Raw genomic sequence first — 72,089 nt, 5'->3', positions numbered from 1 at the left:
ATTACATTTATGGTTTCATAATTAAGTTTGAATGTAACTAGAGAAGAGTGTTGCCACTTCAATAGTGGTCACAGACACATAGAAAACTTCTGTACAAACACAAGCCAAGAAAATTATGTTTAAATGGCACATTCCTAATTCATTTCTCTGGTCCTCGTACTTACAGCTCTTTTAAATTGCAATAATAGCATGTGATTAAAAATCAAAAGGAAAAAAGGGATGAGATCATAAAGGTGGCAAAATGGGGAAGCTGCCAATGTCATTGATTGATGTGCAAAATTACAAGCATAAACTACCTACCAAACTAATGTGTTTGCAGAAGGATAGACGTAGGATTTCTCATATATTGATGCTGCAGCAGCAGCAGCCTGCAGCCTCGCCTGATGAGGGGTCAAATCATCAGTGGCCATCTCAACACCAGGACCTTGTGTAGCTGAACTCGTGCTGGACCCTGTTCCCACTTTAAGCAATTAGCCCCTTTTTCAGACTATGAAGTCAGATTGATTAGCTGTAAATTTGTAAGAGAAGCAATACCACAGCCGAACAAAGTAATACTTACTGTCAACATTCCAAATTCTTTGCAAGCAAACAAGCTTACGAGCTTTTATATGGGATAAATCATGTGTATGAGTTTAATAACTGGGGTGGGGAACGGGTTATCCACAAAAATTTGAGACCAAAAAACCTAGGAAAGAACATTCAGACAGGTTTGGGGATGAAAAGCCTTCAAGTAATACCCCACACTAAGGTGCATGCCTTGAAGTATAGGTAACACCTATGGACATTTCACACATTATTTCAGGAGGATGATACCTTAGCTTGCTTAGGCACAGTACAACAAAGCATAAATAATGGCAACTAAAAAAACTGAATTTTGAACTAGTGATAATCGATTGAAAATTTTAAAGGCCCAAAAGTTAGCTTTACCTGATACCTAGAAAAAAGCAACTAACTTTCAGAAAGTCGGGCAATTTATTCATGCATGATCCATATTATCTCAAAACCAAATAACAGAACAAACAGTTGGCATACACCAATTTAGATTTGTGAAGAAAATAAAAATGCTCAAAGAAAAGAGTTCATTTTATCATAGATGATGTTACAATAAGATTACCTTGTCGAGGAGCATCTGACCAAGTTCCATGTTGCCCTCCAGATGAACTTGTTCCGTTTTCAGGTGGTACAACAAGTGCTCTGCAGGTTGGACAGGTATGCTGCCTCTCCAGCCATGATCGAAGGCAGTGGACGTGAAAAAGATGTCCACAAATTAACTTCTTTGCTAAGGTCATCTCTTCGCGACATATAATACATGTTGCATCACTTCTGTTCCTCCAATCATTAAGCAGTTAAGAAATAAAAATCAAGAATAAAAAAACACAATGCAATTGAAAGATTCTATAGACAGAAAAAAAAAAAAAAAGTTCGTAAACAAATACTATCTGACTCACGCAGAGAGTTCTTCAGGGGTTGCATCCGGGAATCTATCATTCATATTTGAGGTGATCTTTCTATACCGCAAGTAATCAGCAACACGAATTTTAAAATTCCTAAATGTCTCATAAAGCTCCCGTATTAAGTGCAGAGGTACACCATAATTCCTGCACATACCAATTAAAATAAAAAACCATGCCCTGAATTAATCTATAAGATATAACTAAGAGATTGGAGACTTTGGCGAAGACAACAGGATCCCTCTTTTCCTTAAAGACCTTGCAGTGCCCTACAAAGCTTTCCATTAAGCAATTGACAACTGCTAGGCATCTCAATACCTAAAGCTCAGTCTTGATTCTCACCACAACCACATTAGAAGTTTTAGGATCAGAAACAGATTTCTTTGTTATGACAGCCAAGTGCAATTAAAGCCAAACCAAGTTTTAGCACTACCCCATTCATATATCAAAAGGTTCATGATGGAAAATCAGAAAAAAGAACTGGATATATTTGTACCAATTGGAGATTACCCAATTGCTTAAATTTAGGGATTGCAAAGCCCAAACCATCCAATAGATTTCAAATTGATCCGCTCTAATTGGAGAGTTTTTTTTTCCTTTTATTAAGTGGAGGCTGGGTGGGGAGAGGCAGTTTTTTAAAGTGGGTAAGAAGCAGTTGTGGTATTTGCTTGCCCAGCCCAGCCTTGATATTTAAAATTACTATTTCACCCTTATGCATTTAACTTTTAAAAGGATAAAAATGTAATGATGCATCATACAATGATCACTGAAGTATTTGAGATAGTCATAGATTATTCTTCCATGTTTATATGTCACACACATATTGAATGTCTACAGTGGACCACTGGTGGATTTGACAATATCCGCCCCCACCCAGCCCCAATGACATCCCTACAAGTTATATTCTACCTGACTCTCATCTCAAAGCAGCTATAGAACTTGGCCTCTAGTATGATGAATGTCTCATCTAAAGCAATTCTAGACACCATACAAAATTTAATGGGATAGAGATTGCTTTGTTTCTCCAACCAACAGGGCAAGTTTAGAACCAGTAAATACAATCTCAAAAAATGTATTTCACTATCAGAATTTGAGCCTAGTTTGATGTCAAATCAGCCGAATGCATTTTTATATGTAGAGAAAACCACATGCCTAATGCCACCGTTCAAGTTCAAAACCTAATTATAAGATATCCACATAACTGAAGGGGATCTAAAGCACGAAAAAAACTCCTAAAACGAAGTGTAGATTCTATCTAAAAAAAACTGACTAGAAAATTTTAGAGCACTGCTTAAAATTGCTTCAACATGCACTAAGCCTTCCCTTCAAGTGAGCCAAAAAGTTTTAGAGAACCTCATGCCTAGAACACTGTCCAACAGTCAAAAAATTATATTTGCACAAGAATAATATAATCATCTATGTGATCAAGGCAGAAAGTAAAAAATAAATGGCTTACTTACATGAAAATCACAAGAAAGAAGCACAAGTACATAGACAAGTGAAGCAAGTCTCGGATGAGCTCCAAGTAGAAGGTATATACAGCTTTTTTCTCCCATTGCCCTTCCATAAGCATGTCACTCACATAGAAAACATATTTTACAAAAGTTGACATTGTTGTTGTTGCCAGTATCATGTACCTACAACCCAAAAAAGAAAATATAAGTCCAAGCAAAAACAGATAAACTAGAAAATATGACATGCACATACAGAACTTGAAAGAAATAAAGGGGAGGGTCAAACTAGTCTACTTTATGTAAATTGCAGTACAACAAAGAATAGCTGGACTTTTAACAAGCCTTCCTTTATTTATTCAAGGAACTTTAATAATTTGAACGGTGGTTGGACTTTTACACTGTCAACTTCATTTATCGTTTAATTTCCAACATAAATGACATATTTAAGGAGGCCCTTTCTTATCTCTTTATAGTCTAGCAAGTCCTTGCTACAAGATTTTTTAATCCTTAATTGTGCTCCTAAAAATCAAAGATCCCAAACCATAATTAAAATCACAAAAGAAAAACTATCACTTCAAGAACTGAGATCATCCTTGCCAATCCATTTTAATAATCTAAAATACTCAGGACAAGTTAAAATACATTATCGTAAAAACTATCACTTCAAGAACTGAGATCATCGTTGCCAATCCATTTTAATAATCTAAAATACTCAGGACAAGTTAAAATACATTATCGTTTTGAGTGATGAACCACAAAACATGACAAGCGCAAATGAATTTAGCAAACTTCAACTGATAATCACGAAAAGAAGAAAAGCTGTTAAATAACTTACTCAAATGCAAAGAAGATGGAAACTGAAGCTTGTCGTGTTTGGATCAGAAACTTGATAGAACTGTATAAAAACAGAGAATCAAGCAGAAGAAGAAAACCCAGAAATGAAACTATCCGAACATGCGCTAACTTCGGAACGGAAGGGGTTGTTTCAATGTACTCAACCCTCTTCTGCGCCAACCAATGCAAAGCCTTGATTAACAATAGAGCAGTAACCATTGCAAGAAATGGAACAGAGAATTCCTGCCGAAAGATAGTGATTGCAAAGAGGATCTCCATGACCTCTCTCCATGATTGCTCATTCAACCGCTCAACCTCAGCTTCTCGAAGAGACCCAAGGAATAACCGTTTAGTTAATTGCCATAAGATACACATAACTACAAGGCCCATGTTGAGAAGCAACACTAAGCTGATCTTAGAGGTTGATAAATAAACCATAGCAGGATAAAACTGGCCTCTGCTGTTGAATGCATGATATATAACTGCTAGTGTCGTGACTAAACTGAGACCAGCATATGTTCGCAGCCTCATCATTTTGCTCTACCTGATTACCACACCACAATATCTTCTTAATCGAGTATCCTTACTCCTTTAGAGCATTGAATTGGTAATAAAACAACTTAAGGCATAAGAACCAAGAACAAATTTACCAAAAAAATTACATACTCTACCAAAAATATGGAACTTTACTAGTTCAAACATAGTATCATGCTCAAAGAATAATCCGTTTTTCAATAAAAACAAAACGAAGGGGAAAAAGTCAACTATTTCCCATGAAAATTCCTTCCTTCCGCGACCGAAGAACCGAATCCAGGAACTTCCGAAATCAATAATTTCTATCTAATAAGAGGCAAAGATAAAAGAAAGCATCTAATTTGTAATAAAACAAAAATATAAGGCATAAGCAGTGAGATCAAGTGAGGCTATAAGAAGAAAATAAAATTAAGTAAAATTATCATAAAATTTATATACTCTGTATCCAAAAGAATAGAACTTTATTCATTCAAAAATAGTGTCATGCTTTAAAAAAATCCCTATTTTGAATCAAAACAAAAGAAAAAGAAATTCAAATGATTTTCCCTGAAATTCCTTTTTCCTCCCCAACCAAACAATCAAACCAGGAACTTCCAAAATCGATAATTACTATCTAATAAGAGGTGATATAAAAACAAAGGGAGTAAAAATCAGTACCGAGTTGAGATAAACTTCGCCAGGGATTTCGAAGGAACCGACAATGATAAAAGAAGAGAAACCTTGTGGGTCTTCTTTTCTCGACGAGGAGAGATTAAACTATAAATTAATAATAAATTTAATCAGGACTTCAAGAAAAATTGAGACTGTTTGTTTGTATGTTTATTTCATTTATTTATATCACTTGCAATTTGTTTCTTTTTTTTTCCCATCTTTTCCCTATTAGATTACATTTGCTTTGACGCAATGGTTGTCAGCTTTACCAATCACTCTACTCCACGTAGACTGTGGCCCCTCTTTTTTCCATATTCAATTTTACCAATTATAATTACCCGGTGTTTGTAATATTAATATCTTAGACTTCTTTTAGAGTTTAATCGACATACGGATGTTTCACCTTTTTTTGGGGATAATGATTTATTTTTAGGTCTCTAATTTTATAATAATAATAAAACTTTATTTTAATTTTTTATTTATTTTTTTATCTTTTTTATTCTTAAATTTGTGCAAATCACCCAAAATATAAATGAAAGAATTAATATCTTTTAATTTTATTGATATTATATACACATGAATGACATGTATGTATTTAATTATTTTTTTAATATTTTAAAATTTATAATATATATTTTTAAAAAAATAAAAATTATTAAAATTATTAAAAGAATTACTTTTTAAATTTAAAAATTTTAGTAAATGCGTCATTAATAAAGTTAAGAAATGTTAATTTTTTCATAAATTTTGGGGTGATTTTAAAAAAATATGAATTCAATAGTAAAAAGAGACGAAAATTTGAATGAAGGTGAATGATTTTTTTTGTAAAATTGGAGGTCAAAAATATTATTATGCCATTTTTATGCATAAATAATTATTTATTAATAAAAATATGTTTTTTTAATTTTATTGTGATTATTTAAGCAGTAGAAAATTGTAAATATTAGAGGAGTAAGTAGTAGTTTAATTATGAAATCTAAATATTTTAATTATTTTAAAAAGTGATTGGAATGAGTTATGAGTAATTCTAAGTATTCTATTAAAAATTAGATATGATAACAACATTTAATAATATTAATGTTAAAAAAATATACGAAATACATGAGAAAATATAAAGGAAATAAGCAAAATAGAAAAGGGTTTCATAACTAAAGGACAATACTAATCAAACTCGTATTTAATTTCATCAATTTTATTCTTTATATTATAATTCTGTTTCATTTGCATGTCTTATTTAGTGTTTGCATCAATAAGATTATTGCTATATTTGTTCATGTAAGTATTGTTTTTTTCTATGGTGAGGAAAATCCCAAACACACGAATAGAACTCGAACAGAAGAAGAAATAGGACAGGCTCCAAGGCGTGTATCAAGCCACTATCTTTAAGGTTATATTCGCCCCACCTATCTTCGTTGTGCAAACGAGTTCCAAGCAAATTAACCTCGAGGATACAATGAAGCCAATGACTATTTGCGTTTTACACTGACGAGAATAGCCCACTACACATTGAGCAATGTATGACAAGAAACTCAATTTCTATAAAGGATTTCTGCAGTAATACTTTATAGAATAATCTAATAATATTAGAAAACGAATGAAGGAAAGAAAGAATCTTAGAATTTGATGGTATGATTTTCAAATGAAATCTTATTCCTATTTATAGGAATTTTCATGTCTCTTCATAGAGACATCTTTCATCAATAGGTGTCTTTCTGAATAATAATGTTTTTAAATTATTCATTTAATTATAACTATTCAAATAAAATTATTTAAATAGTTATAATTCTTTTTCAAAAAATCAAACAATATAATCTTTTGATTAATTACACTTATTCATTTATAGTTATTGGAACATTATAAATATTTGAAAATGTTCCAACAATCTCCCCCCATTTTCAAAATATTTTAGATTTTGATATTCTTGGAAATCAATTTGCATAAATGAAAGGTATCTTACGATTGAACCTTCACTTAGTGAAAACATGTTACAGTTAATCGAAATTGCATGGTAGACTAAGCTTTGAACCAACTATTTCATTTGATTAACCGAATACATCTCATACAATGATTTCAACATCGGTCAATGCATAGTATTTAGGGACACTATTATGGCCATGTGTCTGTGTCCTCTTTTCATGAGTGCTGTCAGAACCAAGCCCTTGAGCTCCTAGAAGCGTCCATACTTCCACTCACATAGGTAGATCCCATCAAGAGTGTTCCCGTAATTATAACACTCTAACATTTTTATGTTATGGGTCCATTAAGAGTACATTACTTATCCTTCCCTTATCATTACGGGTACTAGCACTTTAATCTTAGGATGGATTTATTTACAGTGCTAACAATCACATACTAATGATGTACTTTGTCTCATTGAACTCAAGACTTGACGTTATACCAAGCATTGAGTCGAGTTTCCATCATGGGTGACTCTAATTAATGGGCTTGAGTCCCATCCCTTTTGAGGTCATTTTTACTGTATCTCTGGCAAGACTTTTTGTCAAAGGATCAGCCAAATTTTCACTTAACCATTCTGCTTCTTTAGGTGCAGCGGCTAATGCAATAAATTCTGCTGCCATGGTGGAATCAGTAATACATGTTTGTTTCTCATAACCCCAAGAAATGGCTCCTCCACCAAGAATGAAAATTCATCCACTAGTAGATGCATGATCTTCCAAACTTGTAATCCAACTAGCATCCGAATACCCTTCTAAAACTGGAGGATATCCATTATAACACAATCCATAGTTAATAGTTTTCTTTAAGTACCTAAGTACTCTATTCAAAGCTTGCCAATGCAAGCTACTTGGGTTACTTGTGTACCTACTCAATTTCCCAACAGCATATGCAATATCTGGTCTTATACAAGTCATTATGTACATAAGACAACCAATTAGACTTGCATATTTCAATTGATCAATTTTCCTACCAGTATTAGATACTAATTTTATTTGAGGATTCATGGGTGTAGACGCAGGTATACAGTTGAAAAGATCAAACTTTTTAAGCATTTTTTCAATGTAATGTGATTGTGATAAAGCTATAGTGCTTTCATCTCGGGTTATTTTAATCCCAAGAATAACATCTGCTACACTCATATCCTTCATAGCAAAGTTGTTTGATAAGAATTTCTTTGTATTTTCTATTTGTTCCAAATCCGTGCCAAAAATGAGCATGTCATCTACATATAAGCAAATTATGACACTTTTTCCATTTTCAAATTTGCTATATATACACTTATCGGATTTATTTATTTTATAGCCATTAGCTAAAACAACATTGTCAAACTTTTGGTGCCACTGTTTTGGTGCTTGTATAAGTCCATATAAAGATTTAACAAGTTTACAAACCTTATGCTCTTGTCCTGAAACAACAAATCCTTCCGGTTGTTCCGTGTACACTTCCTCTTCCAATTCACCATTTAAAAATGCAGTTTTAACATCCATTTGGTGAACAACCAAATATATAGAGGTAAGTGATATTAAGAGTCTAATTGTAGCAATTCTTGCTACTGGAGCATAGGTATCAAAGTAATCAATACCTTGTTTTTGTGTAAAACCTTTGGCTACCAACCTTGCTTTAAACTTATCAATGGTTCCATCGACCTTCATTTTCTTTTTGAATATCCATTTACAACATATTGGTTTGGAACCCAGTGGAAGATCAACTAAGATCCAAGTTTGATTTCCCATTATTGAATCTATCTCATCATTTATTGCTTCTTTCCAAAAAGCAGAGTCTTAAGATTTCATTGCCTCTTCAAATGTAATAGGATCAGATTCCGTATTATAACAATAAGGTATCTTATTGCATATACTTTCACCTTTTCCTTCTACAAGAAACATAATGAAATCTAGTCTAAAATCTTTGACCTTTTTAATCATTTTACTTCTTCTTAATTCTTGACAAGATTCATCATTATTATCAATTTGTTCCAATGGAATCTCATTCTCATTTGAAGAATGAATCAATTGTTGTGGATGTAATTGTCTTGATATAGAATTAAATTTATTTTCATTAAAAATAGCATCTCTTGATTCAATAACAGTATTAATTAAAATTTAATTATTTGGTTCAATTACCATGAACCTATATGCCTTGCTGTTATATGCATATCCTATAAATATGCATTCAATTCCTCTTTCACCTAACTTTTTACGTTTAGGTGTTGGAACTTTGACAATAGCTCTACAACCCCAAACCTTCAAATAATTAAGGTTTGGTTTCCTTTTCTTCCATTGTTCATAAGGGGTTATTTTAGTTTCCTTATTAGGAACTCTATTCAATATATGACAAGCTGTTAGAACAGCTTCTCCCCAAAAACCTTGTCCAAGACCTGAATATGATAACATTGAATTTACCATTTCAGTCAAAACTCTATTTTTCCTTTCAGCTACACCATTTTGTTATGGTGTGCAAGGGGCTGAAACTTGATGGATAATCCCATTGGATTCAAAATAACTTGGATTATAGTATTCTCCACATCTATCCAATCTTAAACACTTGATAAATGATTCACACTGAAGTTCAACTTCAGATTTATAAACTTTAAATTTATCAAGTGCTTCATCTTTTGAATGCAATAAATATACATAACAATATCTAGAACAATCATCAATAAAAGTAAAAAAATATTTCTTTCCACCTAATGTAGGAGTATTATGCATGTCACATAAATCACTATGTATCAAATCAAGCAATTTTGTATTTCTTTTAACCTTAGGGAAAGGGTTTCTTGTAATTTTAGTCAACATACATGTTTTGCATTTTCCAATATTATTATTAAAAACAAGAATTAAATCTAACTTATACATGTCATTCAATTTCCTATAATTCAAATGACCTAATCTATAATGCCATAAACAAAAAGACTCAACCATATAAGCAGAAATAATATTTTTATTCTTATTAATAATATTTAGTTTGAACATACTCTCATACATATACCCTTTCCCGACAAAAATTCCTCCCTTAGACAAAATAAACTTATCTGCCTCAAAAACAAGTTTGAAACCAAACTTATTTATCAAACTTCCAGACATTAAATTCTTTCTAACTTCTGGTACATAATATACATCATTTAAGGTTAAAACTTTTCCAGAAGTGAATTGTAGCAGACCATTTGCCTTTGATTGCTGTGGTGGAAGAATTTCCCATGTACAAGACATTGTCATTTTCACATTGTGTGAACTTTGTGAACATGCTTTTGTCTTTGCACACATGTTTGATTGCTCCGGTATCAATCCACCATGTATTATCATCTTGAGCCATATTAATTTTAGATATCATTGCAATGAACTTTTCGTTATTATCAGCTTTAGAAAATGATTTCTTCTTAAAAATAGACATTCATTCTTGAAATGCCCCGGCTTACCACAATGATAGCATGAGCCCTTTTGTTTCTTTTTGAACTTAGGTGCTCTATCAGTCTGTTTGAACTTTCTCTTGAATGGTTTAGTAGTTTGTACTTCCTCCGTAACATGCACTTTGGCATTTTCAGAATTTAGATTCTGATCTTGCTTTCGATATTCTTCTTCAATACGAAGATGATTTGCCAAAGCCTCAAAAGATATTTCCTCTTTCTTATGTTTTAGAAAGTCTTTCCAAGATGGATGAAGTTTGTCTATTATGGAAGATACAACAATCATTTCATCCATTTTCATATCATATTGCTTGAATTGATTCAGCATCTTTTCAATATCGCGGAATTGTTCCATAACAGAACGGCCATCAACCATTTGATAATTATTGAAATGATTGACAAGAAATTTCTTACTTGTAACATCCTCGGTCATGTATCTTGTCTCCAATTTGTCCTATAATTCTTTAGCGGTGACCTCATTTTGGTAGGTATCGAACAAACCATCAGATAAACCATTCAATATGTGGCCCATGCACATGTAATCAGTATTGTCCCATTTTTGTCTTTCTTGAGTTGCAGCAATAGATTCGTTTTCAGTCTCGTCAGGTCTTGGAGTATCCAAAACATAAGCAATCTTCAAAGTTGATAATAAGAAGTGCATCTTTTTCTGCCATCATCGAAAATTGCCACCATCAAACCGATCAAGTTTGACAAAATTGGAAGCCAACTCCCTTAGTGTTCCACTTTCATGAGTTGTGGTAGTCATCGTGAAATATAACCTTAAATTTGTTAGTACAAATCTTCAGTGAGGAAAATCTCGAACACACGAACAGAACTCGAATAGAAGAATAAATAGGACAGGCTCCAAGGTGTGTATCAAGCAACTATCTTTAAGGTTATATTTGCCCCCACCTATCTTCGGTGTGCAAACGAGTTCCAAGCAAATTAACCTCGAGGATACAATGAAGCCAATAACTATTTGTGTTTTGCACTGACGAGAATAGCCCACTACACACTGTGCAATGTATGACAAGAAACTCAATTTCTATAAAGGATTTCCGCAGTAATACTTTATAGAATAATCTAATAATATTAGAAAACGAAGGAAGGAAAGAAAGAATCTTAGAATTTGATGGTATGATTTCCAAATGAAATCTTATTCCTATTTATAGGAATTTTCATGTCTCTTCATAGAGACATCTTTCATTAATAGGTGTCTTTCTGAATAATAATGTCTTTAAATTATTCATTTAATTATAACTATTCAAATAAAATTAATTAAATAGTTATAATTATTTTTCAAAAAATCAAACAATATAATCTTTTGATTAATTACACCTATTCATTTATAGTTATTGGAACACTATAAATATTTGAAAATGTTCCAATATGTTATGTATACGTAAATTTCTTAATGTAACAAATCAATTGTTGCTTCACGATTGATTTTTATCTTTTTTGAAAATTTATTAGTTTTAAAGGAAATTTTTAAAATTTCATTATACTTATTTTCGTTGTTCTTAATTTTTTTTTAAACAGATTCACCTCATTGAGCTGAGCTCCATAGACGTAAGAAAATTGAATTGTGTAATCAATTTGTTGTCCCCTGTGCAGCCTTAGGCAATTTATTCGTTTCAAATGCGCTTAAGTTAACCTAATTCTCGCAAAATGAGAATTCTCGCAAAATTTCTCTAAGACACTGAAAATATAGCAGAAACAACTCAAAGACAAAAGAAAGCTCGAAAGAACAGCATAGCCACAAAAAAAAGGCAATGCCCACAAGGTGTTTGAGTAAATGCTTTCAATTAATATTCACTACTAAAGAAAAGAATACAATGAATGATTACAAATGAGGGGGAGGCCCTCTATTTATAGTTGAGCTCCCCCAAATCCAACAGAATAGCTAGCTATACATCAACAAACAAGATCGAAGCATATCTACAATTAAGGGATTTACATAATCCCTATGATTACAAAATGAAAATTTTATCAGATTACAAATAAGATTACTTTCCCTATTTATCAAGGTAGCCCTAATTTTCCATAAGTACTTCCTTTGGGTAATTGGCATAATACTACTAATTATTTTCATTAGTTTATTAAATCTACAATTTAAATTAGTTTGTTATTTTTATTTTCATTTTGTTTCCAATTTAATACTACTAATTTGTGACTCAAGTATATTAGTAATTATTTCTGGTAATTGGCATAATAGCAGTTTTCTCCAAACTACAATCCTTTAGGTACGACCCTCAAAGTACTCTCAGTACTTCGTTGTACTAATAAACTATATTACAAATTAACTCGTACACTTGAGGACACTGTCTAATTTCCTATCTTTTATAGTAGTATACACACTCTTGACGTTAGCACGTCAAGAGGCAATCAATAACTTAGGAAAAAGAATTGAGGACCACCATCTTAGGTTAAGAGAAATTGTCTCAAGATGATCAGAGAGTTAAATGTGTTTAATTTCTTTTTATTATTTTCTTACTACCCCAGCAAGATTGAGGGCTATTTTGTATAGTGAAGTAAATAAACTCACTGAGTTCAATTAAACTTACATAAGTTTTGGACTTGTGTTTATAGGGCTTGTTGGATAAGGAACTCAATGATGGACTAAGCTAAACTTTGTGAGACCAAAGGATATCAACAGTTAGATGTCATGCACATAAAAAGGGTACCTTTAGAGGCTTCGTCTAGGGGCTAAACACATTGTAATTAAGAGTTTCCTTAAAGAATAAAATTTCAACGCAGTTAATTATGTTTGGGTTAAGGGACCTATTGTAATAATTATTCGAAATAAATTAGTAAAGGCTTTTGGATAGATTTCTGACCTAAGCTGTAACATCCCCACGCCCAAAACCGAGTCAAGCTTGAGGTGTTACTAAACTTATCTTACCTTTTAAACAACTCTAAACCACTTATTTTAATTTTCGAAATAAACTATTTTTCTGCATCATGGTTGCTTAAAAATTCATTTCTCGAGTTCCAAAACTCGAAATTAAGATCCGTAAATTTTTTCTGAAACTAGACTCATGTATATATCTACTGATTTTTTTCTAGAATTTTTAACTTAGCCAATTAGTACAGTTTATTAGTTAAAGTTACCCCTGTTTCAGAATTCGACTGCACTGACCTCTACTTACTACGAACCACTTTTCTCCCTGTACAAAATTCATATGACTATACCGTTTGTTTCTATTAAAACTAGATTCAATAAGGATTCTAACCATATAAAGTAAAACACCTAATTATTTTTTAAAATTTATGGTGAATTTCCAAAGTTGGAACAGGGGATCTAGAAATCACTCTAGCCCTATTTCACTAAAACTCAGATACCCTATAAAATACAAAACCTTTACCTGTTTTGCTTATTCCATATGAAAATAGACACAACGAGCTTTAATTTCATATATTATTCACCATCAAACCATGTCTCTACAATTTTTTTTGTGATTTTTCAAAGTCACGTTATTTCTGATACTTGAATCCGTTTTTAAGTTACTTTCACATTTTTCATAGTTTTCGTGTGATAGTTACTACTTAATCATACATACTATTAAACATGTATATCATCAGCCATTCTATTAGCTAATCACTAGCAAGTATTTACACATCATCCATTGATCATATCATATCAAAAGAAACCAAGTTCCTATACATGCCATACACAAAACGAAACGTCTAACTATACCAATGTGATTTCTTCGATAGTGTGATCGGGTCTCCGACGTTTCCTTCGATCCCCGAGTGGCTTGATAAAAACTATAAGAAAAAGAAAATAAAGAGAGTAAGCACTAGGCTTAGTAAGCTTACAAGCAAATAAATTACAACATTCAACATAATGAATAATTATACATAATGTCACCTAGCCTCATAAACTTTCTTTACTTCTCATTTTCTACCTTCTTCTTTACTCACTTACCTTCTTTCTTACCTGACCTTTCACTATTCATAAATATAATCTACCTTCCCTTTTGCTGATAATTCACTGTAATTTAACGTGTACAATGACCTGTTGAACCACTCGGAATACTAAGGATACTAGGGTCGTTCTTGTCTATCAATATCCTGCCAATGCCATGTCTTCGACATGGACTTACATGAATTATTCCTGTCTCCAATGCCATATATATATCTAATATGGGCTTACATGGCTCATTACTGTCTCCAAAGCCATATATCTGATACGGACTTACATGGCTCATTTCTGTCCTGTCTTATCCTGTCAACCCCAATATCCTAACATTCCTAAGGTTCAAACGGGGCTTCCTAATGCTTTTTCTCTGTCACTTCGCCTTTAATTCGACTTTAAATATTCTCAAAAAAATAAGTATATAAATGCTGGAAATTGACAATAATAATGTAAAATAAAAGAATATTGCATTTATTTATTGTAAACTTACCTCGATACAAAATGTGACTAAACTTTACAATTTAGTCCTTTACTTTTTCTTTTCCCCGATCTACTCCCGAATTTCGCTCTTCTTGATCTATAATAGCAAATTTAACTTATTTAATATTCACATTTATCAAAACATTCCTTGACCCAAACTTTGGTAGAATTACATTTTGCCCCTAAACTTTTGCATATTTACACTTTTGCCCCAAATCTCGTAAATTAAACTTCAGCCTATTTTCTTATGTTTTATGACATACTGATCATTTTTTCCCTTCTATAGCAAAATCAAATTCTCACTCTAACATACACTTATGACTATTAGGTATTTTTACCGATTAAGCCCTTTTTACTCGTTTTCACTTAAAACCGAGTAGCACAAGTTGTCTAACATAATCTAAGCCCTCATATTCTATCATAAAACATCAAAATAAACACTTTTCACCTATGGGTATTTTTCCAAATATGAACCCTAACTTAAATTATTGCTAGCATAAGCTTTATCGAGCACCGGGACTCCGAAAACGTAAAGAACATTAAAAACGGGGCTTGGAATCACTTACTATGGAGCTTGAAAGCTTGAAACAAAACCCTAGCTATGGAGAACCCTTGAAATTTCGTGCTAATGAAGAAGATGATGAATTTTGTGTTATTTTTCCCTTTTTATTTCATTTTATTAACTAAATGACCAAAATGTCCTTACTACTAAACTTTCCAAAAATTTCATCCATGTCCAATTTTTGTCCATAGACTTAGAAATTGGTCAAATTGCTATTTAATACCTCCTCATTGATATTCCAAAGCAATTTCATACTAAAAACTTCTAGAATGTAGGTTTTACAAATTATTCGATTTAGTCCCTAATCTCAACTTAAGCACTTTATGCATAGAATTTCATCACGAAATTTTCATACAATCATGCAATCATATCATGAACCTCAAAATAATAATAAAATAAAATTTTCTACCTCAAATTTGTGGTTTCGCAACCACTGTTCCGTTTAGGCCCTATTTCGGGATGTTACATAAGCTTAGTGTTAGATAAATCCGGTTAGTTGGTGACACATCATACTCGAATTCAGCGATCGGGTCGAGTAAAGGTGTTACAACTTGCCTCAGATTCCATTGTCTCTTAATTCAAACCTTTTCGCTCTTCTTTGGTATATCTCGTTTGCAAGAGCCCACTACTCTTATTTCTCCATATTGTGGCTTGCCTCAATTAAAATTCTCTTAATCCTCACAAATAGGCTTCGATATGCCCACATTGAACACCGAGTTAACCTTGAGTATTCCTGCTAACTCTAGTTTGTAAGCCCCTCGGCTTTCCCGCTTCAAAACTCTGAAAAGGCCCTTATGTCCTTGCCAAGACAACAAGTCAAAATGAATAACACTACTAAAGTGTTTGAGACGCACCTCACTCGTAGCATTTACTCATCTCAACTGCCTAGTTTGCATCACCACTTCACCCCCAAAATTTGATGCATAACTCACCTCTCTTGTAGGTGGTAGCCTTATTGATGACTCAACAGGCTTCATATCAATTTTCTACGTTACTAGCATTTTCAAGGGTTTCAAGTTCTTGCCATCATGAACATTTTTGACTAGCTGGGTTGCCGACAATACCCTGGTCCCAACCTTAATGTCTAGAGTTTACTAGCATAACCCATCGTGGTTGCAAATCATCAAATATATTAATACATTCAGCAAAAGGAAAAAGACACGCATTAATCTTGTCAAGGAAGTTGAAGCCAAGAATAATGTCGTAATCATCTAAGTGGATTACCTTGAAATCTTTATTGCCCTTCTACTCGCTGATTTATAGCTCCACTCCTTGTGCTACTCCCATAGTTGGAGCCTTTTCGGAATTTACCGTATTGATCTTCTTAGTTAGTTTTCTAACCGACATCATCTAAGTTTGATGCTCTCGTATCAACAAGAGCACTCCTTCTTCGACCTACGATGTTAATGTCCACAAACATCAACCATACCTACCTGTTATTCCTCTTTGCAAGAGGGAGTGTTATTGACCCAAGCTTTGAAGCCTTACTCTCATAAGACTTATCTTTTTCTCCTTTACTAATTTATCTTTTTCTCCTTTACTAATTGCGAATGTAACACCCCTCGCCCGCATCCAACGCCTAGACGGGGTTCGAGGTGCTGCCTGACTTTTACTAACACTTCCATACTAAACAGGGCCATGAAATCTCAAATAATTAAAAACTTTTCTTTTCTCATGCAATCTGTCCTTTATGCGAGCTTACGAGGCCCAATACATGCATTCGGGGTGGTTTGGGACCCAACCGAGAACTCATGAAAAACTTAGGAAATCTCTTGTATCAAGGCTCCACACGCCCGTGTAGGTATAGAACACACACCCGGGTGCTAAGAACACGCCCGTGTCCCGAACCCATGTCCAAAACCTGGACAAATACAAGGCTATTTTCTAAGCCAAGGCTATTTTCTAAGCCATTTTGTCACACTCACAACACATGCACGCATACTTATACAATAGCATACAACATGGCAAAATTAGGCACTTAAACCATCCTAACATGACATGACCATGGTAATTTCACATGCAACCATTACAATAAGTTTTTCTTTCATCTTTACCATATTAATGCTATAGCTATCAACATGTCATCAAACCTCATGTCCATCACAAAGCATGCATAATCATATCCACAAACCATTCATGAAGCATTATTAACTATTTACCAATCACTTAATCCTGCATTAGTTATTAGCTCATCAATGAATCTCAATTCAATCTCTAGGCATACATGTTGTAAGCCACATCACAAGAGATAATAACATACATGCATAAGAATAATCATATGGGCCCATAACGATATTAGCCGACATAGGTCAATTTACATGACTAATACTACCTTAATAACAAGCCAATGCCTTTGGCTAAATCATAATATTACATACTCACATTAAAACCCTATACATGCCATAGACTAGAATCACTTGAGTTTACTTACGCCGATAGCGTTAACTCGACAGTATGATAATATCTCTGACGGCCTCCAACCCAAGCTAACCTGGAAACTCTAGAAAACATGGGAAAGAAGGGGGGGTAAGCTTTCGCTTAGTAAGTTCATATGAAAACAATAAGCAACTCATTAACTTGTTTTATCAATGTTTACAACATATTCTCAAATTCACTGCAAGCTGTCTTCCTGAGCAATAGTCACCAAATTATTTATATCTGGAGCTACGAAACTCCAAATTAAGTTCCGTTAATTTTCCATGAAACTAGACTCATTTATATTTCTTTCATAAAATTTTCAGAATTTTTGACTTAGCCAATTAGTACAGTTTATTCCTCAAGTTTGCTCCTGATTCACTGTCTGACAGTTTCAACCCTTCTGCACTAAAGTTCAATTATCTCATAGTACAGGATTCGAATAATGTTCTCGTCTATTTATCTTGAAACTATACTCATATGTATAATTACTAATTTTTTTCTAGAATTTTTGGTCAAGCCATTTAGTACAGTTTATTAGTTAAAGTCTCCCCTGTTTCAGGGTATGACCACTTTGACCCTTGTGCACTACGAACCAAATTTCTCCCTGTACAGAATTCCAATGACAATGCCATTTGTTTCCCTTAAAAATAGACTCAATAAGGAATCCATGTCTCTAAGGTATGACTCTTAATAATTTTTTTACAATTTATGATGAATTTCTAAAGTTAGAATAGGGGATCTCGAATTCATTCAGACCCTGTTTTACAAGAATTCAAATATCACACAATATAGAATTCTTTTTCTTCCCCTGTTTCTTTCATGTGAAAATAGACTCATTAAGCTTTAATCTCATATTTTATTCTACCTCTAACTAATTTTCCACTATTTTTAGTGTATTTTCAAAGTTTCACTACTACAGTAACTCAAATCTGTCAAGGCTAAGTTACTTATTCATGATCATTGTTCACAAAATTAATACAACATCATTTCATCCATCATGGTAAGAACACATATTATGCATCATAGATCATCACATATCAAGGCATTCTCATAGGCTTAATATACATACTTGCACAACTCGTAACATAACTCAAGTGTATACTCACCAATGACTTACCTCGTTGGGACCATCATCAACTCTTTCCTTGGATTACCCGTTGAACACTTGGAATACTAATTGGATACTCGGAAAAGCCTTTGCACATAAGTGCCTCAATTGTAGCTAAAGCTACCTCATATCTCATGACGTTTCAATGCTCACTCTCGAGCTAGTCATCTAGACTCATAATTCCTAGTGACATGTCACTCGTATCCTATTCTATTTCTAAGGTTCAAACGGGATTTTTCCTCGTCTATTAAGGCTTTGTCTTATCATATTTCTATTAATCACATACACTTAATATCTGTACAATTCATGTAATGATAACATTTAAATACATGTATAGCATGGTATTGTTTACATACAAACTTACCTCGATACCACAAAGGTGAAAAGGACATAATCATCCCTTAATCGATTTCTTTCTGTTCTAGGTCCAAATCTCGATTTTCTTGATCTATAATATCACATTTAGCCTACCAATCAGTCACAATATTCATATGGGTATAAAAATCATATTTTTACAAATTTTCATTTTGACCCCTAAACTTTTGCATATTTGCACTTTTGCCTCAATGCTCGTAAAATAATTTTTATCACATTTCTTTACTCCTTGAGTCTAGATGAACCATTTTCATAACTATAGCAACTCATAATTTCAACTATTTTACACATTACAACTTATTTTACAACTTAGCAATCTAGCCCTTTTTTAAGGTGTTTTCATGTAATTTCTTTCACAAAAGTTGTTTATTAGACAACTAGGACTCATAATCTTCCATAAAAACACAGAAAACAACACATTTACTCTCATGGCAAAACCCTAGACTCTTCATCATTTTGCAAAATAGTCCCCTCTTATGAAAGCTCATGCTTCAGGGGTTCCAAAAATGTAAAAATCATCAAGCAAAGACATTAAAATCACTTACAAGCAAGGGAAATATGTTGCTGAAATTTTCCTGCTTCAAAACCCTTTCTTTGCTGCATATTTCGGTGAAGGAGAAGAGAAAAATGATAGCTTTTTCTTTTTGATTTGTTAATAATAAAACTAGTCAAAATTGGTAACCAAATTTCACCTAATTTTGACTTTTCAACAATTTTGTCTCCCATGGCCGGCCATCACACTTTCAATGGCCTAATTTCACTTTAAAGACCCCCAATTTAAGATACAAGACAATTTAACACACCTTTAGGTATTAAAACACAACTTTTACCTTTTACGCGATTTAGTCCTTTTTCGGAATTGGACTAGAAATTGCTAAAATTAACTTACCAAAATTTACATGCACTTATAAAATTATATTATAACACATAAAATAATACTAAAATAATTTTATCTAGCCTCGAAATAGTGGTCCCAAAACCACTGTTCCGACTAGGCCCAAAATCGGGCTGTTACATTTCTTCCCCCCTTTAGGGATTTTCGTCCCCGAAAATCTTACCAAAAAAAGTTGCTCTCTACTTTCACGAGTCACTTATATCTTTTTCTCAAAACTTACAAAACAACTCAGCTGAAGCTGATACTCAGGATTTCTGTAACCTTTCCACAATTACCATAAAATTCTCGGCTCAATTCGAAATACTGAAAACTGACATTCTAAGAACTATAAGCTTAGAAACACAACTCGTCCCAATCCGTATAACAATACCTCTGTATATACCAAAATAGTCATGCGGACTACTATCATCAATCTATCACAATCCATTATGGTATCTCTTATTTCCCGGAGAAGAGAGACATCCCGATACAAAATTCATACTAATCATTTCTCAATTTTCTCTTTCAATGTCAGCATTGACAATTATAATCTTGAATATATCTGATAATCGGCTTTCCCCGGTAGTCAATTTAACATCCTTTGGAAGAATAAACAAAAGACTGCTGTGAACTCTGTACACACTTCTCTGCATAGCCTGGAGTTTCTCAGTACCCTAATCTTACTCTGAAATAATAGTAACAGAAACCAGAAATCAAATCTTCCTTGCAATTCCAAATTAAAAGTCGAATCATGCTGTACTTGTTTAATTTACCACTTATAGCCACATTTCTATACTCTGATCATCAACTGTTTAGAAACTTTACTAACATGAATCAAATGATTCCAACTTCATAGATGTGGTCTCTTTACTAATCAGGATAACTATACTTATAACATCTCTCGGACAAGAGAAATCCAACTAATATGTTTCCATAACATACTTTCAAGAATAAAACCCCATCATTTCTGACTGTACGACTACTTACCAAAGAACATGTAATGGTATTCTCGAACCAGAGAATAAACTTAAATGCACATAACTCAGATTTACTTTTGCAGAATAACCATTCATTTCCCCAAGATTTTAAAGAAATCTCGACACTGAAATCCCCACACTTTTATGGTCGAGCCAGAAGCTTAATCATAACAGATTCTAATATCGCAAGTCAAAGATTACTTGTAAAAATAAACCAAGCTTGATAATTCTCGAAACAAGAACGAGAGAAAAATCAATATAAGAAATTCCAAGATATAAAGACTATACCAGAAATCCGAGAATATAATCCAGAAGAAAATAATGAAGATGATCCGGAAAATCCCTCAGAGAAAACCAGAAAGAAACTACTGTCTGTACGCTCTAGAATTTCTCGTAACAGAGATAATATAATTCTCGCATATATAAACCATAATCAATAGAACATCAGAATAATCTTACATAGATTTTTACTGTCAACTTCATTCCAATATATCAGAATAGAAATCTGAAGAGATGAGGAAATGTAGATCATAACTAACTGGACCAATAGAACTTTTCATCTAATATCATAGTCACTAGCATCCTCACACAATAGAATTCTCAGTCGAAAGGGATAACCATACGTATTCCCCAGAATAGAGGAAAACATAGAATACTCAGAAGAGAAAGATAGCCATCACTTTTGTTTAATTGAATTCGTCATACTCAGACATCTGTGCAAGTCCGACATTATTCCTCTAACTAATTTTATCTTTGCTAATCTCATACTATTCCATTTTTGTACTCTTCAGTTTCACTTTTGCAAGCTTATGCAACATATCTCTCGAGAATCTCATCGTATAACTCTATTCTGGTAAGGGGGCGAAGATTGTAAAGCCTCTAAACTTTTGACTCTCAAGCAAATACATATTCAACAACAACATAGCTTTACGCATATTGATTCAAACATTTCAAATTTCCAACTTGTTATAAACACATTTTCACATATCTCAGTAATACATGTAACTTTATTTCATGCGAATATTAGCTAAACATAAGTGAATTTATCATAACTCAAACTTTCATTTCTTTTTCTCAAATTACCCTTAATGTTTTATCAAATTCTCATATTTAGTCTTAATCACTTGCCAATATTTATCAAATTGGAGAACGTCTTACAATTTTGAGTACATCGTTTACTTGATGCCATAGTTCAACTATGGTCTTGTACTAGCTCTCATCCATCTGTGTCGATGCCGTGTCCCAGACAGGTCTTATACTGACACATGTAACCGTGCTGACGCATGTCCCAGACATGTCTTACACTAGCACATCTCGTAGCCGACGCATGTCCCAGACATGTCTGACACTGGCTAACATCTCGAGGCCGATGCATGTCCCAGACATGTCTTACACTGGCTCTCATACTGTGGCTGATGCATGTCCTAGACATGTCTTACACTAGCCTTCTTCTCAATGTCGATGCCATGTCCCAGACATGGTCTTACACTGGCACACAAATCTCATGTATTGCCACGGTCCAACCATAGTCTTTTCCGTCAATTCATTAGTGAACGATCGTACACATTCCCTGCGTTCCACCCAATTTGATCTTTCATTACAACTTTCATGCTATTGTGACATTTATGATTCTGTAAGTAAGATTATAAGGCATAACATTTCGGCATCTTGACTTCATTAATCTAGACAAAAATGTCAACCTCATGTATATACTGATTACTAATCATGCAATTAAAGCATTCATACATACACTCTGTCACTTCAAGCAAATTTCTTTCTTTTCATAAACACTTGGCCAAATCAAGTTGGACATTTAACATCGTATGAATACTAACATGCATAAAAATGTTTTTCACAACTTAACTGTGTTTTACTCCACTATTTCACATTCTTTAACTCAAGAGTATCACATAGTGAATACTAGTTCATATGAAAATCATGAATATCTTTTCATACCTTTCCCATTTTCAGCATGTCACAAGCATGATTCAATAATCTCAACTTTACTCTTATCTTTATCAAGATTTGCTCGGTTCGAATTCATTCCTGTCTTAACCAGCAGTTTTGTTAGGGCCGAGAGATATCACACTATCACGAGTAATACTATGGCATGTATAGCTAGACTCTCTTACGCTAGATTAGTCCGAGAACCGACTAAACCATGCTCTGATACCACTAAATGTAACACCCCTCGCCCGCATCCGACGCCTGGACGGGGTTCGAGGTGCTACCTGACTTTTACTAACACTTCCATACTAAACAGGGCCATGAAATCTCAAATAATTAAAAACTTTTCTTTTCTCATGCAATCTGTCCTTTATGCGAGCTTACGAGGCCCAATACATGCATTCGGGATGGTTCGGGACCCAACCGAGAACTCATGAAAAACTTAGGAAATCTCTTGTATCAAGGCTCCACACGCCCGTGTAGGTATAGAACACACGCTCGGGTGCTAAGAACACGCCCGTGTCCCGAACCCATGTCCAAAACCTGGACAAATACAAGGCTATTTTCCAAGCCATTTTGTCACACTCACAACACATGCACGCATACTTATACAATAGCATACAATATGGCAAAATTAGGCACTTAAACCTTCCTAACATGACATGACCATGGTAATTTCACATGCAACCATTACAATAAGTTTTTCTTTCATCTTTACCATATTAATGCTATAGCTATCAACATGTCATCAAACCTCATGTCTATCACAAAGCATAAATAATCATATCCACAAACCATTCATGAAGCATTATTAACTATTTACCAATCACTTAATCCTGCATTAGTTATTAGCTCATCAATGAATCTCAATTCAATCTCTAGGCATACATGTTGTAAGCCACATCACAAGAGATAATAACATACATGCATAAGAATAATCATATGGCCCATAACGATATTAGCCGACATAGGCCAATTTACATGACTAATACTACCTTAATAACAAGCCAATGCCTTTGGCTAAATCATAATATTACATACTCACATTAAAACCCTATACATGCCATAGACTAGAATCACTTGAGTTTACTTACGCCGATAGCGTTAACTCGACAGTGTGATAATATCTCTGACGGCCTTCAACCCGAGCTAACCTGGAAACTCTAGAAAACATGGGAAAGAAGGGGGGGTAAGCTTTCGCTTAGTAAGTTCATATGAAAACAATAAGCAACTCATTAACTTGTTTTATCAATGTTTACAACATATTCTCAAATTCACTGCAAGCTGTCTTCCTGAGCAATAGTCACTAAATTATTTATATCTGGAGCTACGAAACTCCAAATTAAGTTCCGTTAATTTTCCCTGAAACTAGACTCATTTATCTTTCTTTCATAAAATTTCCAGAATTTTTGACTTAGCCAATTAGTACAGTTTACTCCTCAAGTTTGCTCCTGATTCACTGTCTGACAGTTTCAACCCTTCTGCACTAAAGTTCAATTATCTCATAGTACAGGATTCGAATAATGTTCTCGTCTATTTATCTTGAAACTATACTCATATGTATACTTACTAATTTTTTTCTAGAATTTTTGGTCAAGCCATTTAGTACAGTTTATTAGTTAAAGTCTCCCCTGTTTCAGGGTATGACCACTCTAACCCTTGTGCACTACAAACCGAATTTCTCCCTGTACAAAATTCCAACGACGATGCCATTTTTTCCCTTAAAAATAGACTCAATAAGGAATCCATGCATGTAAGGTATGACTCTTAATAATTTTTTTACAATTTATGATGAATTTCTAAAGTTAGAACAGGAGATCTCGAATTCATTCAGACCCTGTTTTACAAGAATTCAAATATCACACAATATAGAATTCTTTTTCTTCCTCTGTTTCTTTCATGTGAAAATAGACTCATTAAGCTTTAATCTCATATTTTATTCTGCCTCTAACTAATTTTCCACTATTTTTAGTGTATTTTCAAAGTTATATTACTACAGTAACTCAAATCTGTCAAGGCTAAGTTACTCATTCATGATCATTGTTCACAAAATTAATACAACATCATTTCATCCATCATGGTAAGAACACATATTATGCATCATAGATCATCACATATCAAGGCATTCTCATAGGCTTAATATACATACTTGCACAACTCGTAACATAACTCAAGTGTATACTCACCAATGACTTACCTCGTTGGGACCATCATCAACTCTTTCCTTGGATTACCCGTTGAACACTTGGAATACTAATTGGATACTCGGAAAAGCCTTTGCACATAAGTGCCTCAATTGTAGCTAAAGCTACCTCATATCTCATGACGTTTCAATGCTCACTCTCGAGTTAGTCATCTAGACTCATAATTCCTAGTGACATGTCACTCGTATCCTATTCTATTTCTAAGGTTCAAATGGGATTTTTCCTCGTCTATTAAGGCTTTGTCTTATCATATTTCTATTAATCACATACACTTAATATCTGTACAATTCATGTCATGATAACATTTAAATACATGTATAGCATGGTATTGTTTACATACAAACTTACCTCGATACCACAAAGGTGAAAAGGACATAATCATCCCTTAATCGATTTCTTTCCGTTCTAGGTCCAAATCTCGATTTTCGTGATCTATAATATCACATTTAGCCTACCAATCAGTCACAATATTCATATGGGTCTAAAAATCATATTTTTACAAATTTTCATTTTGACCCCTAAACTTTTGCATATTTGCACTTTTGCCCCAATGCTCGTAAAATAATTATTATCACATTTCTTTACTCCTTGAGTCTAGATGAACCATTTTCATAACTATAGAAACTCCTAATTTCAACTATTTTACACATTACAACTCATTTTACAACTTAGCAATCTAGCCCTTTTTTAAGGTGTTTTCATGCAATTTCTTTCACAAAAGTTGTTTATTAGACAACTAGGACTCATAATCTTCCATAAAAACACAGCAAACAACACATTTACTCTCATGGCAGAACCCTAGACTCTTTATCATTTTGCAAAATAGTCCCCTCTTATGAAAGCTCATGCTTTAGGGGTTCCAAAAATGTAAAAATCATCAAGCAAATACATTAAAATCACTTACAAGCAAGGGAAATATGTTGCTGAAATTTTCCTGCTTCAAAACCCTTTCTTTGCTGCATATTTCGGTGAAGGAGAAGAGAAAAATGATAGCTTTTTCTTTTTGATTTGTTAATAATAAAACTAGTCAAAATTGGTGACCAAATTTCACCTAATTTTGACTTTTCAACAATTTTGTCTCCCATGGCCGGCCATCACACTTTCAATGGCCTAATTTCACTTTAAATACCCCCAATTTAAGATACAAGGCAATTTAACACACCTTTAGGTATTAAAACACAACTTTTACCTTTTACGCGATTTAGTCCTTTTTCGGAATTGGACTAGAAATTGCTAAAATTAACTTACCAAAATTTACATGCACTTATAAAATTATATTATAACACATAAAATAATACTAAAATAATTTTATCTAGCCTCGAAATAGTGGTCCCGAAACCACTGTTCCGACTAGGCCCAAAATCGGGCTGTTACAGCGAATAGCTTAAATCGCTTTGGATAGTTCCGCAACCTATGCAGACCATAATACAAGAAACATTCCACTGCTTCTTCTTGTTCTCCTTGACCCTATTGTCTTCAACACCATTCGTAGTCGAACCAAATTTTATAGGCACTTCTTCCAATTCATCATCCCTTTTGATGGCGGAAAGCATGGATCTCTTTAGACAATTCCTTACCATATGCAGACCGTCACAAATGAAGTATTTTATCTCACTCCCCTTCTCCTTCGAGTCGTTGTTAGTTTTCCACTTCCTATTTCGTGGTTTCCCATTACCACTATTGCCACTATTATCGTTGTCATACTCGCAATGTCCTTCTTTATCTTCCCCACCATTGCTCTTCCCATTAGGCTTGGAAGACTTGAACTTGTCTTTCCTCGGCACAAGTTCAATTGAGGACTCCGCTACAGTCATGGCTTTGGTAAGTTCCTGAACTCCTCAATGTTGCAACTCATACTTCACCCATGGCTTCAACCTATCCATAAAGGATAAAAATGCCTCTTTCTCACTCAAACCGAAAATTTGGAGCATAAGTTTGCTGAACTCTTGCACATACTCCCTAACTATGCCATGTTGCGTAAGTTGACGCAACTTTGCTAATTTAAATTTAGGTTTCGTGTCATTATTTAGTAGATAAAATTTAACAAAGGGTTAGTTTGCCCATTTTTTGGTAAAGGGGCCGAAATGCAATTTGCCCCTGAGTACAGAGGCTTCCCTAATACTTTAATCATAAAAACTCTATTATTTTAAAAAAGAAACTTATTTATTTAATGTTGATTTAGTAATTAAATAAACATTCAATGATATTTTTATTGATTTAAAAATTTCTCCAAACTCATGCTTTTATTTTTATATATATTATATATATACTATATAAGTTATTTGGAGTGTGTTTTTATCTTTTTATATTTTATATAAATTCTATAAACATTAATTTAAATAAACATATGATAGGATTCATTATAGCTTTCAAAGTCTCAACTTTATCAATTCAACTAAATTCTTATTAGTTTTTAGTATAATTTTTTTATAAATATATTTCTTATATAATTTTTTTTCATATACATTATAGATGGGTTATAATATTAATAATATTTAATAATTTAACTTTGTAGTTTCAACCAAAAATTAATCTATTCTATTTATAAATTTATTTACTGAATTGGTATTACCCAAGACTCAACTTCGTAAGGAATTATCAAGAAACTTTTTACTTGCAAAGTAAATAATATAATTATGTGAGTGTTTTTTACTTTTATATTTTTATAAAAAATAAAAAATTGTTTATAATGAATTTTGAACCAAAGATACAATAATATATACAATTGTAATTATTTAATATTTTTAATCTAATCTATTTTTATATTTAAATTTTATTTTATTCACAATTTATTTTTTTAATTTAATATCATAATATTTATATATAATTATTATTAATTAATTTTAAACTACACATTTTTATTTTATTTTTACAAACCGAAAGAGGTTTGAACTCTGATGATCAAGGTATCAACAAAAGAGGCTTTAACCACGGATGAATTTCTAGTTTAATTTAATTTCTTTTGAATTTTTTAATTATTGATTTTAATTTCAACAAATGTCAGCGACGCCGTTTGTTTCTCGCATTTATCCTCACATAATTTTCCACTTCTGTTTTCTCGTCGACCCTCCTTCAGCCAAACGCCTTCTTCCTTTCTGCGTCTCCACTGCAGCAATTCCTCTCATTTTAGTTTCTTTCCTCCATTTCCTTTCCTTTCCCTTCTTTTCTCTCCTACTCTCATATTCTTCTTTCCCTGTTTTACTGTTAGTATCAATAATAATATCTTTTTTATTTATATATATATTTCCTCTTTCTCAGCTTCTTCCTCTCAACTCCTGCAAACCCACACTCCTTGGTCAAATAGGTAAATTCCTTTTTTATTTCTTCGATTTTTAAGTTACTTTTGGATGACCCAGATTTTATTTCCTCAACTTTTTCCACTACATGTTTCTGTTTCCTATTTTTACATGAATTTCAATTCATAGCTTATTGAACTTTATGATATTCATATAAGGTGTATAATTTGGAATTATTGAGTCAACCTTTTGAGCCCATTGAAGATCTTCTTTAATGCTGCTTGTTATTATTGGTTATTTGCACAAATTACCATTTTTTTTTCATTGCATAACCTGATTAAATATTCCATGAATTCTGAATTGATAGTCTAAATGGGTCATCAGCTTAATATAGATTTTTATTGTTCAGGAAGATGGAATTTTAGATGAGAGGGATTGGTTCGATAAGGTCAGTACTCAGTACTGATAGACACTCGAGAATATTCCATTTTGTGAAATGTGAAGTGTTAATGCTTGCGTTTGGGAAATTGGGCATCAAGTGGTCTGTGTTCATGCTTGATTTGGGATTTTAATGAAGTTGAATTGTGATTTACTTTTATACCAATGAACATTCTTTGATAGTTTTAGTTTCTTTATATCATTTTAATTTTGATGTGTTATTAAATTGTATATACAGATTACATTGGTTTACGGAATTTCATTTTCTTCGCTTTCGTGCTGGATACATGATCTTGGTTTGACCTAAACTGGGTCAGTCAGAAAAAATGATGTCTGAAGATGCTGGACAGATGTTGGTCATGTATGATGATCCTTCGGATCAACGGTCCTTGTCTTTAGATGAAACAAGTAGCACACAGGAATCACCTGATGAAGCCCGACTTTCTCTGGAAACCACTGCTGATTCCGTTCCATATATTGGGCAAAGATTTGCAACTCATGATGCGGCTTATGAATTTTATAGTGAATATGCAAAGCGATGTGGTTTTTCAATCCGTCGTCATCGTACAGAAGGAAAAGATGGGGTTGGAAAAGGACTTACAAGACGTTATTTTGTCTGTCACCGTGCTGGCAATACACCTGTTAAAACCTTAAATGATAGTAAACCACAAAGAAACAGAAAATCGTCCCGATGTGGATGTCAAGCTTACTTGCGGATAAGCAAAGTAACAGACTTAGGACCTGCAGAATGGCGTGTCACAGGTTTTGTGAACCACCACAATCATGAACTTTTGGAACCAAATCAAGTTCGGTTCCTTCCTGCATATCGAACTATCTCAGATGCAGATAAGAACCGAATCCTTATGTTTGCCAAAACTGGAATCTCGGTACAGCAAATGATGAGGCTGATGGAACTTGAGAAGTGTGTGGAGCCAGGATATCTGCCTTTCACTGAGAAGGATGTGAGAAATTTGCTTCAGTCGTTCAGGAAATCAGATCAAGAAGATGAAAGCATAGATTTATTAAGAATGTGTAGAAACAATAAGGATAAGGATCCCAACTTCAAATTTGAGTATACGCTTGATTCAAACAACAGGTTAGACAACATTGCCTGGTCATATGCATCATCGGTCCAGTCATATGAAATCTATGGTGATGCTGTGGTGTTTGACACAACTCATCGTTTGACTGTATTTGACATGCCACTGGGGATATGGGTTGGAGTGAATAATTATGGGATGCCTTGCTTTTTTGGGTGTGTGCTTTTACGAGAAGAAAATTCAAGGTCATTTTCATGGGCTTTAAAGGTAATGTAGTAGGATATAACATATTAATATACTATTATATTATATAATGCAGTGTAAAATAATATAGCTTTTCTCAGTCTATCATATGGTATAGCTATGGCTGTCAATTTTGTGTCCTTTGCGCCTCTTGTGACATTGCTGAAAGCAAAGGCGGAAAAGAAATGGGGGAAGGAGGGAAACAATAATTCATTCAAATGATGATTTAGTGTATGGCATGGACTAATAGGGAGCTGGTAGGTTTACACAAGATGAAGACCTTTTTAACAATCTTTGTAGTTGTGCAGGGTTCCTCGGTGGGGAGCATGGAAAAAGAACCTATGTATAAATGGTTTAGTGAGTTCATATGCTTTATTGAAACTGCAAAATGCTAGGCCAATTTTAGCATAAACCTATCTGATTTATAATATATGGTCAATTTCTGCTAAATCAGGATGGGGTGGTGAAAAAGAAGGATGCTGGAACATAATTTTGAATGGAAGCTTTTCCTTATACAGAAGATTAATACACACAGACACAGGCACACACTATGTCTTTATCCTTATAATCTTGTGGTTCTCAAATTTGCTACTGTTCATCTCTTTTCCCCCTATTTCTCCCTTTCTTCTTTATGGTGTTTTAGGGGCTTGCTAAATCAGTGTCTTCTTATTTTTTCTCTTCTCCAAAAGGCTTTCTTAGGATTCATGAATGGCAAGGCACCACAGACGATATTAACTGACCAAAATATGTATCTGAAAGAAGCCATAGCCATTGAAATGCCTTCAACTAAACATGCACTCTGCATATGGATGATTGTGGCGAAGTTTCCATCCTGGTTTAATGCAGTTTTGGGGGAACGTTACAACGAGTGGAAAGCTGAGTTTTATCGACTCTACAATTTAGAGTCAATTGAGGATTTTGAATTGGGCTGGAGGGACATGGTCGACTTTTTCGGGTTACACACTAACAGGCATATCGCCAACTTGTTTGCACTACGTACACTATGGGCTTTGCCATACTTGAGAAGTCATTTCTTTGCAGGAATGACTACAACTGGCCACTCAAAGGCCATCAATTCTTTCATTCAAAGGTTTTTAAGTGCACAGACTCGGCTTGCGCAATTTGTGGAACAAGTATGTTATCTCTATCTGTAATTTCCTTCAAACCCAATTGTGAGTTCTTTATTGAATCTCTTGACTCATGATTCCTGAAGCACATGCATCTGGAATTTTCATTTTCTGATCCTCATTCAAGGTATAAGAAAGAAATTGATTGTTTTAGGATTTCAGAATAAGAAGATTCTATGATAGTAAGTGCATAATTTAGGCTTGTACAAACTTTTGTTTGTCGAGTTGCCTCGCATTGCTTCTTTCATCAACGTAGGAAGTTGGATTTTAATGCCCCTCCACTGTATATCCTGAATCCTGTGCACTTAATTGTAAAACTGTTGCTCTTTGAAACATGGATAATGTCATCCATTCAGCGTCTGCAGTATCACCTGAAGCTTTGTTTATTCCATTTTTATGGCTACTCAGTTTTAACCAAAGAATAAAAATTGTAGTAGAGGATTTTTCAAGATGTCTAGAAAGGCAATGAATTTTTTAGAGCACCTTTTGGAAGTTATACTTTCTTTATTGTTACAGTTCATCTACATGATTAAACATTAATAATTCTACATCCTGATCTCTAGAGCCTCGATTAGATGCTACGGTTTGATCAACTTGCCTTATATCTGAACTTATGCCTGATTCAGCAGTTAGGGTTAAGATTTCTTTGTGCCAAAGCCTGACAAGTTTATTGAACCATGCTTTTATCAGTTGATGGGGGTCAAATCTTTCCAGTCTAATATTGGTTTTGGAACAATATCTGCCAATTAACATATAAACTTGAACCTCGTGCTGCTCAACGAAATTTCATTATCTTATGATCTCCACACCACCATTATCACGATGGGGGTGGAAATTGGCTTCTATCTGGAATCTGCATTTATCTTGACAAGTATTTTCCTTTTGTTGATTGTTGTACTTGTTTTTGCTTGTAATGCATCAACAATGTGGTTCGCAAAGGTGATTTGGCAATTCTTCATTCTTTGTATTATCAGCTATCATGTAGCATGATTTTGCTTCCCTTGTTGATATAACTTTATCAATTAGGTTGCTGTTGCTGTGGATTTTAAAGATCAAGCAGCAGAACAACAGACAATGCAGCAAAATCTTCAAAATATTTGCCTAAAAACTGGAGCTCCTATGGAATCTCATGCTGCCTCTGTCCTCACTCCTTTTGCCTTCTCCAAGCTTCAAGAGCAACTAGTTTTAGCTGCTCACTATGCATCATTTCAGATGGATGATGGTTTCCTCGTAAGACATCATACAAAACTCGAAGGAGGCCGGAAAGTGTATTGGGTTCCACGAGAAGGCATTATAAGTTGCAGCTGCCATCAGTTTGAGTTCTCCGGAATTCTTTGCCGCCATGCCCTTCGAGTTCTCTCGACAGGAAATTGCTTTCAGATTCCAGACAGATATCTTCCCTTACGGTGGAGAAGGATCAGCACATCACCGGCAAAGCTTCACCAAAGTTCTTCAAGTGATCATATGGAGCGGATTCAACTGTTTCAGAGTATGGTATCAACCCTTGTAACTGAATCTGCCAAGTCAAAGGAGAGGTTGGATATTGCCACCGAGCAAGTCTCCATTCTTTTGTCTCGCATAAGAGAGCAGCCAGTTGCATCACAAGGTGCGCGGGATATTTCCCCTATTCATAGAAATCTTTGAAAATCTTAAGCAATTAGTGCAGAAGGCAATATAAGAAATTTGGAGGAGAGGAAAAAAAATCACTGTTGAGGTTAGAAATGCAAGAGTCGATGAAGGATTCGGCATTTGCATAGTAATTTTGTAGTTATGGAATCAAAGTACATAAGTTGCACTCAATAGGCATCGTTTTGTCCGTTCCTGTCAATGCTTGTTTTCAGTACCTAGACTTTGGTGGAGGGAAGGGGAGGGTATGTTCTTGATGATTTCTAAATGTAAAATATATAGACATAGAGAGCTTATTTTGTATTTTCTGATATTGATGTGAATTTTCTTTAGGAAAAAAAGGAAGCATAGGAAGAAATTGTTCTAAATGAACTTGTTTCTTTTCCAAGGCAGCTGATTAGTTCAATAGCTCTCTGTTTTATTATTATTATTATTTTGGTAATACTTGTCTCACACTCGGATACACTTGGATACGAGATTATCCACCAAATATCCATGTCGGACAAGTAAATATCCGCGTAAAAAAATTTTGGAAAAAAAATCATTTTCATTATTTTGATGAATTGACAAAAAAAAAACTTCAAATAAAATTTAAGTCTTTGGTTTCCATCTTTATAAATAGGATATTATTATTATTACTATTTTATCTTGTTATTCTATTTTAAGAAAAAAAGCTACAAAACATATATTTAAAAAATTTAAAAATAGAAAATGAAAAATATTTTTAAAAAACAATTGAAGCTTAATTTCGGTTACCCAAGTTTAATATTTTGGAAGTTGAGATAGTAAAACAATATTAGGGCTCAACCAAAATCAACCAACTCAGGTTTGCTTGTTAATATGGGTTATCAATTTTATTATATCAAATTTTACGAGAGATCAAATTCTAAATTTAAAATAACTTAATCTTTGAAATGTCTAAAGAATTTATATTCAATTTATTATAATGAAAAACAAAATTTACTATTATGGAAGATATATTTTACTCTTTTCTTTTTAAAATTTGTTAGCTCATTTAGTTGGAAGATTCTAGAAATGGGTGAATTCATATATATGTTTTTTTAGTTAAAAGAGGAAAAAAGTAAATATTGATTTATATTTTATCTTAATTTATTTATGTCTTTCTCATAATTCTATTTATTAAGGAATTCTCAATTCACTAACTTAAATGGATATCTTTTAAAAATAATGTATGACATTTATAATTTTTTTATATTTTTATAGAGGCTAAGATAAAAAACATCTCTCTTATCTTTACAATAGCTGGTATAAAAATTACTCTTGCTTTCAATATTCAACTAGCAACCTCTTCAATTACAATTGGTGTTTTTGTATAAATAATGAGAACCTCTCTAAGATAGGATGTTTACAAAGTTTATACAAGTATGTCCAACATTACACTAATGTATATGTACAAAGAAAGATGACAGAAATGAATGTTCTGTTGAAGATTTTTGTAAATAATTTATATCCTTGCTCGGATCATCAGTACTTGCTTCTTTTTTAAGTGTTGTTGAGGTCCATTTATACTAAAATTGATTATAATAGTTAAATTCACAAAATAATCATTGGAGACATAAAATTGAAGATTGATCTTGGGATTGATCCGTTACCCTTTTTCATGTTCAATTTTAACATGGTGAGGGATTAATTTTGAGATTGATCTTTGAGATAAATTCGTAGAGGATTGATCTAAGATTAATTTTAATACGGTTAAAAAATCTTTAAAACAAGTTTGAAATAATTTAGAATGGATTTTAACTAATTAAAATATATTAAAAACATATTAAATTATTTTAAGCAAACATTTTTTTTTTATCTTTTGAATGCTTGAAAATATTTTATGAAATTTTCAATAAGTTTCCTATAAAATATGTTATAGTAACAAATTAGTAGAATTTGATAGTGGAGTTCAAGATTTAAGTAGGAATGATAGTTTAGGGTTTATAGTAGGAAAGTTTAGAGTTTTGTGAAAAAATAAAGAAGAGTTATATATAAATCTAGGGTTAAGGTTTAGAGTAATTGTGTTTAGTTAGACTTTAATATTCGTGGGTGTTGAGGTTTGATGTATAAATCTTTATATGATATCATTTTGTAATTTAAAGGGGCTAAAATTTAAAATGCATTTGATTTTTAAAACGATGGCATGTGTGCATGATAAAACATATTTTGATAAATGATTTGGATATTGCCAATTCAAATTTTAGAAACGATATTATTATGAGGGGTAGCCATAAATTTTAAATATGAATCGTAAAACAGACACAAAAAATATAAAAATAAAAATAAATTAAGATATCTCTATTCAACAAATTTAGCAATATTTAAATAAAAAAATCTTATACTATGAATATTTATTTATTTATTTAATAAAAATTATAAAAAAATTAATAAAAAAGTTAAAACAAAATAATTTACTTTTTTAATAGAAATTTATTTTATTTTATTTATTAACCCAGTCGTTTTTTTCACATTTGTAAAAGAAATGTTAATGCAGTTATTAAGTATATTTCCGCTGCTTTATTTTTTTATTATTAGATTTTATTATATCCATAATATTAAAATTCTGTTTACAAAATAATCAAGTAAAAATTGGATTATAGGTAAAATGAATGAAAAGGCTTGAGTTTAATCTCTATCCATTTTTAGTTGTTTTATTTAAATATTTCAAAAAAATTAAAATATAATAATATTTATTATTTATTAAAAAAGAAATTTTAAGTAATTTTATTAATTGAGTTGATGTTGAGTTGACTCATGACACCAACTTAATCAAACATATTATACATAATATAGTTTTACTTTATAATATATCTTATAAATAATTAGTTATTAATTAATTCAACAACATTCGTTATATTAACTAAATTATGATGCACTCACGATTTAGGTGAAATTTTTTATGTAATAAATATATTTATTAGTAGTTTATATAAGTTTTTTTTTGAGATAATAGTTTATATAAGTGTTAAATAAATTTTTAGATAAAATGGTAAAATTAAAAATTAAAAATTTATTTGTTTAGTTTCAAATATTATACTGTGCAAGTTTTTATTGATTTTTTATTATATAAAACGAAAAAAACACCACAATAACAATAATAATTTGTTTTGTATATAAAATGATATTTTAGTCATTTTTCAGTTGAGTTGATGTCTAGTTGATTCATGACTTCAATCTAGTCATGAAGTTTAAATATATTATAGGTGTTATTGGTTTTTAAGTATCCTCATAATTATATAACTTAATTTGCATATAAAAAGGTATTTTAGTCTTTCTTCAATTGAATTGATGCCTGATGAACTCGTAACACTAACTTATATAACTTAATTTTTATGTAAAAAGGTATTTTAGTCACATTTTAATGAAATTGATATGCAATTTAACTTGTTTTACTGACTTAAGTAAGAAGCTTAAATATAATATAGATAGGTATTTTTATAAAACGTATTGATTTGTATATGAAAGAAAAAAAAAACATTTTAAAAAGGTTGATGCACCATTTGGTATTTAGTTTGGTTTTAATATTCAATTTATACCTAAGTTTTTTTGTCCCAATTTGGTACCTAAGTTTGGTTTTGATGTTTAATTTAATACCCATACTAAATCACATCATGTTGCTAATAAATATTTGACATGTGTGCTCTTGTAAGAAAAAATATAGTACCTAGTCGGGATTAAGAAATAATCTCAAGTATGAAATTGAATGTTGAAGCAAAAATCAGGAACTTAATTAGGAAAAAACCTTGACTATCAAATTGGAAAATCTTAGGTACCAAATTGAAAGCGGAATTAATATATCAAATTGAGACAAAAAAAGTTCAAGTACCAAATTGAATATTAAAGCCAAACTCACGTGCCAAATCCTATATTAACCCTTTAAAAAATAAAAAAATATCATATAATACCTAAAGTCCATAAAAAAAAAAAAAGCTCATTGTTGGAGATACGAAAGACGAGAGGTCTGGCGATGGCGACGACGGTGGTGAAGAGCGCGTTGCAGGCGATCCGTGAGAGGGGTCTCCGCACTTTCTTAAGGGAGCTCAAGGATGATGGCTTCACGTTCGTAGTTCCACTCTCTTCCTTTCTTTTGTTTTTTTCGATTTCTTCTAATTTCTATTGTTTCTTCGATTTAAAAAATGGATAACCCACCTTATTTACTGATTTTTTCCCCTTTCCTTTCCTCAGGAAATGCTTCTTCGATGGAAACCTTCTGTACGTCTAATTCTTTCTCTTAATAATTTCCAGCTCCTTTTTTCTTAATTGGAAATTTATCATTTCTTTAAAAAATGGAATTAGGAGGTTACTGAAATTGAAGTTTCAATAAATTTTAATTAGAATCAATAGAATCCGACTGGAATATCTATTGGATTTAGCAATATGATTATTTTTATTTTACTTTATTTTCACGAGATTTGGATAAATAGAAAAAGAGAAACTTTAACTATCCTTTAAATTTAAGCTAACCAAGAAGAACTAGAGACTTGGATGTAAATCCACTTGATTTGGGGAGAAATAATGGAAGCTAGGACTATTGTCCAGATTCAGTGAGATGTTTCTGATTTAAAGATTCTAAATCTACAGCTTGCATAGATATTCAATGGCTGCTGGGAAAGGAAAAGGGGGAAGTGATTTTATAATTAGAAACTGATTCACTGATAAACCATGTGAATAATTTTCTTTTAGCTCTAAGTATTTAGAAACATTAGGATTTAAACCCCAACTTTCATGGGTCTAATCCATGTTACTTGGATCACATATTATGGGATGAAATGAATTTTTCTGAAGAAGTTTTGAACGCTGACGAGTGGTATGGGCATTTTTAGTGAATCTTTTTGCGATGGCATGAAAGAATGTTTTTTGCTGGCTTTGAACCATGATGCACCGTTTCATCAGTTATGAGTAAATGCTATCAAGTCCAGACTCTTAAAAGTGATAATGCCCCATGGCATTTCAGAACCTTGTGAGAATGATAAAAAATGTTTGCAGCACTTTCCAGTGTCAGCTCTTGAACCTTCTGTACTTTGTCTGACTTCAGATTTAAGGAAATGATGTTTTCATCCCGTAAAGCCTCAAGAAATTAGATAAATTCCAACTTTCCACCCCAAATACATGAGATGAAACTCTTCTGTTCTTCTGAGCTTGGTATGTTGCATTTAGAGACATTTGCTTTGGTGGTCATTCATTGAAACTAACATCTTAGGTTGCCTTTGCATACGCATATGACATTTATGTTGGGCACATTGACTTGTTCATCTTTCTTCATATAAACCTTACTATACTTAATATGACTTGAAAGAAAAGTTGCTTTCATCCATCCCATGAAGCCCTGCTTCTCCCACCACAAAGACATGAACCATAACTCTTGGGCTCTTCTATTGAGTTAGACATGCTGTATTTAGTAACATCTTGCCATGGTCTTTCCTTGAAAGTGACATCTTATGTTGCCTTTTAAACAACTACGTTTATGTTGGCCATGTCTATATTGGCATTGTAACTAGCATTATTCTTCTTCTGTTAGAGTTTCATTATCCTTAAGGTGGACATATTGTCTTGTTCCTTGTTCTTCACATCAATCTTAGTCTCACTTTTTTCTGTCTAGACTCTAGAGTCATCTTAAGAATGAAGTATTGAAATAGGCATGGCATTTTTGTAAAAAGCTCATAGATTTCTAATTAATCTCTTTGATTTTCTGGTCTCAGAAGACATGTTTGTTTGCTGCAATGCAAGTCAAGAAGCATTGCTTGTGAGTTGTAACCGGTGGGGTATGAATGGCATATGCAATTTTGTTGCTTGTGAATCCTATCTGACACTTTCTTTCTTAAACCTTTATGGTAGCAAATGATTATCGCAATTTACAATTGTAAGGGAAGGCTATCTAGTCTAGATATCTTCCATTGTTTCCAGGAAGTTGTCAAGCTGGAGTAAATAGGAGCCTTCATTTGCTTATATGGTCTTGACAATCATCTTTCCTGTAGATTAGTTGCTTTTTTTTTTTTTCCAGGTTTTCAATTTTACCATTTATATATTTACAATAGAAGGATATCTTTTATATGTCCAGTTCTTCAAGCCTTAGGAGTTGTATATATCTTTTTCTTTTATCTAAGTATCCATGAGTCTGAAATTATTTTGGGTATATCCATGAGTCTGAAATTATTTTGGGTATACTCTCATCATTGTTATTTATTTCATCTTTTGATGGCAATTTGATTGGTTGGTCCAGGCAAACCAAAATCCACAACATAGGGGCAACAGTTGTGGGTGTTGATAAATTTGGCAATAAGTATTATGAGAAACTCGGAGACACACAAGCTGGTTAGATTCCTCTCTGTTTTATATGAAGCACATGTTGAAAATGCTAGAAGGAAAATTGGATGATTTAAAATCTGCATTCTTGAGCCTTTAGATACTTGAAATCTACAAGATGGTCCTTTCAGCTGTATTCTCGAGATTATTTTGGTTTTCATATTTCCTTGTCTTGTCTTGCATGCTTGCATTGCACATGGATGTATTTGCTTATAATGGTCAACTATATGCAAGCAATAAACACCATCTCTATGAATGTATGTAACAAGATGTCACCGTCTCTAATTTATGTTTATTACCGATGCATACCATTTATGGCATTTATAGGAAGACACAGGTGGGTTGAATATGCGAAAAAGGATCGTTATGATGCTTCTCAGGTACCACCAGAATGGCATGGTTGGCTTCACTTCATAACTGACCATACCGGTGATGAGGCAAGTCTCGCTTTGACTAAGTTTGCATTACAGAATGTAAGACTGAGCATGTGCTTAAAACATTTACATATTTTGGTATTGCAGCTTTTGATGCTAAAACCCAAGAGGTACGGGGTGGAGCACAAGGAGAACTTATCTGGTAAGGGGAATGAGTTTATCTACCATTCTAAAGGACATGCACTTAATCCGGGTCAGAGAGACTGGACAAGGTACCAATCATGGCAACCAACCAAGGCTGAGTAGTAATCTTTTGACTTTGCAAGCTGTGGGACGGATGTTTGACTTTTGTTTTTGATGAATAAATATGGGTTGTATTCGTCTCAAAGGATAGCTTTTGGGCATATTTTTTAAATACAAGAAACTGCAAACTATCAACTTGATATTTGGATGTTGCCAAATAAGTTTGAAATCATCATCTGATATTGTTCAAAATTTCAATCTACATTTTGATGCTTTAGTTTATATTCCGGAGTGTAAACTGCATAAGAAATGATAGTCCAGCATATGATCCAATCCAAATAAAATGGGAATAAAGTCCTTTGATCGAATGGTTATAGTTTTAGGCCGTATAGTATAGGATTCAGTGCCAGTGGGGTATAAATGCCGAGGATTAGCATGTATACTATGCTAATCATGATTTTCTTAGACTCCTGAGCTAAGAATAGGAATAATTTATATTAATAATAATTTCTTGGCGGAATTTGGTATCCCCAGCCAATTCAGTGATATTACAAACGAGAACTATGATTCAATATTAAAACAAAAAGAATTCTGTAAGTACCTTTTTGAAAAGGATAAATTGCACCTTAGGTCATTAAACTATTAGTTAATTTATGTTTTGGTCACTTAGTTTCAAAAAGTTACAAAATATTCACTGAATTATTTGAAAGTCCTTTTTTAATTAGTTGAATTATTTAAAAGTTTTTATTTAAGTCATTGGACTGGATTGTTTTGTTTTTATTTTAAAAAGTCCGGCTAACGAGCTCTAAGTGAAGATTTGATAATCGATATGGTGGATCAGTACCCACTAACAAGTAAAAGAGCATACCTTAGATCCAAGTCAATCGGATAGCTGGAGACGGGGATTGGAGAAGAAAACTATCTGGATTTGGTTCGCAAATTTGTAACGTTCAAAGTTATTTCATGAAAAGTTAAACTGTAAAGGAGAAGGGGGAGAGAGCTTTTAGCTAGTGCATGTAGTGCGAATAAAGAAGGTCATACAACGACAATTTTAATAGCCTAGTGGTTTAAATGAAAACTTTTGAATGGTTTAGTGACAATATTGTAACTCTTTAAAGTTAAGTGACCAAAATGTAAACTTACTAATAATTTAGTGATATTGGGTGCAATTTGCCCTTCTGAAAACTACTATCTTAAGAAAAGAAAGGAATTATCCATTTTGTATTATAACCTTAAACCCACTGATTCACTGAATAACTTTTTTTTCACCTTTACCTACAATTTTTGGACAGGTTTAGTGCTAAGACTTGTGAGGAAGGGGTGGGCCTAAGAGCCCAAACCAAGACAATTCACAAAATATAAATATAGGAGTGGGCCTAACATAAAGCTTACTACAATCCCCTTTAAGTAAATTTATTAAACTAGAAAAAGACTTGGATCAATCATAGAAGAAGAACCGAGTTTTAGGGTTTTGGTAGACAAGAAAAAAAGAAGAAAAGAATGGCAAAGTGTTTCAACGTGGTTCAGAAGCAGAAGAGAGCCCAAATAGCGGAGAGAAAAAGATTAATTCATGGTGACCCTGCAACAAAGAAGCTAAAGAACAAATCCCAATCACTCTCCGTCTCTGGAAAACGCAAACGCAAGCTTCTCAAAAAATGGCGCAGGGTATGATTGCTTTATGTTAATGTCTTCCCATTGAAAATCTTTTTTTTTTCCTTTTCTATATTTGATGGGTTATTTGTTTAATGGATTATTTGGGTTTTTCTTTAAAAATAAATATTTGGTTTATTATTATTATTTATTATTATTTTGTTATGAATGATAGGAGCAAAAGGAGGTTATAGAGAAGGGTTTGGTGACTATGGAAGATGTGGAAATGGTGGCTGCTGAAGGTTTGGAATTTTCTTTTCCTCCTTTTTTTAAGTGGTTGATTTCATGTCTGTTTTGTACTTCAAAAACTGCAATTACTGCTGAAGGTTTGGAATTTTACTAATTTGGGTTAGCTGTTAGGTGCTGAATGCTGATTGATAAACTCAAAAACAAATTAAATTTATAAGCTTATAAGCTATATTATAAAAGCTGTTTGATATATTAATATAAGTTTTTAAGTATACCCTGCAATTATCATGCAGTGAATCCCTCACAATTTTGATCCTCAAAAACATGGATCCTTACATGATTTTTGTGTTTTGATTGTATAATTGTAGTAAAAGTAATTGCAAGTTAAACAACATTCATTCTATATTAACGCCAGTTAAATAGATTGGTTGATTATATGTGGTTTACATTATAATTATAATGTGATCCTAAAAAACAGGTACAACTGAAGATGGAGGCACATCCCAAGATGCCACCATCAAAGCGCCAACAAAGTTCCCCATGAAGAAGAATTTGAAGCTCAAACGCATTAGTCGAAAAGGTAACCCAATCCTCTCTCATGCACCATTCTCACTCGTTAATGTGACCTGGACTCGAGGCATGTGTTGGCCATGTTTGTGGAACATGAATAGCCTAGTCACTGTCAATGCATTATTCTATGGTTTATGATGTTAGTTTTGGGTTGAGTTTTTGTTTGTTTTTCAACCTCATTGTACAACAGGGAAAAAGAAGGGTGGTAGTTCAAAGGCTGGGATTGAAGCTGCTTCAGTGGATTCCATGGTAGAATAAGTTTTCGAGGACTCAATAGTGTTGTACCATTTTGTGTAGAAATCAACTTGGTAACGATATTTGATAGCTAATGTAATTTTTATTTTATTTTATTCCATTAGTAGCATCTACGTTTTGCACACAATTGTTCTTACCTTAACAATCATGAGCAAAAGATGTTTGGATATTAAAAAGTCGTGAGAAATTGGATCGATATTTTTCTTTTTACATCATTAATTTAAGAAAAAAGCAATTTTATGAAAAAAAAATGTAAGTACATTATTTTTAAAATATGTTCTTTTTAAATTTGTTGCTTTTAATTTTAAAAGAAATGTGAATTTAGATCATCTAGCGGTGAGGTGAGAATAAAAAATGATTATTAAAGACATCAGATTAGAATTGACGTATAATAGAAGTTTTTTAATTTATTTTACTTTTATAAAATTATTAAAATATGTGAATTTATAAATTCATTTAATAAAATATTAAAATGTATCTTTCAATATTTTATTATAAATATTTTAATGAATTATATAATTAATTTAAATTATTTATTAGTTAAAATGATAATTATTTTTAATTTTTTATTGTTAAATATTTTTTTATAACAAGGGTAAACTAAAAAATAGTCACTTTTGTTTGTATAAAGGAGAGAAAGAACTTCACAAATAATACAAATTTTATTCAAATGCATAATTTAGCCGGATGAAATATGTATTAACAGATATACTTAAAATCTAGTTTTAGTTCTCAAATATGAAAAATAAAATGCTAAGACTTTAATCATTTCAAGTAAATAACTAAAATTAATGTCTAATAATAATTTAATTAAAAAATAATTAAAATTTGAGAAAGAAATCTTAAATATTTTATTTAATACTTCAAAGCTAATTATATATTTAGCTATAATTGTTCAATTTAGTATTACTTTAAATATTTATATAGTTAGATATTTTATTTTAGGTTTATATTTAACTACTTATCATTATTTACTTTTATATTATAAATTTTATTACGATTTCTTTGTTTTATTTTAAGTTGTTTTATGGGATTTATTAGGAAGGACAAAAAAGGATAAAATGCTACAAACGCAACTTTAAAATTTTAACTCGGTAAAAATAGACCAATGGGATTTTTAGAGTCTGGTGTGATTATATCTCTTCAACTGCAATGCAGGCTTGTCATCCAAAGGCAATATTAGCTTGCGATTGCATAATTTTTCATATAAATCTCATTGCACTGAGGCTGAGGCTGAGGCTGAACGCGGATTCAAAGGAAGTCTTAGTTTATATTTTTTTAAGAAAACAATTTAGTTGTAATTTTATCTCAAATATTTGATCCATCCGGTTGAATTGAATTCGATATTTTTTAGATTTTAAAATTTAAGTTTAATTATTGAACTTATTAATTTTAAAAAAATGCTAAGTAGTTATATAACAAGAAAATAATATTGTACTTTGAATGGTATTAAATGTTAGATTTAATTTTTTAAATTCAGTAAATAAATATTTGATTTCTTGAAAAAAAAATAGAAATCAAATTTCAAACATGGATTTAGAGTATATTTTAATATAAGGGTTAATAAATATTTTGTTTCCTTTTATCTTAGTTACTTATATTTAGGTGATATTTAAATTTTTCTAAAAAATTAACTGATACTTAAATATGAAAATTTTCCACACTTTGATATTTTGGTTCGAACCATTAGAATGCAATGTTGTAGCACTAGCCGTTAAGAATATTATGACAAGTGACAAACATTAATAAAAAATTATTTCACAAGAATAGACTAATATTTTCTAGTTTAAATTAATTTGTTTAAGATCATTTTAAACATAATTTATTTTTAATTTTTTTGTTTTTTGTATTTATACGATATTTTTTTTTGCACTGTTCTGGATAAATTTTCATCTTCAACGGTCATCAACTTTGCTTTACTTTTGTTAAAATATCATTTTTTTTATCCCTCACTTTTCTTATCTACTATATAAGTGTTTTTTGATAAGTGAACCATGGAAAAACCCAACAAAGTTTATTTATACATTATTTTTGGTAAAATATTGATCTATAAAATATATAAAATTATTAAAAAAAATAGATACGAAATAAATTTGACCCTATATATAATGAGTAATGACTCAACTCAGCTTGTGAAAGTACCAAGTAGAAATTGTCTCTTTAAAATAATCATAAATTCATCAATCTCCGAATATTCAAACTTATGAGCTGATACCAATTACTTTAATATATATATACGCATTTTTAATGATTTAAAAAGCTAAAAATAGATAACCAAAAGGCAATGTTCGATAATTTTGCACCCACAAGTATGATAAAATGAAATAGTTCCAAAAAAATAACTCCTTGAAATTATTAAAAGTAACGTACTAAATTCATAATCCATATCCAAAAGCATAACTCTTAGTCTAAGATGAAATTTGCAGTAAGCAACTGAATCAAAATTGTACACTCACTTCACTATATTTCTAGAGTTGAGAAATTGCACCACAAAATACATTTTCCCTAAAGCTAAACTCATAATTTAGAGAATTCTAGCAAGGGAATACAAATAAAATATAACCAAATGTTGTGTTCTTCCTCGATAATTTGGAAAACATCTCACCAAGTTCTTTTCATTACCTGGTATTAATTCAATCAAACATATTGGGAAGTGGTCTCACAGCCATAAATGCATCCACCATCTGGAATAACGTAACAAAGGAGACCCCCCATCAGTTCTTGACTTTGATGATCAGACAATACATTATATATCGATGGAGTATTTCAAGAACCTCACCTCATCAGATACTGCTGCTCGAGCCCTTCGATGTCTTTCTACTATTTCAGTCAAAACTTCTATCAGTCGCTTTTTCACCTCACCTGTAAGCATGCGTCCCGCACCGTACGCCTAGCAGATGACAAGTAGAATGTGAAGAACCAAGAAACAAAAACAAAGAACCTGGCAGTTAAAGCAACAATTGGACACAATGAAAACACAGAGAGCAGCACGCTTACCTTCTTTATGTGCTCAAGTTCCGCATCATCCTCAAGGAAGAAGTTAAGATATTTAATTGGTATATCTACCTGAAGCCCACTCAATCAACATAAAGTTTTATCATTTAGTATTTAGAAACATACTAGCAAATAAGCAAATAAGCAAATAAGAAAAGAGTATAAAAAACAAAGGAAACTAAAATGCTAACATCTTCTGCAAAGCAATATCCTAAGTGAGCTTCTGAATAGACGCTTAAATCTCTCCCTAAAATGCAGACAAATGAACACACAACCATTAATCCTAGCCCAGAAGAAAGAAGGAAACCTGAATACCAACAACTTCTGCAAAGCTAAACAACGAACTGTGTTTGTGCGGAAGCATGTGCATTTGGATTGATACGTGTCTGTGTGTGCATTTTCTAGGCAGCTAATATACATATAATGAGGAAGCCAAATCACCATCCTTGGATGGTAACAAAATTATAAAGAGAAACCTTCCTGATAACATGCAATACCTAAAAGCTGAAACACAAACTAGCAAGAAAATTTTATCTGATACCTTTAACAAGGGAACAACAAATCCGTTACCTCAAGATTTGCTCCATATTGTCTGTGTTTTTCTATGGTTTCTTGTCCTCCAGTAAATGCATGCTTGTTTACCTAAAGATAAATGCCAATTACAGCATTTTTAGAGATCAGTCGGAGCAAGTAATTAATAGTAATCTATTTGATCTTTCTCGTTGCTGTAAGCTTTCCTTGTAATTGACTCCTTCAGTCATAAAATATTTGCAACAAGAACAGCCTATATCGTTATCACTTATCATATGAGATAACATTGCTAGAAAATGGATCAAGGAAAAGGTGGTATGCAGAATTTGCAATAACACAGGCAAGAAAGTGAGAGGAACAAGAAAAGGAGATTTAATCTGAAGGACTAATAGATCCAATCCAACATGCTATTCCGAAAGCAGTACTAGAGAAAGTCAGAAAGTAGCCAAGCAGAATGATAAGGAATTTCATGAACAAACCTTGTATTTAATGTCCTTTGCAGAATCAGTCACATAAATTGCAGAATTTGGATCACTAGCTGACATTTTCCCCGTTTCACCCTGCAGTTATGTGTAAAAAATTAATTGACTATTGTTTTAACTAGATAAGAATTACAAGTATATGAATCTATAGAAGCAAATGTAGCACATTTCAGAAAGAACGTGGTACCACATTCAATATTCTGATGCCTAACTTCATGTCTGGGTTATCTCATATAAAGGCCATTTGAAGACAACAGAATAGTAATCAAAATACTTGATGACCATGTCCAGACACATATTCCATGAAGAGCCTCCTAGTAATAAAACCCTCTACCATAAGCTTACGGAATTTGAAACATAAATTTTTTACAGCAAATGCAATGCCATAATGTAGACCATATGCATTTTTTAAGCTTCCAGTCTCAAATGAAACATCAAGAAAAATACCTAATCAAATGAAGGAGATCAAAGTAATACAAGTCAAGATTGCTTTATGCATAAAAAGAAGCTATATCAAATACTTCTTTGCCTAAAAGTTAAAATTGTGAAATAACTGCACAAGCCATTAAAAACTTTTATGTACAATCAAAAGACAGAAAAAAAGGCAAAAGAAAGCAATACAAAAGAAAATAGATGGGTACAATATCAAACTTTGGCCACATACAAACAATAGACTTTGTATTGCAAAGTCATAGGCCATAATATAACGTGAAAACATTGTTACAGGAAATAACCCATTTGGCAATAATCGATCTTTATCCAGCAACTACAAACTTATGATGAATTCATCTGTATATAATTATCTTAGTAATGTTTCTATGCCTACAAAGAATACCTGGAGAGCGGGGAAGAATAATGATTCAATCAATGCAGGCTTGTGATACCCTATCCGAGGGGCAACATCTCTTGTCATTCTAAAATATGGATCCTGTTCACCAGCAATAAAAAAAGAAAAAAAAATGAAAAATATACCTGCACACAAACACAGCTAGAAAAAAAAATTTCAAAGGGAAAGGAATGACGAGATGATCACTTAAAATAACTAAGATGGTCATTAGTTTTCACCAATTGTCAACAAACAATTAAATAATGAATATAGATAAATTTCAAAATTAGTTTGACTTAAGGCTTTCTTTAAGGCCAAAAGACCCAACATCCAATTTGCACCAATTGTCACTGTTTCACAAATGAAAGGAACGATAAAAGGCTATTGTGAGCCCAAAACAAAGTGCATGGAGCAATACATTAAACTAAGAACTAAAATTCAGAAACCACGGTTATCATATCCACAACCATATACTGTTAACTAGATTCAAGTAAGAGTTAATATGCTGTCCTTGTATAATTAAACATAGAAAAATCTAAACAAAGCACTGAACCTGATCAATTGCACATGGAATCAGACAACGGAGATCATCCTTGCCAGAGAATAGATGTGGGAATGAAGAGGGAAATGATGGGACAGCCTGCACCAATAGAATATAAGCATAATCATCAACACAGGCATATATTTGACAGAAATAGGTTAAAAAAGACCGATACAGCAGCTAGTTGTAAGTGGCCAGTAGCCAAATTTTAAAGAATATATAATGATGAACAGCATCTGAAGCTCGCACTAAAGCAAAAGCAGCAGTAAAAAAGCTTAAAAATTAAAGATATCATCACTGCAGCGCGGTCATCACAAACTGGTGAATGCTGGAACAAAGAAATATACCTGCACAGGTGGAAAGCTAACTTTTCCAATATGATCCTCTCCCGTGAATCCAAATATGCCAACAACCTAAATATAACCAGAAAGGAATATAGTTACTCAAACAATGAGGTCAATGGCTCTTCCAGTCACAAAGAAAAGAATACAAATAACACCTTGTTGTATGTGACACACTTGGCAACCTTGACCATATTTTTATAGAAGGCACTGCCAAATCAAAAGAAAGAGAAACCTATAATTATAATTAGCCTCCAAACGCATGTCCAAGAAAAGGTTGGAAAGAAATTCTTAACAAATACTCTGGTGTTTTTCATACCCCCCAACATAATCAAAGTCTGAGAATATGAATGTCTTTGATATGTCAAAACCACAAGCAATGATGTCTTTAGCATTCTCACGGGCGAGTCGTTGGCTCTCCTCCACAGAAAGATTTTTCCACATGCACTTCTCGTCATCAGTCAGTTGTATAACAAGAGGGACCTTGAAAGCATCTTGCAGGTATCTGCAAGAAACATCAAGCATTGACCAAAATTAACAAAATCATGCATATGACCAATCTCAGAAACATAAAACAAAATTTATTTTCCTTCTAATTCTCTGTAAGACCACAAAAGCAATTAAACCCCAATCATTTAGAAGCACTTACTAGAACCTGTGAGTAAGCTTCCCACTGATTTATCTCCTTTTAAGATAAAGTCAGAAAAATAATTACTTAATAATAATGAAATACTTCTACGTACATATTCAAATGAATCATAGTTCGATTGAGCCTTCAGTTAATAAAAATTACACCTAATTGCACAATTTCAGTTCCTTTTTCGTTTATAGGAAATAAGCAATTAAGAAAATGGAAAAAGAAGTTACTTGGTAAACATGAAAGGAATCAAATGGCCCAAATGCAAAGCTTCAGAAGAAGGTCCTCGACCAGTATACAAATAAAACTTCTGTCCTCGCTCGTAGGCATCCAAAATATCATTGAAATCGCGATGGGCAAAGAAAACGCCACGGCGGAGGAAGACGTGAGGGGGACGAGAAGTGAGGCGTTGGACGCGGTCAACAAAGGATTGATCCAGCCTTTGGCAGCCGAATTTGTCAATGAGCTTATCGTAATCGATCTTACCGCCATCTTTGGCCGATACTTCCCATGGATTCACAACTTGGTCTTCTTCTTGCTGGGGATTCTGGTCCTCTACCTTCTCCATTGTGGCTTCGCAATCGTCACTGAGAAATGAAAGGAACTAATTGGATGTATTTTGCTATATACTAGGTTACGGCGACGGCTATATGAAACTGTCCACTGTCATATCGCACCCGACAACAAATTTTTAGAATTCGGGTTTCATCCGATCCGCTCTGCTCCGGTTTTTTTTTTCAAAATTTTAAAGAAAGATCAAGGATAAATTATATTCAAAGCTTATCTATTTGTCACATTTTGATTTTTTTTTCAATTTAATCATTTTAATTAATATAATTGTTGAAATTAATCACTATTATTAAAAATTTAGTGATTAACACATGTTTACTTTTCACTAAAATTAGTTCGAAGCAAATTTTTTTTATTTTTCTTTTCTTTATAAGTAAGAAATTAGAATCTACTTCTCAATAGATCGTAATATTATTGGCCTTTTGGAAGATTCCTTCTTTAGGGATTTCTGTAACAACGACCCCCACAATTCTCAACTGGCACATGAAAATCAAAGTGATCCTATCCTATATCATCGCAATTGTTTCCTGTTATTGAGAGAAATCCTTCATTCGTTAATTTATTTCATGCTAATGATTCTAACTTATTTCATCGATACATTGTTTTTAAGAAATTCTTTCCCTTTTATAATTGAAGGTTTTGATGTTACAAAACTTGAGATTCATGGAAGACTTAGGATGATTTGTCATGCTATTCTTACTGTTGAACCAAGTAGTACTGCCTAGGCCTCACTATCAAATGTTTAAGTTTTCATATACTTTTTCCCCCTCTCCTTCCTTCCTTTTTTTTTTCTTTAATTATTTGATTATAAGACTTTTGGTTATGAATGTAGAACTCATTTTGATGCACTTCCCGATAGTTTCTGTAAAAAGAGGATAGATATGTGAAGTAGGCTATGGTTTCTCCTTTTCTGAGGCATGGAGGGAAGAGAAAGAAAAAAACAAAAAAAAGAGGTGATTGGACTAATTATAAAGAAGCCATTATCTTTAGTCAAAAGTTAAAAGAAATGTCGCGTACAGTCACTTAATGGGCTAATGTGTTATTTCAGCAATCCATTAATAAATTAATGAAAATTGTAATGGTAATAACTAATTTGAATAATATCTTAATTACTGTGACTAAATTGAGAAAAAAAAATTATAGTGACCAAAATAAGATAAACCTATTTTAGAGTGACTTTAAGTGTAATTTATCCTGAACTCAAAGTTCCAATGACTAAGATTGGAACTTCTAACAAATTTCTTTACTTTGAATTTGATTGAGTTTGATTTTATGGGTAAAAAGATTTCTCTAGTCCCTCTCAATTTTGATATTGAGCAAATTGGTGCTTCTAAAAAAAACCAGAGCAATTTAGTCATTGTTAATTTTGAAAGTGAGCAACTAAGGATAATTAATCATAACATTAATAATTTTCGTCAATTTTACATAAATTTAACTGGTATAACAACTAATTTAGCTCTCATAATTTACACTTTCTATTAATTTGGTCAATATTTAACAAATTTGGCTTGCAATATTTTTGTAAATGTGTAAATATTGAAGATAAATTTGTTGATTTTTTTATTATTTAAAGTCAAGACCAAATTAACAAAATATATAAATGTCCAGGGCTAAATTTGTTATTATATCAATCAAAATTATACACAATTGATGAAAGAGATTAATGCCATAATTAATTGTCCTTAACCACTCACTTTCAAAATTGTAAGGAGTTCAATTCCTCCATCTTTTTTTTTAGAGAAACTAATTTACTTATTTTCAAAATTGATAGGGACGCGAGGGATTTTTAATTTTTTTTTCTAAACGATTTTACAATAATATAGTAAAATAACTCTAAATTTGAAAAGTCAATTCGGAAAAAGTTAAGGCCAGACTCGTTCCAACTTAATCAAAAGGTCAAAATTCCAACTCCAAAAATTTTGAGATTGAAATGATCGAATTTAAACAACCCTCAACTTTAAGAAGTGAAGCTTGAAATAACCTAAACTCTAAATGAAATTTAATAGTAAAAATAAATAAATAAATAAAATTGTGACTATATATTTTAATAAAACTTTAATTATTAATTTACTCTAACTGTATATATTTTTAAAATAGAACTTTATTTTACTAATATTTTTAATAAATTAAGTATATATTTGTATAGGATAAAATAGTAATGTTTGAGAAAGTAAAATTACAATTATTGTAAAAAGAATTCCATAAATTATGGTATATGAGTGAAAATTTTATATAAAAAAATTGATACAAAATCAAATATAGCTTTAGTTAAAAATGATAAACTTGATTGTAAATACTACACCAAAACAGGTTTTTAGCGGCGTTTGAATGAAAAACGCCACTAAAGAATGAGCATTAGTGGCGCTTTTCAAAAATTGAGTATTAGCGGCGCTTTTTAAAAACGCCCTAATGTTTGATATTTAGTGACGTTTTTCAAAAAACGCCGCAAAAGAATTTTGCAAAGTGACATCGTTTTGTATTGAGCTTTTAGTGGCTTTAGCGGCGATTTTCAAAAAACGCTGCTAAAGATCGAGTATTAGCGGCGCTTTTTTAAAAACGCCGCTAATGCTTGATCTTTAGTGTCGTTTTTCAAAAAACGCCGCAAAAGAATTTTTCAAAACAACCTCTTGAGCTTTTAGTGGCTTTAGCGGCGCTTTTTTATAAACGCCTTTAAATATTGAGTATTAACGGCTTTTTTAAAAAAACACCGCTATAAGTACACCTTTAGAGGCGCTTTTTAAAAAACGCCGCTAATGCTTGATCTTTAGTGTCGCTTTAGCGGCGCTTTTTAAAAAAAGCCACGCCGCTATAAATACACCTTTAGAGGCGCTTTTTAAAAAATGCCGCTAATGCTTGATCTTTAGTGTCGCTTTAGCGGCGCTTTTTAAAAAAAGCCACAAGAAATGAAAAATTAAAATACTATTATTTAAAATAATTTTAAAGACTTTTGGTATATGACTAATTGTTTTTTAATTTATATGTTAAATATTTTCTTATATAATTGTAAAAGAGATAGTATTAATTTTAAAATATTGAATTAATTATCATTATAGTTTAGGGTTTACGATATATGGTTAATGGTTTAATGTTTATGAGTTACTATTTTATGGTTTAGGGATTATGGTTTAAATGTGGTTTAAGGGTTGGGGTTTAATGTTTAGGTGTTAGGGGTTCGGGGTTAAGGGTGAGGGGTTCATGGTTCAGGGTTTATGTTTTAGGGTTTAAGGTTTAGGGATTAAGAGTTTAGGGTTTAGATTAGTTAGTGTTTTTTAATTATATGATAAATATTTTCTTATATAATTATAAAAGAGATAGTATTAATTTTAAAATATTGAATTAATTATCATTATAGTTTAGGGTTTAGGGTTTAAAGTGTATGAGTTATTATTTTAAGGTTTATAGATTATGGGTTTAGGGATTATGATTTATAATTTCCCCATTTTCCCTAATCCAAATCTTTAAAATAATCACCCCTTTTTTCCCAATTCAAAATCCAAAATCCCCAGTAAATGTTTCTTTTTCTAACAATGGTTTAGTGTGCAATTGTATACATGAACTTTAATTTGATCCAGTTCTTGTAAATTATTAACACAATTATTGATATAACATCATTTTATATTTATATATTGCATACATAAATATTTATATTTATCCAATAGAAAAATATATTGATGTATTTATTTTTTAAAATTTGTATGATTAAATCAAAATTAAAGTTTTAACTATACATTTAAACCACAATTAGAATTTCACGTCTACAATTACACATTAAACCGAAATTCATATATAATTTTAAGATGTATCTCTATTAAAATTTAGGTGTATACATATAATTAAATGCCATTTATATAAAAATCTAAACAACTGATGCGGACCATACTTAAAAGAATAGTACTTGTATTATTGTGTCATTTTGTATTTTTTTAATTCATCGATTTCATTTTATTTTTGTTAAAGTTTCCATTTGTATTTTATATGATAATTTAAAAATTATAAAAATCTTCAAAAGAAAAATAAAAAATAAAAAATAAAAAATAAAAAATTTAAAAATTTAATATTTAATATTTTAATTTATATTTCAGTTAAAAAGTTCAATATTCAAAATTTTAAAAATGATAATGTGAGCACAAAAAATTTATAAGAGAAAATAAAAAAAATATTAAAAATAAAAAAAAATCAAAATTGAACAATAATAGCGTTTTTGAGCAAAACGCCATAAAAAAAATTGAACTATAAAAACGCCACAAAAAAACTATTATTTTTTATCCCGCTTTCAAAATTCCGCTCACAACCAAAAAATAAATTTTGGTTACCCGCTTCTCATCTTCTTTCTCATCTCCTTTTACTCTCAAAATTTTGGTTGTTGTTTTCACTTTACAGTGTTGATGGTCGCCGGTATGAGTTTATTAGTTAGGCAATTTAATTTGAGTGTGAATTTAAATAACAACGACCACAACCTCTTGATCCGTGAATTGGATGAGACCAAGCTAAAGCTGTCTCGTTTGGGTATTTTCCCTCTCAAATTCTTTTTAACGATAAACGTTTCATTAGAAACAAATTACTAATCGTAATCTTCAATTCTTTGATGCTTTGTAAATATGATTGTAGAATCTGTTCTCGAAGAAACAATTCAAAGCATTGATGCTAAAACCCTTCTTCTCAAGGAACGCGAGAAGCTTTTCGAAGACATGGAAAACAAGATCACTTATCTGCAGTCTGTTATATCCACTCTTAAGGTTCAATTCTTAGCCAAGAAGCTTTGCTTTATTATTATTATGTTTTCAATTATTTTCAGTTATTGAATGTCTTTCCCTAAAGAAGCGTAGATTGAAGAGTACAGTGTACTAAATTAGGGTTTATTCGGCTATGAATTTTAATTTCTATATTATGTTAATTGCAGGATGATTCATTACTTGCTGATGAAAGCTTAAGGCTCTACAAGAGGAGGTTCGTTTTAAATGGTTTAATATAAATGTAATCCCTAATTCCATTTTTTCTACTATTGGATTCCTTGCCTGTAATGCTTGCTTTATTTGCAATATTCATCTGACTTGAGTAGTAGGCCTCGTTCTCCTAGGTACGTTTGCTTTGGGATGCTTCGAGAAAGAACAACTTTGAACTTCATGTTTTGGAATCGGAAGCACAGGACACTGAAGATAGGGTGGAAGCTGTTAATTTAAAAGTTGAAAAGGTCAGCATTGTGCATGCATTAATTTCATTTCTGTGTAGAGACTCTGCTAGTGAATGTTGAATGACTAAGCATTTCTATGTATTATTATGACCTTTATCAACTTAAAGAATTTTCATCAAGAACAGCAAAAATGCTTTAAAGACCGTCTTATTGTTGTTCTAATTTCTAGATTTATGTATCGTTTTTGGGGAAGGGGGTTCATTCAGACTTCATTTTCTGGTTGCTGCTAAGATGTTAAACCATGAAAAGAAAAAGAATAAAGGAAGTTTTTTCACCCGGATATTCTTTTTAATTTGTTAATTGAAATGACCATTGTTCTCAAACTCAATCTTGGTTAATTTGGCCTTTGCTTGATTGTGTTGTGTCGAAAACTTGAAAAAAATTATTCCGTTTTGATTTTGTTTTCTCTATTGCTGATGTTGAAATAGTTGTACTTTTCTCTCTTAAAGTTTCATTCCCTTGTTTTCAGATGGCAGAAGTTGTTACAGAACAATGGATTCAAATTCCACATCTTGAGCAGGCGCTTCAACTTGCACAAGTATTGCCTTCGATGGACCCTATTAATATCAGTTATTCGTCAATTCATAAGGAAGTTTAAAAGAAAAAAGTAAACATTCTGCCATTATAATCAATTTGTTAATTAGCATAATTGCTTTTTGTCATACAAAGGAGGGCATTGCAAGATCAAAGGAAAAGGTACATGAGATGCCCATTCTTGAAGGAAATATAATAAGCTGACATAGTCTTTCAGACCTTTTATTATTATTATTATTTTTTTACAAGGTACATGAGATGCTCATTCTTGAAGGTAATATAATAAGCTGACATAGTCTTTCAGACCTTTTATTATTATTATTATTTTTTTACATCTCTCTCAGTCCATTTGAATGTTTTGTGAAAGTAATGATATTTTGCCAAATGCTTATCTTTCATTCAAGTCTTAATCAAATCAAATCAAATCTTTTCTGCAAATATAGTTCTTTAATGACCTTTTTGAAAGACATCTTCCAAGGATGCTTGGTGCATTGGAATATTATTCATTCGGAAAAGGATCTACCATTAAGTACTACATGTCTCAAGCTCTGCAACAATTGAGAAGATTTTACTCAGCAATTAAAAAGTATCACCATCAGGTATGTTTAGCATTGCAATGCGATTTCCTAGGATTAATGTACCTCAAAATGAATTAGGTTACTCTTGGAGATCTTCACATGTCAAAACTACATAAAAGTATACTTTGTGAAAGTTTCCAACAATAGAAAATGCTCAATGGATAAGTTGACCATTTCCTTTGGCTCTGTGTAAACTCCTAGGCATGATCTCTTTCTACTAAATTAGTTTTATGCTTAATCACCATGAATCTGGAAACCTTTGGCCTCTTCCAACTAGGTTGCTCAGTTTTGTAAACAAGATTGTCAGTAATCATAGAATCATAGTACTATCAGCCAAAAAGATTCTTTTCCCCTGAATTATAGAGAGTATGATTAGTGTCTTGATGACTTAGATTGTGAACCTTCTTTGGCTCTATCTTAGAGTCCCATGCGAATGTTGCCTAGAATGGTTTCAGCTTTTTACGGGCATTATTTTTCAACACACTGAGATTAATTCATTAGACAGGGTCAAGAATTATCTTGATTGTGTATTTGATTGGTGGTTAAACAGGTGATGTGTCGGTCATGCCTGATGTATCTGTTGATCTTGTCACTAATGCTGTAGAAGGTTCTTGATTCCTTTTCTTATGTTGATTTTCTTTTTAAAACTTTTGGCATTGCGTTAGACATATTTCTGCTACAGGTGTTTTTAGCTCACGGACTACAGCTTGAGAAAATAAACAAAGCTTTAATATTTGATTGTAAATTGTGTTGAATTATATTGTAAAACCACCAGAAAATGTTTGTGTCCTCTTAATATCAAACTCTAGAGTCTAGAATCCAGGCACCTCGGTGTGGATAATAGATTGTAACTAGATTTATCTGCCAAAGTGACGATGAATCTGATCATTTGGTTTTGCATCCTTTAGATATTGAAGGTGCAGCAGAGGATTCAATCTCTTTAAGCTGGAAAAGCCAAGGCTTAGCACTTCTTCAAGTGGAACGTTATTTAATATTGCATTCCATGGTCATTCATCTTAGTCAGAACTTGAATTTTGTGTTATAGAAATAGGGTTTTGTGGCTACATTGTGTACCAGCTTCTTTAACCATGATGGTTAATTATTACGAGTTTTGTAGCTTCTTTTATAATTGGCCGAGTTAATTATATAGATCAGATGAGTTGTGAGCTTGTGAGTTAGATTGCCCATTTATTTAAACATAATATTTAAATTCTAAATTTAAATTCATTAATTTTTATATTTAGTTTTAAAGTTAAAATTTTAATAGAAAATTTAATTTAATTAATATTTTTTTATTTATCCTTAAAAGTATAAAGTTTAAAGTTTAAAGTTCAAATTTAAAATTTAAAAAATAAAAAAATATAATATTTATCATAGAAAATAAATATTATTTAATTAAAATATATTTTTTAAAGGTTATAGTCTTTAGCGGCGTTTGCGGGAAAAGTGTCGCAAAAGGTTATGGTTTTTAGCGGTGTTTGTGAAAAAAGCGCCGCTAAAGGTCGTGGTCTTTATACTATATGGGTTCAGATCTTATCATTCCCGTAGTGTGTATGTAATCTTTCAACTAAGTTGAAATCTGATTGATAGGTGACGTCAACTGTTATTAATATCTAATTTTTAGGTTCCTCCTAAATTTCTGCGAATGTGAAATTCATTTCTACTAAAATCAAAGGCAAAGTAAAAATCACACTAAAGAAAAGGCAAGAAACAAAGTATTCTTACCTAAAGAGTGTGATCGGGTAGATGATCCCAACTATTATAAATATCAATGCTTGATTAGCCATCCTTTTGAAAGGTACTTCGTGATGAAAGAGAAGATCATGCAACACTATGAATAAGGAAAATTGAGTTTGAAGAATAAGCAACACCCTCAAAATCAATCACTATAGTTTCTCAATATAATACGATGGAGAAAACCATAACATTTGGCTCTTTCAGTCCTACTACATTAGCTTCAAGCTCAAGCAAGATGGTGGATTTCTTAAGAACTAAGGCAATTTTTCGTTTCCAATATTTTGAATTATCATTGTTGTGCTCCAATCACATGGTTTCTCAATCTAATATGATGGAGAAAACCATAACATTTGACTATTTCGATCCTATTACATTAGCTTTGAGCTCAAGCAAGACGATGAATTTTTTTCATTCCCATTGTATCCGAATGATCATGGTTGGACTCCAATCACATATTAAATAGGCTAATATAACATGTTTAGAATGAACCAAGTTGAGCTTTTTGGAATTTTTTAGGGTTAAGTATAACTAAAGTTTGTTCTTTTAGAGTGTTCATAGAAGGATTCTAAAATGAATAGACTCAATAGGTGACTAATCACATCTAGCCTAAAAAAAGTTAGTGGTGGTTCACATGTTTAGAACGAATCAAGTCGAGCTTTTTAAAATATTTTTGGCACGTCATGTAAATGTCTATCAACCATCTTATACAGAAAAGGTCTTAAAAAAAATTCTACATGGGTAAAGCACATGCATTAAGTATTCCAATGGTTATACGATCACTAGATATGGATAAACATAATTTTCATCCTTGTGAAAATGATAAAGAATTTCTTGGTCCTGATGTACCATATATAGTTCCATTGGAGCATCAATGTATCTTGAAAATAACACATGAGCTAATGTAGCATTTGATGTAAGTTTGCTAGTAAGATTTAGTTCTTCTCCAACATGTAGATATTAGAATTGACTTAAACATATTTTAAGATACCCTAGAGGAATAGTTGATATGAAGTTATTCTATTCAAATGAAAATCTCAATTAGTTAACTTTGTAGATGATGTATATTGAATTAAATCCACAAAAAGGTATATCTCAAACAAAATACTTAGTTGTAAGTGGAGGTGTTCAAAAAACATTAGCTTCTGCCTCTTCAAATTATAAAGAAATAATTGCAATGCATGAGGCTAGCCAAGTCTTAACATATCAAAAGATATGTAGTTTATCTCTAAAGGAAAATAGCATCTTATACAAAGTTGATGTAACATTTATAGCTCATTTAAAAGGAGTATACATCAAAGGTGAATAGAACAAAACATATTTCACTAAAAATTATTCTTCACTCATAATCTTGAGAAAAAGAAAGATATAAAAGTTCAACAAATTCATTCTAATGATAATTTGATAGATTTGTTTACCGAGACATTAAATTAAATTGAAACATTTGAAAAGCCAACTCAAATATGGTAAAGAAGTTGTTTGTTTTGAAGCAAGTAATTAAACATTTAATTGTTTAGACACAATATTGTCTAATACACGTTTTTCTCATATTTATTGAAACATCTTCTAAAGTTCTAATGACAGCAAAAAACGGGGGCGGATCATTACTTGTGCATTTTTGTATAAGCCTACAAATTACAACACCAATATATTATTAACAATTAGAAATAATTAGATAAATTAATGTAATTTAACTTAAAATATTAATAATAACTTACTCTTGAATTCCTTTTGGACATCTGCTTATTGGAAACTTAATTTCGAAATCAATAAAATTCAAATTTATATAGTCAAAGTTGACGTCCTGTCTTCCTTCTAACATCTGTGCCACACTCATATTTTCAATAATTTATATATAGAGAAAATATATTAGTTTAAACAAATAATAATTCATATGTTTGTCCATTTATTCTTAATTTAGTTAGCAAGTTCAAGTATATTTAAGCACATATTATTGTTGATTTATTTATAGATTACAATGAAAAACATATAAAAATATATTACTAATTATATGAAGAATTTAAGAGTTAGATTTTAAAATTTTAATAGTAAAAATATAATTTATAATTTTACGGATAAATATAATTTATTCTCTTAATATATATTGTAATTTAATATTATTTTTGAGAACAGACCTGGTAAAGTATGAATCCAAATGCACGAACATCTTTTTTGGTGTCATAAATTTCATTTATTTGAGCTGTGAAAAACGAGAGAAATGAATCAAATTATTAAAAACAAGATATAAAGCTATGAAACTAAAGATACAAAGTTGGGGACATACAGGCGACTTGATTTGGTTGTATTTGTTCATACAGCATTTGTACCCAATACTCCCCAATTTTTAAGTGCCCACTTTCATCTTGCAATAAATTTCTACAAGACAAAAACAAGTTGTTTATAATCTAGTAAAATATAATCTAAGTATACAACAAATAAATAAATATATCAATTTATTTTTATATTAGATAAAAGTAATTATTTGTATGTAATATATTAAAATAAAATGATGCTATGTTAAAAATACGCGAAAATTGAATTAAATCAAAATTTTATGTATACAATTACACATTAAACTAATATTCATATATAATTTTGAGATTTATTTAAAATTATTAATTAATATAATAAAATTACACTTCAACCTTTTAATCATTTATGATTAATTACTTATTCAGAATATAAAAATACCTTCTCTAAAATAACTATTTTCAAATTAAATAGGGGGTAATACATACCTGGGATCCAAATTATTATGCACTATTGGCTTGGGCTTGTGCTTGTGAAGATAATTCATTCCCCTATGCAACATTTAAATAATTAAAGCAGGCCATTGACAACATTTAAATAATATGGAAACCTTTTTTTTTTTTTTCATATTTCAATATAAGATAATATAAAAATAAATAAATTATACTATCCATTTTAAGCAGTATTTTAAAATATATAAAAAAAATCACGATAGATATAAGGAAAAATAAAGTTACCTAGCAAGATCAAGTGCATAACGCAAAGCAGTGGGGAAATCAAGACGACCTTTCTTTTTCAATATAAGATCCAAATTATCCTATGTTTACCATAAAAAGAAACGAAATTGGATTGGATATAGATATATTTGTTTGAAGAAATAACTTTTATGTAAACCTAACAATATTAACAATATATAATTATTAATATTTATTTTTAATATATAAATAAACAATTTTAATCTAGATACAACTATCTATGGACAGTAACATCTTCAAGTATGAGAATGGAGTGAAGTTAAGTTCGATATTACTAAATCCATTATCGTTCCACTATTAATATGTTTTGTCTTATTTCTCGTACTATTTCATTGTGGATATTAAAACTTAAATACTAATATCACCTCTGTCAATGTTAAAAATATCTATAATTACTCCACCTCATCTTCTCAATTTGATATTTATTAATTACTAGTATGATTCCCACACTTACATTAGGTTGATTCTTTTTTTATGTCAAATTATAGAGTAAAATTTTGAAGATTAAAATGTGCTTTAAGTCTCTATACATTTTATACATTTGGAATTTAGTCCCCACTTTTATTTTTAGGAATTTAATTTCTCTACTCTTTTAATTTAAAAATTTAGGGTCAGTTGATATCACTATTAAAATTCTTATAAAATAAATTTACTAGAGTGATATTATAAAATTAAATATATATTCACTTGATAGTTATATATCAATAGAAAAAACGTGAAAAATGCTAATTAGAATTTTTAGCTTAAAAATACTCGTTTGAACTCATCATGATAATTTTTTTTTGTTGTAATGTTCTTAAGAAAAATTGGGGTTAACATTTTATTGGAATAATTGACAATATTAACTATTTAGATTAACTAATGATATTATAAAGAAACAGTAATTAATTAAAAATAAAATAAAAGCAGGGAAATTAATGTTAAAGTGAAAGGTATTACTTTGGGTAGATATTCAGTAATCAAAATCATTTCCTCTCCTTGCACAATTGAACCCAGGAACTGTAAGATATTGGGATGTCGAAGTTCTTGCAACAGTGTATTATCCTTGGAAGACAATATCCTGACCAAACCCAACATTAAAACATTACATGCTTCAATTTCTGAAATTCTTCACAGACATATATACATGCATGTCTAAATTAAAGTAAAATTAAACTTAATCATAATATACAATATTCATACATACATTTTCACTGGGTGTTGGATCTGGCTTTTTATCACTGTTTTAACAACCCATGTTCCACGCCATTTTACCTTCTCGGATTCACCATACACACCCTAACATCACCATCCACATTTCATCCATATTTCCTCATCAAAACAAAACAAAACAAAACAAAACACAAATTTCTTATTCTTTAAGTAACCTGTGGATTAATTACTGAAGACTTGTCTGTATTCAGTTCTGAGATATCAATTACTTCATTTGAATCAGGTTCATGTCGAACTGTCTGCAATAACAATCAACAAAACACATATATCAATAGAATCCAAAGCATTGTATTTTTGAAATAATTATTAATATTATTACCATGGGAGCTTGATCATTCAATGTTGGCTGATCATTGATGAATTCTTTATCATCCATGTCTTTGCCTTCATTTACTTCTAGGATTCTGCATATATCTCGATGTCCATAAAGTCTTGCATCTGTTAATGGCTTCACAAACAAAAACCAAAGACATTAAAACCCTAAATTTGTAATTGCTCTCAGGTTTTACGATGTAGCAAAGAAGGTGATGAAGTTGGGTGCATACAGTACGATTCCATCGGTCAATGAGGTTAACATTGGCCTTATAAAGGAGAAGTAGCTCAACAATAGGGGCATGACCTTCACTGGCGGCGAGATGCAAGGCAGTTCTCCGATCATAATCTTGGACGTCAGGTGAAATTCCATCCCTTAGCATCTGGTTCAGGCCAACCCTATCTCCCCTAGATGCAAAGCTCAAAAAATTTCCGATCAATTGCATATCAAATCCACTTGAAACATCGTAATCATGGTTTTGCCGTTGACCCATTTTATGTTTTTGTCTTAATTACTCGAATCTGGTTACCAGTTTGGAGTGGCTTAGTTTCTTGGGGAAAATAATGTTGAAGAAATGGGTGAGGTTGAGTGTTAAGAGAATAGCCCAAATTAATGGCAAAGACAAGAGTTGGCCATTGGTTTATGAGAGTTTCAAAGACAGGCGATGATGTCTAGGACAAGGTCAGAAAAGGGCTTGGTTTTAACGTCAACTTATATGTTTATTGATTAGGTTATTGAAAAATATGGAATTAATGAGATTTTTTTAGTTTTAACTTTTCATCCTTTTTACCTCAATTAAAATATATTGTTAGACTTGAATCTTATAGTTGGAGAAAACATAATAGAAAAAAGATTTTTTTTTTTTTAAGAAAAGTCGACTTGGTGAAAGCTTAAAATAATATTGCATTGAAAATTTCATGAGATAGGTGTCTTTTATGCCATTGAAATTATAAGCAACTTGGGAAGCATTTTGACTTTTCCATTTATAATTCCTTACCTCATCCCCCAACCTCAAATCTCTTTTCTTTTTTCTACTACTATTATTATTCCATCACCATTTGTAGATAATGGAAAAGTATAGCTTTACTAAATTATTACTAAATTTATGTTTTAGTTATTTAATTTTTAAAAAAATTATAAAATAGTAATTGAATTATTTAAAATTTTTTATATAAATTATTGGATCAATATGTTTTTAAAGTTCGATGACGAGCTCCAAATAATGATTCTATAAATAGTACGATGGAACAATATTTATTAATGAGTAAATAAACATACATTAGATTTAAGCTGATTTGACAGTTAATATCAAAATTTGAAGAAGAAAGTTACTCAAATTTTAATTCGTAAATTGATGGCGTTCAAAGTTGTTTTATAAAAAAAAAACTAAATTGTTGAAAAGGAGGGAAGTGAGAGCTTTTGATTGGTGCTGGCGGTGCAAATAGAGAAGGCGATACAACAGTGATTTTAACAGCCCAATAAATTAATGAAAACTTTTGAATAGTTCAATGATCATTTTATAAGTTTTTAAAGTTGAATGACCAAAACGTATTTACTAATAGTTTAGTAACCAAATAGTAGTTATTAAAAAAACCTTGAAATGAGGAAACTTCTTTGGTTTTTTCAGAAGTTACAATTATAATTATAATCTTTCCTAGTTAATACCTAGATTAAGGTTGTACCATGAGTTAATCAGATATCTGTTTGGTTAGAAAATGATTTAAAAGTTTTAATTCTACTACTAATGCATCTACTCTATGTAAGTTGTGGATTTAGTCCCTATACTTTAAATTGAACAAATTTAGTCCTTGTACTTTTTGAACTAGTCAATTTTAGTCTTTGTACTTTTTGAATTTTGAAATTTCAGTCCTAACCCAAATGATGGCAGTTAAATTATGCTATTACCTCGTACTAAGCATAAAGTTTTAGATTTAATCTACGTTGTCCAATTGGATTATTCTTAGTCCCTATATTTTTTTGAATTTTGAAATTTCAATTTTGATGCAAATAAACACCATTAAATCCATTAGCTAGCTTTTTTGTGAGTAATATTTAGCAAGCTAACATGGCATTACACATGTAATAATATGTTTCTCACATTAGATTTTGAAAAAAATGAAATTTAGTTTAATGAATTTAATAACTACTATTTGGTCAAGATCGAGATTCTAAAATTCAAAAAATATAATGACTAAAAATGACCAAATCAAAGTATAAGGGCTAAATCAACAATTTATGCATAATACAGGAATAACGACATAATTTAACCGACTTAAAAATATACAAAAGTACCGAATGCAATTATGGGGTAAATTACCCAAAAATGCTAATTTTTAACCATAATTATCGGATTAGGTCGATTTTGGAAAAATGCGTCTAATTGGATGCGCTTTCAGCTTTGACCAGATGGCTAAATGTTAGTATTTTATCCTTGTGTCCTGGGTTCTTTAGTTAGATGGTTAGATTGTTGTAATTACATCCTTAAGTTTTGAGTTTGATTCCTCCCCTACTCATATTTGTATTTTTTATTTCATGTTGCTTCAAGCTTTTTAAATTTTTAATTATTTTTTTAACATATTAGTTCTTTGGTTAGATAGTTGTAATTACATCCTTAAGTCTTGAATTTGATTCCTCTCCTACTCATATTAGTATTTTTTTGTGACCGCCCTAATTTGACCCTAGTCGGGAAGTGGTTTCGGGACCACAAAATTGAGTCACAAAAATAATTAAATGTTATATTCTGTGATTATTACACGTGAAAGTGCATGTGTGAAAATTTCATGCTTTGATTTTGTCATTTGTGAGTGAAATTATGAAATAAGACTTATGTGAAAATTTCTGAAAATGCTATAGGCTAATTTGTAGTGGCCAAATAAATAGTAGTGCAAAATAGGAGGATTTGCATGTCAAACCTCCCATTTTATGTGTAGTGGCCGGCCAAGGTGATGGGTATTAGATAATATTTGTATTTTAGCATTATAATAGTTATAATGGATGATGGTCATGATGAACAACATGTGCAAATTTTTTTATTGAAGTTATGGCATAGGTATGGCACAAATTAATATATGCCATTTTGTGTCATAAAATGTTTAGGAATAAAGAATAATAAGAATAACAAAAGGGAAGTAAAGGAAGGTTTTTGTTCATTCTTGGTTCTTCATAGCCGAAAATTGAGAGAGCAAATAGGGGAGGAAACCCTTGAATATTCGGTCACTAGGAGGAGGAAAATTGAAGGTAAGTTCTTGGTACTTTGCTTCTATTTTGATGTTCATGGGTTCTTATTGATTATACCTTAACTCATGAAGCATATTTTTGATTTTTGGTTGTGTTGTGAGCATTCGGTCATGAATTGAAATGAGGGAAATTGTTGTTGTTTCATGTTCTTTTGATGAATAATGGAAGATAGGTGAAGTTGAGCCAAGCAAATGAGCATGCATGTGCCTTAGATGCTAAGGGGGAAAATCAGCTAACATGTTGTGTGTGAACTTGGATAATATTGAGTAATGTTTGTGCTTTAAAATGATGAAATGAAGTTTTTTCTTAAGTGAAATTATAGGTATGTGATGATGGATTTGTGATATGCATGTTTAAATAACATGCATGCAAGGTATGTGTGAAAGAGTGATTTGGTAATAAATCTGCTTGGGACAGCAGCAGTAATGTGATTTTAGAAAATCACCATAAATTGTGGGAGATGAGTTAGAAGCATAATAAATTATGTAATTAAAGCTTAATGAGTCTAGTTTCTTATAAAAGAAACCGTGTAAACAAAAGAATTTCCAATAATGAGATATTTGAAGTGATGTGGGATAGGGTCAGAATGACTTCTAGATCCTCTGTTCTGTTTTTATAAAATCATTATAAATTGTACAAAATTGGTCTTAAGATGAAATTTATATGCTTAGACTCCTAATGAGTCTAGTTTCAAATGAAATAAACGAGAACATATTTTGAATTCTGTACAATGAGAAATTTGATTCATAGTGAAGAGTGGTCAGATTAGTCAAATAGTGAAACAAGGGAAACTTTAAGAAAAATCTGGTATTGATTGGCGAAACGAAAAATTCTGAAAATTTTATGGATAAAAGATATATGAGTCTATTTTTAGAGAAAATTAACAGCACTTGATTTGGAGTTTTGTAGCTCCAGTTATAAATGATTTAGTGACTGTTGCTCAGGAAGACAGCTTGCAGTGGAATTATGATTATGTGGTAAACATTGACAAAAAAAATGTTAATGAGTTGCTTATTGATTTCTTATAAGCTTACTACGATCAGTAGGTGTGAAAGTTGAATGTATATATATTATATTTTGAAAGTGATGCTTGAATAGTTGAATAATGACTAGTTTAAAATCTTTGAATTTAAGCTCAAGAGCATAGAGGGGCAAATTCGGATAAGGGAAAAGAGAAAGTAATCGAATAGCCGTTGTAATCGTTCGGCAACCTTCAAGGTAAGTTCTTAAGTGTTTAAGCTTGATTCCCTTTTATATGCCTAAGAGTTAAATTAATATGGCAAGGAGGATGTAAATTTTATTTGGTTAATGTGCCGAATATGTAATGATTTAAGGCTATAAGCCGATTATGACTATTATGCTTAAGTTGAATTGGATTTGGAAATTTGATGCACTAAATGAGTGTTACAATGAATAAACTATGCCGTATATGTGCTGGTAGAGATATCACGATTTGTGATTATTAAATATCTAAAGGAAACCATGATGTGTATAAAATTATTATTATTAGTCCTTTGTGGTAGCCGAATATGGCTTGGCACTAAAGTGATTAAATGTGAACTTCGATGAGGTAAACTGTTAAGAGTGTGGTGCTATAAGATTATGGGCTAATACGATATGTGGATTCGTTTCGTAAAGTAAATTATTCAGGTACGAACAACCTAATTAAGTAAATGTGAATTAAATGAATTTGATGATTGGTGTGAATCGAAATGTAAATGATAGTGTTCATATGAAGCTTATATCCGAATGTAGCAAATGACTACTAATGTGATATGTTGAATGAGATGTGTTAATATATGATTAAATATGCATGATATTTGATGTGTATCCGGGCTTAAAGACCCGCAGACTATATGCTAGAATTATATCCGGGTTAAATCCCGCAGGCTTCGTGTTGGCATTATATCAGGGTTAAATCCCGCAGGCCTAGTGCTGGTATTATCTCTAAGTTTAAAGTCCCGTAGGCTTCGTGCTGGTGTTAGGTTCGGGTTTTATACCTCGCAGGCCAAGTGTTAGTGAATTTGATAAAGTATATGACTTCGAGATCCTATGCTAAGATGATAAATTGAACTCGTATTACACATTAAGTGATTCTGGTATGTGATACATATATATATTATATGTGAGATTGATCTGACGGGTGAGAAGCATATGAAAAGATGTTGTAAATTCATATGTACGTATATTTTTATATGTGTGCATTCAGTTATTATGTAAAGTTACAAGATAGTTTTCGATATGCCATTTAACTATGAATGTTGAAAGTAAGTGTGGGTAAGAAATGATACACTAGTGAAATTTGAAAGAATTAAAGTTAATCCGGAAGCTTGTAAATACTATGTTTATATGAGTTTGAGTATAAACGGAGTAAAATGATATGTGTTTGTGCATAATCGGCCAAATAGTATTGTACTCAGAAAGTGTTATGTGATTTCGAACATTTGGTTTGTTTTTAAGTTCAACTGTTTAAATTGCTTAAGACTTACTAAGCTTATGAAAGCTTACTTTGAATGTTATGTTTCTCTGTTTATTTTTGTAGATCGTTGACTCTTACTATTAGCTCGGGGATCGTCAGCACTTCGTCACACTATCTACTATTGTAGTAATCATGTGATTTGGACTTAGCTTATGGCATGTATAGACTATAAGTAGAATGATATTTTGACTATTGTATATAAGCCATGCGAATATGGCATCTTATGGAAGTTTACTTTTATAAGTTTTAAATTCGATCTTTGTTTGTGTCAATTAGTTATATAAATAAATGATCTTTTATTTAAGAAAGGGTTCAAAATTTTACCGTTCTGATCCGATTCCTAATTTCTGGTAACGTCTCGTCCTATTCCGGCGACGGTTACGGGATAGGGGTGTTACATTTTTATTTCATGTTGCTTCAAGCTTTTTAAATTTTTAATTAATCTTTTTTAATATTTTAGTTTTTCTGTTAGATAGTTAGATAGTTGTAATTACATCCTTGAGTTTCGATTCGATTCCTCTTCTACTCCCATTTATATTTTTTTTATTTCATGTTGCTTCAATTTTTTTAATTAATATTTTTAATATATTAGCTCCTTTTGTTATTATTTTTATAAGCATATTAATGTATTTTTTATTTAATATTGTTTCAAACTTTTTATTTTTATTTTTTTTTCTTTAGAAGGTTGAAGCAGTACAACACCACTTAATGATCTCATGCCTAATCCTATATCGACTCAACTTTTTGCTAACTCGGTAACTCATTCAGATCAGTCGACCATTATGGATTTCTTGCAACACATGTATAAGCAACAACAAGTGTACTAGAGATATGCTAAAATTCGAGATGACTCGAATCAGGCTGCATTCCAAATTTTTTTTTTAGGTATTTTGGCTCTTTACCTGAGTTTTCAGATTTCGTCTTCGAGCCATGGGACCCGACTCACAGAACTAGACTTGAGGATTCTACTACACCTAGGCAAGATGTCGATAACATGGGTGAAGAGAAAGAATCAGATAGTGATGGGTCAACAAATAATGGGTGTTTTCTTGTTCTTTTTCTTTTATGTCTTTAATACTTTTAGATACTTTTGAACTTAATTATTTTTTTTGTTTTCTACCTAATAAATTTTTAAGTTGCAATTATAAATAAATTTGAGTGAATTTGCAAATCATTCTTTTTTAAAAATGAAAAGTGTGGTAATTTGAATGCACATGTCTAGGATAAGCTCTGGCAAGGAAAAACTTGATATTTAAGTAGTCAAATGAGACTCATCCCCCCTTCTTAGGAGTCTACCTGATGCATAGTTCACATTTACTTCTTTGATATTGTCCCTTTTGCTATATTGATGCGTCGTTGAGAGCACCAAAAATATCCTATTCCCTATAAAATAACGAAAAAGAAATAGTAAAGAGAAGTAGGGTCGAATCCTCAGGGACCGGATTATACGAATGCTTGTTTCTCGAAATCCTAGGTAGAATCGTGCCTAAGAAAACCTGCGTTCCTGGAAAAAATAAAAAAAACAGAATTCAAGAATTGATTTTGGAAGCGAAAAATAAAATAAAAACAGAATTTAAAGTTTACTGAAATTATGATTATGAAAATAATAAAAATAATAAAGAGAGTTTTAAAAGAAAAGAAATTCTTATAGGAAAGTTCTAGCCTCTGGTTGTCTCATTCCGCCTTGGGCTCAATCCTTGGCTTTTGGATGATCCTTCTCGACTCAAGTAAGCCAGTTATAGTGGAAGAGGACGACTACGACCACCAGCTCCAAAGGTTAGACTTATGATTTTTAGGGAACCTAACTCTAGCCAGTAATCTATGCTAGATCAACGCTTCTCAATGGCGAATCCCACGCCATTTTGTCTCTTTGGCTCGCCAACCTCTAACGCAGTAAGTTAACGAACCGACTATGCAATCCTTCCAAAACATACAAAGCGGTCGCCTTTGCATATGCTGAAAAGTTTACTTCTTAAGGGCCATGGACGGAAGCGTCAACCCGTAGTGCGGAGAAACGATGAATACTTGGCGAGAAGGCTAAGTACGGATTCTAGGCCTCAAGACCCCTTTTTGGGGAAATATTGACAACTTTTGGCTAGAAGGGTTTAGTGGCTCATGATAATGGTGGAAAAGAACATAAAATTGTGGAAAAAAATTTTATTAAAAGAAAAAAATATGAAAAGAACAAAAGACTTTTAGGGGGAGAGTGTTTACAGAAAAGATCAACCCGAAATAGAATTACTTCACCCCCTATTTATAGTGCTAGGGAGATAGTCTAATTGAACTTAAATTTTAAAAAGATAAATACATTTAATTAAAGATAATTAAAGATAATTAAAATAAAATCTTAAAATTAAATAATCCTAATATTTATCTTAATATTAATTATCCTAATATAAATAAAATAAAATAGAGTCTTCCAAAATAAAATCTCTTATATTTGCTTTTAAGTCCTTGTGTCTTCCATGTTCGCACTTTTGGCACCATATTTGTCCCACGTTGCATATTGGCTCATTTAATCTCCAAATTGATGCTTTTTCCCTTGAATTTACTTTTCGCCTCCAATTTAGTCCCTAAAAGATAAAAAGACATAAATAGCTCAAATTAGTAGGCTCAAGCTCAAAATAAACACATGATTAATATATAAAAATACGTCATTTTAGAGTATTATCAAATGCATAGTTCACATTTACTTCTTTGATATTGTCCCTTTTGCTATATACTTTTAGGCGATGAGAACATTGCTTTTCTTTAGTAGGGGGACCGTATTATAATTTCTTTGAAATTATAATTTTTCTGATGCTTGTTCAAGAAATTATTATTTTACCGATACTTTTTGAAAATCGATTCTTCCATAAAGGTGTGTTTAAGCAAATTTTTGCATAAATATGTTAACTCTGGTATGCATGAAATCCTTTTATTTTAAGTATTTCTATGTTAACTAAGTTGTGATGAAAATGCAAATATTAATAATTGTGTATAATGTCAACCATGAAGCTTTTAATTCCTTAGGAAAACTAAGCATGCATGAAGGTTTAAGTCTTTAGAATTGACTTAGGAATTTCCTTAAGGTGAAATCATAGGGGCATAACAGTTTAAAAATAATTTAGGCAAATTTTTGTTTGAATCGACTGAGCCTTTCAAGCCTATCGTATTAAAACTAACTCTTGAAACCCACTTTTGAGTTGATTAACCTATTCTTTTTGAAACCTTGCATTAGCTAACTATCCTTTACTTACAGTACTCATCTTTATTTTCTCACCAAATCTTAAACTCAGTTTGTTTGAGGACATTTTTATATTTAAGGTTGGGGGAGTTAGATAGAGGTATTGGGTGCCTTCTTTAATGCTTGGAGTGTTTTTGAGCTTGAAAAATTATACTATGTTTATGCTAAAAAATGGTCGTTTGTACGAAGAAAAGGGTACTAGTGAGTACATACTTCGAAAGTGAAAAGGAAGAATTAGGTACTTTAGGGGGTAAATTGTATCCTAGAGGTTCTGAGTAAGCTGAGTTTGAGGTTGTCTAGCCTAAAAATAACTATCTCTTTCCATACTTTTGATCAAGCCTCAATACAACCCTGCTAAAGACCTATTGATTTTAAATATTATACTTGCTACATTAGTGCAGAAAAATTACTAAGTTTAATATATGAAAACATAATTTAACCTTTAGGATTGTTGCTTAGCTTAATCAAGGGAAACAAAAATTGTTTGGAAAGAACTTAGTGTACAATCATTAAGAGAAGGCGTTTAATTCATGATTACAGTTAGAACTTTAATACTTGAGAAAAATTAGATGATATATGTACTTCAGTTACATGTTTGCAACTTCTATCTTTGAGCATAAAATTTTCTAAAGCATGGAAAAATGGAGAATTAATTACGTTGAGGGTGGATGAATTTGAATGTTTTAGCATTTTTACAAAAGACATTACATAGGACGAGTAATGAATTAAGTTTGGGGGTGTGATAACTCTAAAATATAGGGTTATTTTCAACAATTTTTTGTTTTAATTTATGCAAATTCCGATTAATTGACAACACTTTTTATAGTTTTTATTTGTAATTTTTTATATTAAATTTTATTATGGAAGTGTGTCAATTTAATTAATTTTATGTTAAATTCAGTATTTTTTTATATTTTTTAGGAGTTAATATGAAATTTTCAGTTTTGTAGGGTATCTCAGTCCAGCTTCCTTAGGTTTCTAAAAGGCAATTCAACCAAGTAGAACGTAAATTAGCAGATGTAGAGGTCCAACAAGCCTACACGAAATTCTTAGATCAGATTATGAAATTTATTCAGACTACAGTATGAAATTATAAAATTTATTACGTACTTAATATAAAATTTTAAATCCTTACATAAATATTATATAATTTAAAATTTCAAAAACTAACATTGGCTTCTAATAAGTGATCTAACAATACCTGGATATGT

The 72,089-nt window shown here is 31.6% G+C and overlaps 6 protein-coding genes and 1 long non-coding RNA gene across 16 annotated transcripts in view; 4 read left to right on the top strand and 3 right to left on the bottom strand.

Moving 5' to 3' along the window:
- The window catches only part of LOC107889241 (ERAD-associated E3 ubiquitin-protein ligase HRD1B), a 6,419-nt gene extending 1,283 nt beyond the window's left edge, over positions 1-5,136 (bottom strand). The window contains exons 1-6 of the mRNA XM_041076473.1: positions 4,931-5,136; positions 3,741-4,283; positions 2,912-3,088; positions 1,449-1,598; positions 1,115-1,323; positions 301-451 (exon numbers count right to left, since the gene is read on the bottom strand). Of these exons, the coding sequence (XP_040932407.1) occupies positions 301-451; positions 1,115-1,323; positions 1,449-1,598; positions 2,912-3,088; positions 3,741-4,273 (1,220 nt within the window). The 5' untranslated portion in view covers positions 4,274-4,283; positions 4,931-5,136. The remainder of the gene's footprint in view (positions 1-300; positions 452-1,114; positions 1,324-1,448; positions 1,599-2,911; positions 3,089-3,740; positions 4,284-4,930) is intronic.
- A 23,028-nt stretch (positions 5,137-28,164) lies between these two features.
- On the top strand, positions 28,165-33,252 carry LOC121206148 (protein FAR1-RELATED SEQUENCE 11). 3 transcript variants are annotated; one of them, XM_041076470.1, is made up of 5 exons: positions 28,165-28,454; positions 28,796-28,834; positions 29,063-30,131; positions 30,797-31,240; positions 32,261-33,252. In XM_041076470.1, exons 3-5 carry the CDS (start codon positions 29,151-29,153, stop codon positions 32,876-32,878), a joined length of 2,043 nt encoding a protein of 680 aa, XP_040932404.1. In that variant the 5' UTR covers positions 28,165-28,454; positions 28,796-28,834; positions 29,063-29,150; the 3' UTR covers positions 32,879-33,252. The 3 variants fall into 3 exon arrangements, with proteins under 3 accessions (XP_040932404.1, XP_040932406.1, XP_040932405.1); XM_041076472.1 differs by having other exon boundaries at positions 28,796-28,927; XM_041076471.1 differs by lacking the exon at positions 28,796-28,834.
- Positions 33,253-36,761: 3,509 nt separating this feature from the next.
- Positions 36,762-40,035, top strand: LOC121206147 (probable NADH dehydrogenase [ubiquinone] 1 alpha subcomplex subunit 12). The gene is made up of 5 exons (XM_041076469.1): positions 36,762-36,922; positions 37,049-37,075; positions 39,084-39,175; positions 39,494-39,603; positions 39,688-40,035. Exons 1-5 carry the CDS (start codon positions 36,831-36,833, stop codon positions 39,844-39,846), a joined length of 480 nt encoding a protein of 159 aa, XP_040932403.1. The 5' UTR covers positions 36,762-36,830; the 3' UTR covers positions 39,847-40,035.
- A 1,143-nt stretch (positions 40,036-41,178) lies between these two features.
- LOC107891512 (uncharacterized) lies at positions 41,179-42,542 on the top strand. Its single transcript, XM_016816345.2, has 4 exons — positions 41,179-41,448; positions 41,609-41,675; positions 42,101-42,202; positions 42,383-42,542. The coding sequence occupies exons 1-4, from the start codon at positions 41,284-41,286 to the stop codon at positions 42,448-42,450; spliced, it is 402 nt and encodes a 133-aa protein (XP_016671834.2). The 5' UTR covers positions 41,179-41,283; the 3' UTR covers positions 42,451-42,542.
- A 2,230-nt stretch (positions 42,543-44,772) lies between these two features.
- On the bottom strand, positions 44,773-49,558 carry LOC121206146 (tryptophan--tRNA ligase, cytoplasmic). Its single transcript, XM_041076468.1, has 11 exons — positions 49,030-49,558; positions 48,482-48,667; positions 48,321-48,372; positions 48,169-48,234; positions 47,834-47,920; positions 47,290-47,382; positions 46,452-46,532; positions 46,012-46,083; positions 45,445-45,513; positions 45,227-45,337; positions 44,773-45,131 (listed from the first exon to the last, which is right to left on the bottom strand). The coding sequence occupies exons 1-11, from the start codon at positions 49,365-49,367 to the stop codon at positions 45,081-45,083; spliced, it is 1,206 nt and encodes a 401-aa protein (XP_040932402.1). The 5' UTR covers positions 49,368-49,558; the 3' UTR covers positions 44,773-45,080.
- A 4,066-nt stretch (positions 49,559-53,624) lies between these two features.
- On the top strand, positions 53,625-56,838 carry LOC107943973 (uncharacterized). Of its 8 annotated transcripts, XR_005901128.1 has the most exons (7): positions 53,625-53,875; positions 53,978-54,105; positions 54,270-54,316; positions 54,432-54,560; positions 55,030-55,693; positions 56,223-56,279; positions 56,581-56,838. It is a non-coding gene; the product is annotated as an uncharacterized lncRNA (long non-coding RNA). The 8 variants fall into 8 exon arrangements; XR_005901127.1 differs by lacking the exon at positions 56,223-56,279 and having other exon boundaries at positions 53,626-53,875; positions 54,447-54,560; XR_005901124.1 differs by lacking the exon at positions 56,223-56,279 and having other exon boundaries at positions 53,626-53,875.
- A 1,934-nt stretch (positions 56,839-58,772) lies between these two features.
- On the bottom strand, positions 58,773-62,704 carry LOC107943974 (integrin-linked protein kinase 1). The gene is made up of 11 exons (XM_041076467.1): positions 62,169-62,704; positions 61,943-62,071; positions 61,779-61,862; positions 61,598-61,689; positions 61,351-61,471; positions 60,394-60,473; positions 60,145-60,207; positions 59,691-59,782; positions 59,542-59,606; positions 59,125-59,228; positions 58,773-59,034 (listed from the first exon to the last, which is right to left on the bottom strand). Exons 1-11 carry the CDS (start codon positions 62,427-62,429, stop codon positions 58,920-58,922), a joined length of 1,206 nt encoding a protein of 401 aa, XP_040932401.1. The 5' UTR covers positions 62,430-62,704; the 3' UTR covers positions 58,773-58,919.
- Between the last annotated feature and the right edge of the window lie 9,385 nt (positions 62,705-72,089).

This window comes from Gossypium hirsutum, chromosome A09, assembly GCF_007990345.1.
Source record: "Gossypium hirsutum isolate 1008001.06 chromosome A09, Gossypium_hirsutum_v2.1, whole genome shotgun sequence".
Taxonomy (NCBI): Eukaryota; Viridiplantae; Streptophyta; class Magnoliopsida; order Malvales; family Malvaceae; genus Gossypium; species Gossypium hirsutum.
Note: the sequence above shows the minus strand (reverse complement) of the source record. Positions and strands in the feature narration are given on the sequence as shown.

Coding starts and splice junctions, on each gene's coding strand:
- LOC121206148 (XM_041076471.1), top strand. CDS start 29,151: ATGATGTCTGAAGATGCTGGACAGATGTTGGTCATGTATGATGATCCT. Junction 30,132..30,796: donor CATTTTCATGGGCTTTAAAG/GTAATGTAGTAG, acceptor CTTCTCCAAAAG/GCTTTCTTAGGATTCATGAA. Junction 31,241..32,260: donor TTGCGCAATTTGTGGAACAA/GTATGTTATCTC, acceptor TTTATCAATTAG/GTTGCTGTTGCTGTGGATTT.
- LOC121206147 (XM_041076469.1), top strand. CDS start 36,831: ATGGCGACGACGGTGGTGAAGAGCGCGTTGCAGGCGATCCGTGAGAGG. Junction 36,923..37,048: donor CTCAAGGATGATGGCTTCAC/GTTCGTAGTTCC, acceptor TCCTTTCCTCAG/GAAATGCTTCTTCGATGGAA. Junction 37,076..39,083: donor TTCTTCGATGGAAACCTTCT/GTACGTCTAATT, acceptor TGGTTGGTCCAG/GCAAACCAAAATCCACAACA.
- LOC107891512 (XM_016816345.2), top strand. CDS start 41,284: ATGGCAAAGTGTTTCAACGTGGTTCAGAAGCAGAAGAGAGCCCAAATA. Junction 41,449..41,608: donor TTCTCAAAAAATGGCGCAGG/GTATGATTGCTT, acceptor TATGAATGATAG/GAGCAAAAGGAGGTTATAGA. Junction 42,203..42,382: donor CAAACGCATTAGTCGAAAAG/GTAACCCAATCC, acceptor ATTGTACAACAG/GGAAAAAGAAGGGTGGTAGT.
- LOC121206146 (XM_041076468.1), bottom strand. CDS start 49,367: ATGGAGAAGGTAGAGGACCAGAATCCCCAGCAAGAAGAAGACCAAGTT. Junction 48,373..48,481: donor GACTTTGATTATGTTGGGGG/GTATGAAAAACA, acceptor TTGATTTGGCAG/TGCCTTCTATAAAAATATGG. Junction 46,533..47,289: donor TATTCTTCCCCGCTCTCCAG/GTATTCTTTGTA, acceptor ACATAACTGCAG/GGTGAAACGGGGAAAATGTC.
- LOC107943974 (XM_041076467.1), bottom strand. CDS start 62,429: ATGGGTCAACGGCAAAACCATGATTACGATGTTTCAAGTGGATTTGAT. Junction 61,690..61,778: donor CTTCAGTAATTAATCCACAG/GTTACTTAAAGA, acceptor TGGTGATGTTAG/GGTGTGTATGGTGAATCCGA. Junction 61,472..61,597: donor ATCCAACACCCAGTGAAAAT/GTATGTATGAAT, acceptor GGGTTTGGTCAG/GATATTGTCTTCCAAGGATA.